The following is a 72,089-nucleotide window of genomic DNA, read 5'->3' on the forward strand; positions in this document are numbered from 1 at the left end:
CCTTGGGGATTAGGCCAGTGTTGGTTCAGGCGGGTCCCGTGGAGACAGACAGAGATTGTCATGCTGCCAGAAGTTGCTGGCTGAGAGGACAGGCAGAAAAGGGGGACTCGACCTTTGCATGGAAAAGACACCAGTGGAGGTTAGGGTCATAAAGGTTGCAGCAAAGACTTATGGGTGATGAATAGCACAGAGGCCAGATTAATGTGGTTATTATTTCCAGATGGAAATATGATAGGGGGATTCAGGCTCCTGACGGAGATACACTAGGTGACTCACTAAGGCTTAGGGGAAGGGTGTAGATCATAGATGGTTACTTATGTGGCATTTCAGTTTCAAGGAAAAACAGTAGTCACAAGATTTGCAGACTATATGAAATTCAAAGCCTAAAGATGCCACCAGTACTTCATACTACTTCTAATGTTATGGTGTCTGTTTAGAAAGCTAGATATGAAAACAAATGAATATTTCATGCCACTGGATGTCTGGCAGGTGCATGGGCTATTTAGTTTCAGAACAGGTCCTCTGTGACCCTACCAGAGAGGGACAGAACCCTTCAGCAGTATTTGCCCTGACAATGAGCCCTTGCCATCCAAAATGGTGTGTATGTGTGTGTGTGTGTGTGTGTGTGTGTGTATGTGTGTTAATGTGTGGTTGTTAAGGAATTACCTCATGCAGAGTTGCTCTTGTTTCTCCTGCATGATGACCTTGCCCTGACCTGGAAGAGTATCTTTTTCACCTGTCTACACTGGAATTCTACCTTCATCTTGATTCAAACCATATCTTTCAATGTCTCATAAATAATGCTCTTGTTGATTCACCACCTCTTGAATAGTTTTTGTTTATCCTTGTGTGGATATCATTTGTGTTTATGCTCCTCAGGCTGACCTGTATTCAGTGTTCTTGACCCACTAACTCCCTTGCCTGGCTTCACTAGGCAGAAAGATTTACCTGTGGCTGGATTATGAGCATTATGCATATATTTCCCTGTAACACTCAACTGATTAAGTGATGATTAAAAAAAAAAAATGTCTTCAGCCAGTTTAAGCCATTCTTCACAGAATCCACTTTGTATGATGGTTTCTCATTGTCATTTTACCATATGCTGCTTATTAATAGCCTGAACTCATTTCTCATTATAAACGTAGTGCCAACGTGTTAGTTATCCAGTATTCTCCAGTGGCACTACATATTTGCTAAATTTAGGTTGTGTCATGTTCACTGAATGGTCAATTGCAAGACAGATGAAACAAGACCTTTAAAAAACAGTTGTTGAGGTGTCTAAAAGAAACTGCCATGAAAGGTGAAAGATTGGACAGATGAGTGGCAAGGCTAGGAGGTGAATCTTATGGTTCAATGGCATACAGACACTAAGTAATTGAGGCATGAAGCAGAATGTCCTTCACCCCATACTGAACAAGAGCCACTGTAACCAGAGCACCAAGGAACACATTACCTCAAAGACTTTGTAGAGCCTGACTTGTGCACGCACGGACCGAAAAAAAGGGGAAAATGGGATCATAAGCATCTATGGATCTAGTGATGGAGATGTCCTGGGTATAGTTGGCCTTTTTGGATCTTCAAAGGGCACAGGTGAGAGCAGCATTGTGCTCTCTGGCTTCTCACGTTACCCTTTCAACTCCCAGAGGAGGAAGGACATCAAAGAGGAAGCTTAAAAAGCCTGTCACTGCTTTCCTCCACATACCTCTGCAAACTGCTGCTTTGCTCTCCTTTAGTGAGGCCCACAGCTATAAGGCAATGGTCTCTAACTGTTTTCTCTCAGACCAAACAATTGGAAACTTCTAAAGGCCTCTTAAATTTGTCTGGTGATGGATGTATTAGAAATCTCTATGGACCTAAGGGTCTATATACCAGTTCCATTCATTGCAAATGGAATCTGTTCAGCTGCATCAGTTTCTATGCTCAGTTTGAAACTGTCTAGCCAATTTTGTTTTTAAAAACCTGTCAGTCATAAGGCATTATTATTACAGCAACAAGATATTTATCAGAAATTCTAAAGAATGCTTGATTTCCCCCACATTTCTAATGTTCCTTTTGCTAGCACAGACTCTTGTGTTTTTGACATGGGATGAACTTTTAATGCTCACTGGCAAGCAACTGACACTGCTGGCTAGAACTGAACGTGAATATAAACATAGTAAATTTCCATAATATAAATCAAGCAGGATTTTACATTTTCTCAAAATGTGGCTTATGACCAGGTGCTCCAAATTGTGGCATGGCATTCATGCATGTACAAGCCAAAGAAATATCAGACCAGTGAACTCTACTCTCTTGTAATTTAAGAGATCTTTAGCTACTTGGAGGCGAATAAAACAGAATTGTCCAATCTTGTTAGCATGAAGAGTATCAGCCCAGGGCCTATAAAGTGCCATTTATAGATGATCGAGTGCTAAGTAAAGAATAAACCTACTGATGCCATACAAAGGAAAGACAAAAAAACTGCCATTGCATGTTAGCAAATTTTTTACCTGTTCAATGCAGCGTCATATTAATTTTGCTGATGGGATGATGATTTACAATATGAGATGCACATCAGTATAAAGCATGCTAAATGGTGAAAAGCTAACTGTATAAAAAATCCAGTAATATACTATATATTACATAACTGCTATGCTTATCCTTGCATTTGATCTACATCTTTTCTACATTTTGCGGTGCAGTATATAAGCATTAAGGCCTTTCTTGACGGCAACATCTTGTTTCCCTTAAAAGAACAGAAGCTCGAACCTGTCAGACCAACATCTATAAACATAGGATGCACCATATCTGAAGAGCTCATGATTCATCTTCATGTTGAAATTCCTGAGCCAAGTTCATGAAACCTGAAAAAGTGGCAGGGGGCTTCTGATGAGAACATCTGCACAAATGGGGCTCATGAGGCAGAATAACAAGGTCCAAGCACCATGAGTAGTTAAAAATAATAATCAAAATCTGTTTGCCATTATCTTATAGATCACAAATATATCACTTTAATAAGTCAAGACTCATTTAGACTGGTAAAGATCAATGTGCGTTTCATGACTTCCTGAAACTAATTGGAAACAATTAACTATAATTCAAAAATAGATAGATAGATAGATAGATAGATAGATAGATAGATAGATAGATAGATAGATAGATAGATAGATAGATAGATAGATAGATAGACAGGTAGATAGATAGATAGATAGATAGATAGATAGATAGATAGATAGATAGATAGATAGATAGATAGATAGATAGATAGATAGATAGATAGTACATTATTGTAAACCAGACCACACAAATGTATAACAAAAGGGTAAATAAATAAAAAAATAAATAAATAGGTCAAGCATATCCCTGCCTGTAATATTCTGCAGTGTCTAGATTCCTAAAGCACGTTTGTCTGATTAATTATATTTTTTGAAGAAACTAGATCCTGAAACAATACAAGTAAGCCTTTGATAGATTGCATATAGTACGCACATATTCATTAATATTCATTAAGGGATTGTTCTTTTGATATTTAATAGATTATGTTATGTCCAAAATAATGCATGATGCTCTTTTTTCCTGGGCCAATGGGGCAAACCACAGCCAACATTCTGAAATTCAGACTATTGGGAGATACTAACGAACAGAACTGAATATCCATGCACTGTTAGACGAAAGAAAACAATCTAAAATTTTAAAATTGGACGACAACATTAGATGCTGATGCTTCACATCAAATATTACGGTACATTGACTGTTAATCTACAGACACTACAGCATCTGAAATGAAATTTATAAGTTAAATAATTACCTTGTGCAGGTGTAATTAAAAGGAAATTTCATAAAAATGAAGTATAGTGAAGACGAAAAAGCAAAGTCAAATTACAATCTTAAATCAAAGTATAGGCAAATATCTCTAAAGTCTATTTTCCTATTGGTACAAACAAATTAAAAAACAGGTCAATATATCAAAACGTAAAGGGAAATGGTGTGGTTTTGCCCTGGCTATACTCTGGTTGCTGGGTTTGGGATTATCGGGAGAACCTGTGAAACCTAACTGCAGGAAGACCTGGAGACTCTTTATTGTGGTGCTCTTGATTTCACTGCTCAGATTTATTAGAACAAAGGCCCACAAAATTCACTGCCCTGAAAAATTTCAAAATGTTCCTGCTCTAAGCACATCTGATTCAACTCATAAATGCCTGGATAATTAGCTAAAGCGCTGGGTCAGGTGTTTTCGAGAAACAAAACCTGGAAACTGGCCAGGCACTCAAATTCCAAAACTGCAGTTGAAAAGCTGTAAGAGTAAAACCAAACTACTCGATTTTACAGTGTGGATAGCACACAGGCGTGGGCCTGATAACGAGTGTCTGATGTGCCATCAGCTGCAAAGCACCATATGTACTTGGTGAGGCTCCAGGCTCCATCTTTTTATGGTTCCATCTGGGAGAAAGTGATGAGGTGCTAAGTGTCTCATAAACTACTTACTAAATCAGGTAAGGGTCTTTCAAATCTCCACAAACTCCTCGGCTAACTGCAAGTAAAATACTTCTACTTTCCACTGATGTTGAAAGGATCGCTCCTTCCAATGCATAATTCAGAAGGCATCATTCATTTTGGGAAATCTTTATTTTTCACTACAGACCTAGAAGACTGATGAAAGAGTGGGATATTAGTTTGATGATTGCCCGCTTTAAGGAATCACAAAAACACATATATCTTCTGATTACCACTGACAGATGTCTCCTGAAACCTTTCTCTCAGTTTCCTTTTTAATATTTTCATTTGATTTCAGAGAACCCCTGGGTTACATATAAATTACACCAGTCAACACAGGAATAATGTATCTTTCTTAGCAATCTAATACAACAAAAAAGCTTTTGTGCCACCATCATGGCTTGTGTACTGATGGATAATTTGGAGAGGTACTGCAAAACGATTGCAAAAAAAATAGAAATAAGCTAGTTATATTTTTTTCTAAAAAAAAATTGTGGAAAGTTGGATCTGTACGCTCTCCACATATGAAAAGTGAAGGTCATTACAGGAAGTCACCGCCAATAAAGTTGTAGAGTTTAATATTTTTCAAAAGCAGTAATAATAGAAGGGCTCCTACTATGGCACCCAGACAGAATAATTGTGAATGAATGTTAATAGCCTGCTGAGAGCAAAAAGATCTGTGAGACATTGCTTTCCATCACGCTAGCCACAGAATCCAAACTGTAATCCATGATTTTCCAGCAGTACATATTATTCATGCATAGTTTTATTTTGTATGATTTGTCTTTGGTATGATTTTCCTACAGGTTTCCTTAAACTGGTGTACTGTTAGTGCTAGGACAGATGTGCTGTAAAGCTGAAAATGTAAGGTAGAGTAAAGCTATTAATGTTTATAAAACTTGAACAATTGGAAGAATGTCATGTAATGTAATGTAATATAATATAATATAATAGGACCATGTGACCAGGAGCAGCTAGTGTAAACGAGATAGCAGTGCTAAGTTCCCTTTGTTTTTCAAAGATTAAAAGCTATAAATATATGGTTTCAGTTTGGGCATTCGAATCAGATTATTAGGTAACAAAGTAGCTGTTAATGTGAATCATTTTGTGGTTTTGTGGATTCAAGCTCAACAGCACCAATGGTCATAAGTAAAATATACAGAAGGGTCTGAAGCGACGCTGTGGCCCACTTCACCCCAGACGTGAGAGTGACAGTGAGAGAACGAGGTGGATTATTTACTTAATGGTCCTTTTCCCCCTAAATGCCTTGATAAATATTAAATCAGATGTCACTGTATAGCCCACATTCATGTCAATGGTGTGCTATGCTGAGCAGGTATAAGATATCATTTTCCAGTTTTACATTATCTCTTGACTAGTTAAGCAAACAAGCAGCTTCCATTCGCAATGAGTGTGATTTTTATTTGTCCCTATCTGCAAGGCCTCTATGCTGGTACAAAAGGGCTGGGAACTTGATGTTTGACTGAATGCTTGGGGAGTCCATTCAGCCTAACGCAGACAATCATGGAAGTGTGATTCTGTTGAGGACTTGTCAACTTCAGAGAGAACATGAAAACCGTAAAAATGAGCCAGTCAATCAATCCAAGACCAATAAAATCAGAATGCACCCTCAAGTCAAGACTCTGACTTGACTTCATTATTGTTTTTCTCTAATTTCACTACACTAATAGCTTTCTAAACTAGGTGGATAGCTTATCCATTAGTTAAGGACATGATATAATCAGTAAGTTCGGGATCAATGCTAAACAATTTCCATTTAGTGGTTAAGATAATAGGCAGTTTGGAGGATAAAGCACAAAGGATGAATTGCCAGTTGTAGCTGTGGTTCATAGACTAGCTTGTGTTACAACATATTTCTCCTAAGGTTTAAGGAGAAAAACATGAGGCTGCACATGAAACCCAAGCCAACTGCCAGACCAAACAAAAATACCCACGTTCAGCGGTAATGGGCTATTTATTTTTCCTTTCTTTGTTTGTCAACTTGAAAGAAATGTCCGTACAAATAAAAAAGTATTGGGTTCATGGGTGAGCTATGTGCCAAACCTCAGTCTAACTGACAGAAAAGAAAATGCTTAAAGAAAATCAGCTTACCCTAATTCGCTAATCAGAGAAAAATGTAGATCACCAGACAAACCCAAAGACAATAAATTGTACTTTAATAAATGCTACCTTATAATTTACTTTGGCATTTTATATCCCTCTTTAAGTGAATTCAATTTTAAAAATGTGATTTATTTTTTTATTTTTCTCCACAAGATCTAGCCGAGTAATACTGTATTTCTTCTGCAGAATATGATACGGATTTAAGTTTATATTGAGGTTTGTAATATATAACATCCCTGAGTCTACACACAACCGGATTAGTTATCCACTTCCAATGAAAACTACTGAGCTTTGAGTACATACTTACACACTGACATTATATCTGACCATACTGTATACTCATCAAGGTGAAAACCAAGGCTCCACGTAAATGTTCCATTAATAATGGTTATAAGACACTCCTTATTTGTAAACATTCCTCCTATTTGAACAGCATCTGGCTTAATGTGCCCAAGAGCCAAGTTCATCTATTAACTGGTGAAGGGTTCACAGAAGTGAGTTTTACCTGGTCCAAGACTTTGATTTAGGATTTGATGAGGACTAGACTGGCTAGACTGAAATGTAGCCAGGCTCCTGTATCTCTTTCTCCTGTGGGTCACAAACAGGTGGTAGTCTGTCTCAGCCAGAAAGGGGCATGTTTACCTATACAGATGTACCTACCTCGATAAGGGTGTGGAGCTGAGAGAGAAAACAACGTCCCAGCAGCGTATGTATTTCCTGGCCTCAGCTAACGCATGCCCTCATCGTGAGTGCATTCCACCATGCAAGGCAGCCGTGAGAGCAAGGTTTGGCAGCTATGCCTCACACACACACACACACACAACCAGTGCAGCCTCCCCATGTGCACTCAGACACAACGCTGAAATTCAAACTCAACGACCCTCACAGCAAACACTTTAGAACTAGAACAGTTTACCTCAAAATGATACCATTTCCCAAGTTCACATAAGATTTAACCTGGAATGGATTAGTCATACTACTATGGAATGTAATGTAAAGCCTCTTGCACCAATTAGTGAGGAAGTTATAAACATTACTGCATAAAACGTTTGGCTTATCTTGCACTTTTAAATCAAATAAGTCCATGCGAGTTCAGAATTACGGTCAAAATAAGGAATATCAGATAATGTTAAGATTAAGAGCACTGACTCTCAGTCTGAAATCAAATTTGCTTGCATAAAAGAGCTTTATAACACTGTGTAAGATCTGCATATATCAAATAACAGAACTGAATCAATTATCCTACTGGAATATCAAATATCATAAGACATAATAACTGGAAATGGACAGACTGACTTGGATTTCCAATATTAACCTTATAGTTTTTGTTTCAAAATATATGGCTATAGAGACAATAGGAATCTGTAAGTGAACAGAAAGGAAAATGAATTAAAGGAGGAGTAATGTATCACGTTTTACCCATTTGGCATCTTACATTATTAAATTGTATTTTAGACATTTTAAATAAGACATTTATTTCATGTTAGCTAATAGAGCTGCTTTTTTCCTCTCCCATCCAATGCTGCTGTTTGTTGAGGCCCTCTTTACAGTTTATTAACCCTTTATTCTCCCAGGATGGGAATGGCAGGTCCAATTATATATTCTTTTATCATTTTGGCAACAAAATAATTAATAGTGGTTGAAATTAATTTAAAATGACTATAAGACGAACTGAATAAGAGGTTAAGCGAGCTTTAGGTGCTGTGATGTGTTGAAAACAGACCCTCTGTGTACTAAGAAAACCTTGTTGTATAACGGTATTGTAATTAGGCCAGGATAGCGGAAGCAGACTTCAAGTTGTAGGACAGGCCGGTCATTGACACTGTTCATTTCCAGATCACTGACCTGTCCACATCCAAAAGGACACATATCAAATGTCTTGTGTTCCATATCTTTAGGATTCCAGACATTGTTCCTTCTATTTGGTGAGAGAAGTGTGATCCAGTCTGGACAATATTAAAGCAAATAATGGGATTGAGAAAATCATTTGGCAGACCCGTACACTAAACCAGACAGAATGTACCACTGAGATTTAAGATTATCAGACCTAACTCTTGGAATCATTGTGATAATTAAGAACCAACCAATATTGACAATGACCAAATAGTAAATTATCAGGTGATGGGTAAAGAACATGAAAAACCTGAAAGAGATCCTAAACTAATTTGGTTCATTATTAATTCTACAGTGTACATTTTGGTTTTAGCCCAAAATTATTCTGTGGCCCTGACCATGATTCCCATTTTTGCTTTGTCCCAGCTCCCCAAACACACATGAACCAAGAACACTGAAAATGGACCCTGTGCTTGGGGCCCAAATACTCCAAACATTCTGGTAATTAAAGAATTGTAGGAGGCAAGGGCTAATTTGTAAAACACTGGTCTAAGTACTGTATAGAATGAATGGAACACTTGCTCTCATGTTACCATCTGCAGGGCAGATTAGGTAATCACAGGTGACCTTTGAAAGAACAGCCACAAGAATGTTACCACTTTTGACAGTTTCTGTATTTTATCAGCAAACTGGCTGCTGCAGTCCTCATTATATTCTCTACCTTTTAATTTCAATGCTAAGAGCAATAATATCAACTCTATACAACATGTTGATCTAGATCAGGCAAGCACGCCTGTTGGAGAGACAAGGTTTTCTTTGGACAGCAACAATGCACAACAGTCAGTCCAGGGGCTCTCACACATCTGGTGTTAGTCTTTGCGCACAAAGGCATATGTTTTCATTGAATTTAGCTGAAATCCTCCCACAACTCCAATCAATCAAATCCACTAAATGAGGAACTTTATCAGATCGGCACTGGGGCACTTAATTGGCTTTTGCTTTAAGCTGCCCACCCTGTGTCTTTGTGTCTCTAAGGGAGTGATGACTATATCAGTCTGGCCCTAGATATTGCTGTTTAGCCATTCCAAACATCTGACTCAGCATTTCAGGAAGCCTTAAACCAGAAGGCAGTGACAGCAAGTAGAGATGTCACTGTCTGCCCACAAAATATACCGCCAAAAGATGCCTTTTTAATCAGTTTGCTACGTCAAGGTCAGTCCATGCAACTTTTCAAACTTGAGAAAAATAGATATGAATATAAATATCTCTTGTGCTGTGTATACACTGTAACTAATATACAACAAGAATATTTGGAAGCATAGACATATGTCATTTCTATTTCTATTTTGCACATCTTAAACTAAGTGACTACACTGCACTAAATTAAAATGACAAAAAAAAGGGTGTCTTTTCCTAGATCTGGTCTCAGTTGTTACATGGTAGCAAATTTCCATGCTGGGGATAGGGGAAGAAAAACAACAAGCTTGGACTACACATCTGTTCTTCTGTACGGACTGTTTGTTTACTTGGGTCGAAGTGAAGGAGAGAAGGGGGGGGTCCTCATGGCTTATCCCAGGAAGCCAGAAAGGGAACTTGAAACTATATACACTGAAAAAATCCCTGTGCATCTAGCATCAAGGGACTGCCTTTATTTTGGACAGCATATTCAAAGCCATAGCTCATTGATAAACATGTGGAAGCAAAGAGTACCACAAATTGTGGTGGAGAATTCTGAGGTGGATAACTGCATGGCCACTTGTAAACTGTGGTTGGGAAAAAAACAAAAGCTGCTGACAAACTGTGAAGAATATAGAACTAGAGGGTGGATATTTGGTCTCGCCTCGGCTATTTGTTCTCTTCTTTCCCTAAACATATTGTGGAGTGTCTGAGTGAATGAGAAGCATTTGTTTTGTTTTTTGCTACCATCTGTATCCAATAAAGCAGTCTTCTCTGTCCTCCTTAGTTTGCTAAAGGAGCATGTGCTTGTTGTTTTTGCTGGTTATTAGTTTTATTGGCTGTTCATGAGCACACAATTTAAACTTCACAGCTCATTTGCAAACAAAAAGAAGGTATGCAGATTAATGTCAATTAGGATATTTTAAAGCACTTATAACTGTGAAAGCCAAGCCCCAAATGATTAAATACGAATAAGTTAACATATGTAACTTTTTTTTTTTCTAGGTAAGCTTTAAGCATTGTGACTTGTTACCATGTTGTGACACAATGTCCCAAAATGCCTTATTTGAGCAACATGGCCAGATAAATTAGCATTAAAGTGTACAGACATACAGATTTCTTCCAAAAAGTAAAAGTTCCTTCAATATTCCTTCAGCAAATGTATATTTAATTGACAATGTGATGATCTTAAGTTGGGTGATGGTTAAATGATGCATACAGTTTTGTTGGTGTGTAATGGCTTCCCAAACAGCTTAACTAGTCAACTAGTATTTAAAAATGAGTAGAAATCAAAAAGCACAATTAAATACACTAGTTTTTGCCCATTATCTACCTGTACACTATATGAACAAAAGTTCTCATTCCAGATTTAGTCATCCTTTGTTGCTATAATAACCTCCACTGTTCTGTGAAGGCTTTCCACTTGATTTTGGAGTGTGGCTGTGGGGATTTGCTCATTCAGACACTAAAGCATTGGTGAGGTTGGGCACTGATGTCAGGTGAGAAGGTCTGGGGCATGTCAACGATCCAATTCATCCCAAAGGTGTTTAGAGGGGTTGAGGTCAGGGCTCTGTGCAGGCCACTCAAGTTCTTCCACTCCAACCTTAAAAACCATGTCCACATGAAGCACACCCTGTGCACATTGTCAAGGCTGGGACATGTTTGGACTAGACCCCTTGTGAAGGGAAATTGGAATTACATAAACATCCTATACAATTTTGTGCTTCCAGCTTTGTGGCAACAGTGTTGAGAAAGGCCACCATATGGGTGTGATGGTCAGGTGTCCTCAAATGTTGGGCCATATAGTTTTTTATGCTGTTAAGCATTTTAGCTATTGTACGTTAAAAATATAGTGAGTAGCTGACAAAGGGCAAAATATTAACAATAAAACGCAAAATTCTATTGCAGTAACATATAAACTCAGCACGACAATTTGTAATGTGGCAAGTAGCATGTTGCGTAGAAACGTTGCTAAATTGAGAGTTTCCCCTTATTTTGGAACCACCTTACCTTATCCAAAGCTACTTTGCTATTGGTTGCTGACAAAGCTCTTTAGTATTTTATTAGTACTACAAGCACTTTACATCCAAAAAACTCTTGCACTGAACTCTCAGAAACGTTCTCCTACACTGAGGCAGTCCATACATCTCACTTTCATTGAGAATCAAAGCCACTCCATCACCCCAATGGCAGCTATTATTACACTTCACAATCAAATGGTATTGATATCTGTTGAGGATCTATTGGCCGAAGATGGCAGCTGCATTACTGATCTCTCTAGGCATGCTGGACCTGTGGAGTGCATTAGAGCCATTATTGGAAGACCTCTATAGAAGTGAGAGATCACAAGAACTTACCCAGGTGTTTCACCCCATGCATGGGGGTTATCTGGGGTTCACAGAACTACATTTGCATACAAAGCGAGCAGTATCATGTGTTGTTGTTGATCTCGGCTGCTCCCTATGTGCATGAGGGGTTGCCACAGCGGACCAACTGGTCCGCACAACAACTTGGCACAGGTTTTATGCCGGATGACCTTCCTGACGCAACCCTCCCATTTTATCCGGGCTTGGGACCGGCACTGCATCCAGTGGCTGGGGTGGAGGCACTGGCTGGGACTCGAACGCGGGCCTTCCGCATGGTAGGCGAGAAACCTACCACTGAGCCACCAGCGCCACTCGAGCAGTATCATGTGTGCATGGTCAAAAAATTTGAAGCTTCAGTCTTGCTAAAATACACACTACTGTCACTTCTAATAATAGACTGCTGTCTCTGAAGATAAGCAATCGTTTAAAAACAACAGTTGACCATCGCACCAAGCAAGATGAGGGAAAACTTGCAACTAACAAATTATAACAATGAAAACAAGAAGAAACATGTCTTGAGATTCGGTGACAGTTGGAATGTACTTTCAGTAACGCAAGCCTGTACGTAATGACTTCTACCTGAAGACCATCCTTGCAGAAACACTTGGATGTGCATCCTTTTGATTTATACTATTAGATTCATGTCCAACCGAGGAAGAACAATTGCTTTCCTTAATGTTCATGGATCAAATTTATGTTGAACATAAGTCTCCCAGATGATTTTCTTGGAGTTAAATTCAAGAGTGATTCATTAATCAGCTATCTTAACTAAGTTCATACAACAGGAAGCAGCAGTCCATCATCCTCCCACAATGTACAGTAGGTGAAACCGGCTCTACATCATTGCTGCATTTGCTACGTGAAAGGGATTACCGCAATCCCCTTTCACACTTTATCTAAATACTCAACGATAATGCAGTAATAAATAACATCAGAACCCTTTGGGCTTGCCTGAGGTGAGATATAAAAGAAAGCACATCAAAAAAACGGACAAGAAGCATGCTTTTTTTAATTGAAATCACATTCTGAGGTAATGCAAGTTTTAAAAGAAGTGAGAAAATGAAATTACAAAGAATTGTATTAAAAGTAATACATTGTATAAATGCGCTCATTTAAAAACGTAAATTTCATCCATCGTTCTCCTTTGTTCGATGCGGTTCTTTTCCGCTGCCTTTTCCGTTCTTTTTGGTGATGCCACTGAAGTATTTCTCCCTGAAGGAGTTATGGCCTTGGTACGGGTTGAAGCGTGGGTCTGCTAACTGTGCTAGCACATCTGCCTTCTGCAAGAAAACACAATTGTATGTCAATGTGACAGCATAATTATTATTTTTATTATTTGATATTTTATACTACTATTAGGCCATGATGTTTTGGCGTAAAGTTTGCCGTGCTGTCCAAGCAACAATATTTATTGAACACTTTTGGTGAATGCATCAAGATGTTCCACATACAAGACTTGTTATTTTTATTTTGGGTAAATCCCATAACTGAACACGCATTATTAAAAATGGACAAATACGAAAAAAATCACTCCAAAAGTTTCAACTAGGCATAAACTGGCTTGGGGTAAATTATCCACAATTTCATTCCAACATAAGATTATATTGTTGCAAATATTACTGCAGTCTAGGGTGCCCTATTTTTATTTTCAGCAATTATAGCCCCAAGGCTATAAGTCTGTTAACTCAGAAATTTTCTAAATTCATTATCTCATGAAAATGATACACCATCACTACACCAAGGACAGTTTATTAACAAAAGCAATTTACATTCTGCTGTTTGCTGTTGTTTGTGTAGCTCATAAGCTCACAGCGCAATGTGTAATGACAGAAAGTATGAAGCTCCTCAGTTTTTCCTGTATGAAGTTGAGGCCAGGTTGTTAGCAGGGCCTACTGAGGGAAGCCAGGAGGAAAACACATAACGAGGTGCCAGAGACATAAAGAACTGGAAGTGACTAATCCCTGCATCATCAGTGCCACCTTCAACTATTTCCATCCATTTTACACGTCGTTTCTGCCAGTCAGGATGAAGCCAGTCTAAGCCCAACACCAAAAATCCCAAATAACACACTGAGTTATAGCGGAGCAATAACGAGAAGAGACTGAGTGAGTGTGTGTGAGTGTGTGGAAACGACAGAAACCAAGCGTTCATCAAGCTGTGAGTGTTGTTTGACAAACTAACACAGTGAAGTTTCATGCCTTTTTTTTTTTCCAAATAACCTCACAGCACTCCGTATATCTGACACTAGTACAAGACAGGTCCAGTTTCCATTTCTCAGTTGCTTGTGCCTGTTAATTAAACAAGAACACTCCGACAATGTTTAACAATTTTCCCATAAATCGCCATCTGACACTACTGGAATAAAAAAAACGGGAAAAAAAACCAGCTGTGTTTATGATTTCTAGAAATGTCAATAATTTATCAGCAATTTTCTTGAAAAGCTGATGGATGCGGCCTACAGTTACATTTATTGTACGTATCCAGTAGGTCTTTCAGAAGTGCTTCGTATTTTCTATTGAAAACACATCCTCATGCTAGTTCACTAGGTTAGGGACTAACAACACAATCAGTCTGAAAAACGGCTGTTGAACAAAAACACGAAAAACAACTATTTTTTTATTTAATACTAGACAAAGTATTCATTTAGGTTTTTCACAATGAGGAGGTAGTGCTTTAGTCTTCTTTTGAAGACAGGCAGTGACTCAGCTGTTTGGACAGCCAGGGGACCTTCATTCCACAATCTGGGTGCCAGAACAGAGAGAAGCATTGATGCATGTCTTCTTTGTGCCCTAAGGGCTGTTGGGTCCAATCGAGCTATGCTATTTGCATGTGGTACAGAGCAGGGTGTGATTTTAAAGTGCTTTAAAGTAGGTGTTTGCTGGTCCTTTTTGGCTTTGTCGCCATGATGCCTCTTCTGCTTTGCCTGTTTGCTATTTTTGAAACATTTTGCCAAATTTCAAGTTGCAGCTTATGTGAATACTTCATTAGCCTAAAATCTTCCCCAGTTATCATTTTCATGTCATGTAGAGTGTCTGTCTTGATCTGTTTTAAGATTGTGGGTGTTCTCATAAAGGAAAAAGATATAAAGAACTATAAAACATTTGGATTTAATATGACTTGGAATGAGTAAGATTTGATTGATGCGGAATTTATGTTTATTTCTGTTTTATTTACAGAAAAAAGGTCAAGCATATGGAACTGTGTATCAAAGAAATGTAAAACGTAAATTCGTATAACGCTGTCCCAGTTGAAAAAGAAGAACATAAGCGTAACCTAATATGTTTCTCTCTCTCTCTTTCTGTTTCTCTCTCTCTTTTTTTCCCCTCACTCATTCTCTCTCTCTCGAGTTATAAACCCCACTTCTGATCTCCCAGTGTTCGGAGTTCCCAGTGTGACTGCATCTTCTTTCCGGAGCTGCCTGATCCATCCAGACGCTCTACGCCTGTTTGGAGTCTTGTCACATGGTGGTGGACTCTGCTGCTGGGGATAGATCTGTGTGGAGTAACCATGACCCAGGGGACTGCCGTAACCACTTGGAGACTATTAAGCCGTCTTTGAACTGCCGTTGCATCAGTCAAGGAATTAGTGCTAAGGCTATAATGAACTCAGAAATTACACTGACCTATTAGTTCCTCAGGAGCACTTCGTTGCAAATGAGGATGGGTTCCCTCCTAAATCTGGTTCCTCTCAAGGTTTTTCTTCTCATATCATCTCAGGGAGTTTTTCCTTGCCACCATCGCCTCAGGCTTGCTCATTAGGGATTAACAGTAACTGAACTTTTTTTCTATTTTTTTTTTTAGTTTCTACACTTTTTTAAAGCTGCTTTGAGACATTCTTCATTGTTAAAAGCACTATACAAATAAACTGAATTGAGAAAAGAACACTGATTTCTGCCTGACTAATCACATGATCTGTGTATTGAGTTATGTATAAAAGTATGTAAGACTACTTTGTAGGATAATACTAAAGACACGAATTGCTAATTAAAATGTTTATAAAAAGACAGTTTCACAGAGGTTTAAGTCAGTACTACTGTTTCAGCAGGAAGCCTCATAGAAAAGACTGAGAAACTCTGAGCGGGTAAATTACAAATGGCTGAACTTACATGAAAAATAACATATGCCATGCAAACTAAATATTTATTTCTAAGAAAGCTGGAGCAAAAATATACTCTTGGCTGAGAACTGCAGTCGTGATCACATGAAAGCGATCAGGCTCTCCTGAAAACGAGGAGGGGGCAAACAGCAGCGATGGTATGAGCTATGAAACGTGACACGTTATGTGTTTCTAGGTTTGATGTGTGAGCCGCTTGAGACACATGCCAGTCTTCACAGATAAAATACTGCTCCTTTGTGTGTGAATGATTCACACAGGCCTTTATGGGAACAATTTGGGGGTTTGAAGTGAAACGGTTGTCAAATGAAAAGATTAATTATTTTCTGTACAGTGTGTGTTTGAAACATTAAAGCGAGGTATAAAAAAAAGCGAGTCAACCGCAGCCAGATGGTGAGATTTGCACTATTCTTAACTAACACATCTGAAAACATATATTCTAATGAAACACACACACACACCTCTGGTTCCTTGGTCTTCTCCATAGTGATGAGTCTTCGGGAAGTGTGGCTGGACAGAGTCTGCTCACAGTTGCTGATGAGTGTGAGGCAGGGGTGTAACGGCACCATCTCTTCACAGTACCTATGACACACATGAAACATATCATCAGTCCTCACGCTGTGTTCAGACGACTGTTCGGTTTCTATGTGCGTGTGACAGGGAGCCGTGATTTCAGTGACAGCAGCAGAGTGACTCAATTCTGTACAAATTAGAAGCTACAAATCCAGACAGGTGATTTGAATGATTCCTGTGATTCCAGTTTCCTTCAATTTCCCACTCACAACTTCAACTTCTCCAGCGATTGGATCTGAATTACTGAACAGTGTACAGAAAGGGAACTTTATACAGTAGAAATCATGAGTATGAGTGTAGCTAGTACAGTCAAGCTTGCTTCGACTACATTGCAAAAGAAGCTAGAACATCTTGCTCGAAGTGCAAAGCCTAGCACATCAAATGTATATCAAATAACCAACTTTCATTGGGGAAAAAAACCCATTAGATTTACTTCATTCAAATGTGTCCATCGATCCCATGTGATTGAACTGAGCAACATTTAAACAGTTACTTTTCGTACATGCATGATTTGATCATGTATTTTTCAAAGCCCTGAATAAAATCTGAATCAAACCAACAACACTATTGTCTTCATGCAGGTTTTAATTGCCTAAATTCAATACTAGAGATATAGCTCTCATCAGTGCCAACACCCTACTGAGATTTCACTTAACGTAATTATGAACTGATCTCATTCTACATAGCTCAATCTAATAATTACAAACTTGTTTAAATTTAGTATAAGCAATGAGAAACGTAATACTTTTATGTAAACTATACCATATAATATTATTTCTTAAATCTGACTAAATACATTTTCCCTTTTTTCAGTGCACATATTAATGCATGTTTAACTTGTTAGGGTTCTAAGATTTATATAGGCTAAACAAAACAAAAATAAACCAGTGAACAGTGCAGGCTTTCAAGTGACCACAGCAGCAGTCATGACACAATGGCTTTGTTGTATGAAGAAAAAAAAAAAAAAATCACTCCTCGTTTTGTGTGTTTCATGAACATGTACAATTCATGACGTTTTCCCGTCCCTTTCATGTGGCTCCTACCCCAGAGGCCGTTTATACGAGCCACTGAAAGATATACATACAAGCTCCATTCAGAGGTTTACATGGTGCTGCTGCTGTCGCCAAGGAGAACTATTAAACATGGCTTCGTTCCGGGAAAGCGTGCTCTGGAGCCCCAGTTATAGAAATCACCTGACAGCTCCTCTCTTCAGAATATAGAGCTGTGAGTCACAGTGGATTGATGCCACCGCTGCTGTTGGATGCTTTAATAAGACTGATTAAGTCAGAACTCATGTGGATTACATTCACTTGGCTTTAAGACTTGTGGTGCCTGTGCTGTTTTAAGGGCCAGACATATTTCACCTGAGCCAATGTTTGTTAGGATTAAGCAGTGAAGACAAGACAACGGCGATGAGAGAAAAGCTTTCACACTATTTATTAGCTTGCATGTTTTTTTCCTCTTTGTGCTACGGTGTACAGTTTACAGGATCCTTTCTACAACTGCTACTGAACAGGCGCACCACTTATCTTGACTCAGTTGTTAGAAATGACGAGTGCAGGGTTCAGCTAAATTTAGTTAGATAATAACAGGTTCACAGGATTTTCCCTATAACCAGAGTATGTAATGATATCTACATCAGTAATATGCTGTAAATAATCATTCAAAATGATTAGCTAACACGCTGAGAGGAACGCAAATTGCCCTTTTAACCCAAAATATAAATATACTCAAAACATTTAAGCCTTGTTTGGTGTTTGGGGTTAAATTGACCCTTTTTATATTTGTACTAAAAGTGTTTTGCGTTTGTTGTAAATCATCCGCATTTGCAGATACATTTTTGAGAGCTTTATCTCATAGTCAGTGACTGTGATCATTTTTTGTTTCTCATGTTCTTATTGTTGTTCATCACCTGTATTTGATAAATCAGTTCAAAATAATAAACATTAATTAAAATAATTTTTTTTTTAGTTTTATGCCACAAAGGTCTTCATTATAGTATATATATATTATAATTATAAGACCTTTGTGGCATAAAATTAGAAAAAAATTATTTATTTTAAGGTCTAGTATTTGCCGACCTTAATCTCAAACGTTATCTATATTGTTTGGGATTGAGATAAAGACAACATGTCACACATTGTAAGTCACACTAACTCACATTTCTGCTTTGGTGACTTTCAAGACATGGCAGAAGAAATTACAGCTCTCAAGCTTGCATGTTAAGTAGAAGCTGATGTTAGTCTTTGTTTTATGGAAAATGCGTCACACAGACATGTATGTTCTGGTCAATACTGTCAGAGACTAACGCTGCAGTGGCTGGAACATTACAAAAGCTCTGACATCAAAAAAGTGGAAAAGGAGGCAAACTCAAGAAGTTTCAGTGTGTTTGTGTGTGTGCATGGCGAGGGCTGTGCTCAATCTGTACTGAGGTGTTCAACTTCTGTGGGAGTTGATGATGGCAAGGTCACTGGCCAAACCTTTGTGTTCCCTTAGGGAAAGTCCACTGATTCCCGAACTGACTGTGGGCTTCCCAGTAGCACCGCAGCACCACATTACTGTGGCAGTCGTCCATTCTTTAGACATTGCTGTTTATAAACAACAGTGTTGCTACATACACAGTTACTCTAGATACAGTCAAAGAGATTCTGGAGATCATCAGTGAGAGTAAGAACTACTTACAGACCTCCTGTTCCTCTTTGCTTATCTGTTCAGTTTCAGTACGAGAGCGTTAGTTTGGCACAGGAGAAAATAAACCAAGTGGTTAAGTGATTTCAGCAGATGTAAATTCAATCAAATATAAGCTGTCTCTTTGGTGTTCCCTCCATAGCCATAGACTAGAAGGCCTTAATGCTAGTGCATTAGTCAGTCTAACCAGGGTGTCACGATTTTGTGATCTCAGAAATCAACACAAAATCAAAACATAAACAAACTCAGCGATATTCTCAGAAGCTTGCAATTTTTCTAAATTACAGATTTCCAGTAGATTTAAGCCAAGATGCATAAAATGGCGTCTTCACAACTTGCATTTAGCTAAAGCCCTCTTTGATTCACGTGCGTCTAACAGGAGTACAGCTATCAGAGAAAGTAATTACATATGTGACTTCCCTGATAGTAATTTAAAAGCAGAAACATATATATATATATAAAAAAAAAAAAAAAACTCCATGAAATCCTGGAGGGATTGATATGAGGCAGCTTCCTGAATTGACAAATAACATGATTGATAGCCAAGCCTCAGCAATTCCAAACACATCATTAATAGCTATATGAATGGATGATAAACTTCACCAAATCTTACCGAGCTAAAAATTACTGAGCCCACTTTTAAAAGACATTTGTTCTAACGCTCTAAAACCAGACATAAAGATCCATCTGCATATATGACAGGAACTTGGCCTCCACTGAGGTCTGTGTGGTCACGGCTCTCACTTAAATCCCTTTATGTCTGTCATCGGAGCCTCACACTTTCAGGTCAATCGAAACAGGACACCCATATCATACCTAAATTAGAGCGCGACTCTGTTTAATCTACACATGCATTACTATGGATTAACCTCTGACTCACTCCCCCAAATGTCACCCAGGACGAGAAGGGCGTCATACTCCTGTTATTATAATTCTTCAGACAGGCAGCAAAACCGTATTTTTTAACTTCCATCATTTTTTGCATTACATGTATTACTGCCTGAATCTGTGAGCCTGACGAACCGAATTTCCCGACAAGGATAAAACATCTATTGATGGTGGTTTGCATATGTCAGATGAGGTAAGTGCTGACTGTAAAACAGATCACACGCCTCTTCCCCAGTTTTGCTCTTCAGCCCTGTAATCAGCGGCCCAGTGGACATGGCTGTGTGTAGTCAGCATCCGCAGGAGCGGAGTGGAATGTCCCTTATTCCCACCTGCTCCACAGACAGCAGGCCTCAGCAGGTCAAAGTGAGCAAACTCGTACTTATCGGGCAGGTTACAGCTCTCACAAAGCACCACGCTGCCCCCTAGCGAAACGGCTGCAATAAAACTGAAGGGTTGACTGTAGAGATAAATGACATCAGCCTGTCTTCACCAGTCCAACTTTGACCATTGCTAAATAGACTGTAGACATGTCAATATTTCACTATTACTGCAATGGAAGTAGAATAATAACTATTACTTACTCTGGTCTATAAACCGGAAGCCAGTAAACCAGGCGTCCACCCATGACCAAGTGATGAGCTGCAAAATTCAGGAGGTCAGCAAAGATGTCACTGAGATGGTATTCCATGGAAACTGGGACATGATTCTCGCCAGCACTGCACCGCACGACACCACACAACACGACACAACAAAAAGTACCACATTAATGCACAGAGCTTTACTTATACATCTTACATACATAAAGTATACAAAAAAGGATATAGTCTCAGTAATGCATATAAAGTACGAGAAACAAAATATAAACAATGGGATATTCTAACACTTTTTATTTTTTTTACTTTTTCCTCTGGTGTGTTTTATTGGTTTGTAGAAGAAAATAGACAAATTAAATGATGCCACATGGCACAATAGACCAGGCCGCACATTATTTTACATCGAACTGTAGTGTTGTTTCTGCCAAAAACCTTTCTGTTGTGGTTATTCTTGACATTTCATGTAACAGAAAAGTTATCCAATGAAGTTAAATGGAGAAAAACAGAGCAGATAAATGCCTTTTACATTGCCTACTTTGGCAAACATTTCACATTGCTAAAATTTTTTTTTTTTTTTTGCACAAAATTCCTTGGATGGAAAACTGGCTAATGTTACACGAAGTACTAAAAAGCAAGGCGAGTTTCACAAGAGGCTGATTACAACTATTAACATAATGTGTTTGCTACAGTAAATATCTAAATGCATGTTTCCCAAAATACTTGGTTCATGAAACCTAGGAAATGGGTCTTGACTTTTTTCGTGTTGTAGCCAGCAGTAGCTTTTACAGAGCCTGGTACAAGAGACTGTAAATTCTTTATATCTGACTCTTTTGTCTGAAGCACTTTAACAAGTAAGAACCATTTTAAAGGATAATCCATGACTGTATATATATGAGCTCAAACACCAACAGTATTTGGATGGTTCATAATATAACTGGTGAATTGGTGTTGACTTAATTGGAGTATCCAACAAATCAAGGGAAGCAGAATTCACTTACAAGCTCTCAGGAGGAGTCGTGATCTCTTTGTGAGAACCTGTCTTCCTTGTTGATTCACGAATTCCATAAGGAGCTACAAAATAGGCCAAAACAGAAAAGAGCTTTTAAGCGCTAAAAACATAAAATTTAATGAATAACAGATAGAGGAAAGAGTGTCAGGGTCATAACAATCGAATAAAGGAAACTTGCACTCAATAAGCACAGTATTAGGAACACCTGTACACCTACTCATTCATGCAGTGATCTAATCAGATGATCGTGTGGCAGCGGTGCAATGCATAAAATCATGCAGATACGGGCCAACAGCTGGTGGAAAAAAATGTGATCTCAGTGATTTTGACCGTGGCATGATTGCTGGTGCCAGATGAGCTGATTTCTACAACTGCTGATCTCCTGGGATTTTCACACACAGCAATCTCTAGAGTTTATTCAAAATGGTGCAATTATTTAAAGAAAACAGATCCGGAGACTGGCAGTTCTGTACACGGAGATGCCTCGTTGATAAGAGAGGACAGAAAAGAACGGATAGATAAAGGCTGGAAAAGGCTACAGTAACACACATAACCGCTCTGTACAATTATGCTGAGCAGAAACGCATCTCAGAATGCATGTCAAACCACATCGAACCCAGTTTTAGTACAGTGTTCCTAATAAAGTGCTCAGGGTTTGTATAAATAGAAAAAGTGATTATCTCTCTCTCTCATTTTGTTTCATATCAAATACATATCTGCTGATTTATGAGTTTGTGATAGATATTAAAAAATTACTGCTTTTTTCAATATTTCACCTGGATTCCATTTCTACACTTGAAAACTGCTGTGCAATGATACACACCATACTGTGCTCATCACAGGTCATCATTTATACTGATACTGATCCTCAGCACCCCACACTGCCCGTCTATCACAGTAGTCTGTGGTCTATAACAACTTCAAAAAAGGTTCATATAAAAAATCTAAATATGGACCGCAATACCCTCTGTGCACTGGCTTAACCTTTTCACAGAATACTTATCATTAGGAAAGCAGCTATTAGATATAGCAGCAAATCATATCCACGCACCTGCACCTCCTTCATGAAATTCTTGGCAGCTGATTTCTCGTAATAATAATCACCTCAGAAATATTTTTATTCCATTCCTATAAATCTACAAGGTACTATAAAATATTAGAGTAAACCCTTCAGAAAATTCTGACCCGTCTCGATGTTTCCTCATCTCACATTATCAGGTACTGTTATGTACCTTATCATTTTGTTGCTTATTGATGTGAACAGTACACTCCTTGCTCTGTGTTACATATAAATCTTGTTCTGTGTTATGTGTAGGAACAGCGTTGTTTAACTTCTACACCTCTACAGCTGTATACTGTAATGATTTCTATTCTCATTAGAGTCTGGTTCCTCTCAATGTCTCTTCCTGTTGTCATCTCATGGAAGCGTTCCTTTCAAAATCACCTCTGGCTTCTTCTGTAGGAATCTAAATCTACATCTGGATTTCTGTAAAGCTGCTCTGAGACAGTGCCTACTGTTAAAGGTGCTGAACAAATAAAACTGACAGAAAAAAGGAAAACTGAACAGAACTACAGACGAGTGAAAGTTCAAAGCTCAGAATTTTGCAGTACAGATGTGTAAGTGAGCTACTGGACACAAATCACAGCTATCGCCAACTGAAAAATCTGAAACATCTGGATACATTTGCATTATTGACAAAATTATATACAAATCTGTTCCTGGCAAATGTGAGAAATAGAACAATCACATAAAATGCATGCTACTGTGCATGTCAACAAATCTTTGATCTTGATTTTGGCATATGACAAAATATTTGGCCGTTTTCTTTTTAATGCAACAAATTTCCAGTAATAAACTGAAGCAGGTGTGAAAGGGTGTGAAATCCTTCAGGAGAAACATACGGTCTGTAATAATGGCGTCGAACAAGGCCCCTTTCCTCCATACAGGTTTCGATGCGTCGGACACCATGACATCCACATAAAAGCACTCGGTCCCGTACTGTCGCAGGTTCGCTCGGATATTCTCATCCGGACCTCTCCATTTCTGATTCTTCCTGCTGGCTTTCCCTGTAAACCAGATATATGTTGCATTATTACTGAATGTGTCTCAGAGAATAAATAAGACTTAATAAGCAAGTAGGTTCCAATTAACAGAACTTCTCATTTACCTACTCCATGTATAGTGTTATAATCGATGTCTGTCCCACACACATAAGCTCCAAAGTGTGAGCATGCAACAAGAAGACTACCTAGAAAAGATTTTAAAAAAAGTTTAGTAATTTGGTTTGTCTTCTTTTAATTATCCAGAATGTTCCTTGTTAATGCTTTTGACATTGCAGGATCTAAAGTTTGCATAGAGAGCTCTGTCCAGACATGCCCAGGTCTTCCACTGAAGCTGGAAGGGAATTAGCACATCTGGCCAGCAGATCTCACACCTCTCTTGGAGAACGACTGGCACAACAGCACGCGCCTGCTAAAAAGCACAGGCACTACAGCGCACCACAAACACACAGAAAGGAGAACGAACCTCTATAACAACAACTATTAAATGTGGTTATAGTTAGATTCCACACTAAAACAACGTAAGTTCCTGATACAAATATAAATGTTGGTTATTTTCTTCAATCAGTTTTAACTATAAATGCATCCTCTTACATTTAGGATTGTCATGATCTGATAGGTTGGATAGAAGCAGCAATTTTAAACTGAAATTAAATGATGCATTTATCCTAAAAACGATTATTAAAATGATCGCAAAAAAGGACAACTGGTGAGTAAAAAAGAATCCGTAGTTTTAAACTGATATGAAGGTTATTGGATATAATAGCACAGTGATTTGGCTGCAACTCGGTCTCTTTTACAACAAGTCCTTCTCCATATCATCATCATGTAGCAATTAATAGTACCCCAGATCCTGAAAACACTTGGTCACTTATCAATCTGAGGCTATCAACCCGACTGGAAATGCACTGAGTAGCATCATCAAATATGGAATCATTGCCTTATTAACCAAAATTGCATCATTTTGTGTTGAAGCCTGAGGTTAACATCACCATTAGGTAGAGTTGTGGCTTGCAGCCTGCCTTTCCAAGAAACTGACTTATCTGTTCAAATTTCACTCTGAATTTAATAGTATCTAAGCTGTGTTGCACTGCAATTTATTTAAAATTCAATTCATATAAAGATCCACAGAAGGTGGCATGGCGATGAAATAGCCTCACAGTTGCAGGGTCACTGGATCATGTCTGAGTTTAGGTTATTGCCTGTCAGGAGTTTCTGTGCATTTCTCTGGGTTCACAGAAAACACAGACTGGCCGTGTTCATAGAGCTGTGCATGTCTGCTTCAAAATTAAAGCTTGTGCATGAGATTGGAGAAGTCAAATGCATTAGACATCAAGATTATTGGATGGAAGGATGGAAGGATGGATGGACGGACGGACGGACGGACGGACGGACGGACGGACCCCTGGAAACTATATTAGGACTGTCATCTCAATCTGTTATTTTTTTTCCTAAAAAGTGATCATTCAATTTTGTGTGTCTTTTTGGAACAGCTTTATAATGACTAAAATGAGTCAAGACTTTTAAAAGTTCTGTCTCTGCTGAAAAATGATGCAGAACTTCACTTACAACTTACAGTGTATGTACCATGGCTCAGACCCCATTATCTCTCTGTCTATACTTCTGTGTCATGTTGCAAACACACTTGTACACACAATATGAAAATAAGCTTGGCCTACACATTACAGCATAAAAGCCGGATGTGTGAATGTGTTTTATCTCACCTGTTCCAACAAAAGGATCATACACCAAATCATGAGCTTTAACTTTGCCATGGTTTGCCATTATAAAAGAAAGGCCTGCGTCCATGCTGGTGTTCCCAATGAAGTGCCTCTTCTTCACGCTGTGAGAGCGGATTAGTTCCCTCTGCCCATCTGCAATCTGGGAGAAATGTGTACTCAAAACCTTGTGCAAGGCATCACTCAACCATTTAAATATATAAACTACTACTTTACTGCAGAAAGTATCCATTTAAGTATTTTAAATCCATTTAAGGTAAATGAGTTGGACTAATTAAGCTGAAACCCATCTCCTAAAAAGCCTAGATTACTCTTTACTATTTCGCTTGGTTTAGGGTTGGTTACATATTCAGAATTTAAATGTGCCTTAATGCCAATTTATAAATCAATTCATGATGATGACATTTACAGAAAATACAAAATAAAGTATTTAATGCCTAAATTGCTCACTTACAAATCTTCCAAAATACATGTAGAAAGGCTCGTCAGGAATGTTATTAGGATCCAGTCCATAGTCTTCTAATAAACAGAAAGTGTGATCAGGATCCTTCAGATTGACTTTACCTTGAAAAGGGAGAAAGTCCAAGGCCTGTGGGGGGACAGTTGGTTAATTTTCTGTCCGAGTAATAATAATTATTAAAAATAAATGTAGCCAGACAACAAAAGAGGCAGTAGCAATAATATTTTTAACTAAAATGTATTTTCACATTAACATTTGTACATTAACACCGTGACTTTCGGTTTATCTACAGCTTAAATACTATCAGTATTAAGACACTTGGAAACAGAATAATTATTGGAATCTCAATAACTCAAAATAAAATACTTTGCATACTTTGCAACAGTTTACTTACATCTATCTTCTCTATTCTGTCTTTGAACACTAAAGTCTTGTTGAAAGTGTAGACATTGATCTTGTATGTTGATTCTTGTTGTAGAAAAGGCATCTGTGTCCACAAAATGCATAAAGGTTAGCGGGAAGACATTTGTACAAAATAATAAAATGGTAAAGGTTTATTAATCAAACAACTGATACACACCATGCGCTCTTTGGGATATTCCAGTACTGACGACTTCAGCTCTGAGACAGTTCTTCCATAACCCCAAAGCTCAAATGCAGACCTAAAGGTTTATTTAGATATACAGCAAAACTTTAGCTAAAAGACTTTCATGGAAATAGTTACAGCACAGTGACACCAACTCATACATTTCCATTTCAATTCAATCATCACTGGTAATCACTTTCATGTAAAATACACTACAACTGATATGGAATAGTCCAAGGATACAGATAAACAGTTGAGGGAAATGAGCCTTTCTGGCAGTCCTTTTGATTTCCAATCACTACAAAACCAATCCCACTGAGCTATAGTAATGAACAAGTAATGTACAGTACATGATCTATTCCTTATGCCTATCCTTCGTCTGGAAAACAAACTAATCAGTTCGTCTGCTTAATGTCACTCACACCTACTTGGCACAAACTGTTCTTGCCATAACACTCTTCACGTCATCCTCTGATAGGCCATGCAGGCGCCAAAAGGGTGACTGTAAAGGGAGAAAAAAAACCACACATTGGTTTGTTAAGAGAAAAGCTGTAAAAAAAAAAGAAAAAAGAAAAGAAAACCTAAGCAAAGACAGAAGCAAATAAAAATGATTGTAGACAGATTTCACAGCAATGCGTTAAACTTAATGCCATAAACTTCCTAAAGATATTTTTTTTGGATTACTTTAAAATGTGGTATGAACTCACTGACTTCTTACTGCTCTAAAACACAAATATAAATGTTATGTTAAAAACCATTTGTAAGGTGTCATTATTGCTCTACCCTTTCATTGAAGGTTTCTGTTGGACCACACTGCCGACCCACAAGAGACAGCAATGATCTGATCTCCTAAAACAAACAAACAAACAAACAAATAAATAAACAAACAAACAACACTCACATACACTCATTTATTCAGACTGATTGCATCAGAAGCTCTGATGCAAAGTATTACTCAATCCAATGCTCGTTTGCTAACAGGATTTTAGAGTAAGCCATGCTTTAAATTCATAAAATCACACCTCTTCATCGAGCATAAAAAGTAAGTATGATGTTTAAACCTTTAACATGACATACCGCCAGTCTGAAGTCGACATTGTCGTGAGCTAAATGTAATAAATATTGCCGGCATGTTTTCCCACAGTGTAACGCCATGTCGTAGCGCACCTAACAAAACAGTCCGACAGGCAACTCTGATCCTCATAAACACAGTTCCTACCAGTCGTCACCACCCTGATAGTTACTTTAAATGGTGAAGAGAAACTAGGGATAGCGTTTGATAAGGGTTTGTATAAAATCAGATAATAAAAAAACAACAACAGCTTGTTATTAGTTGTGCTTGTGATCGAAATACTCGTGGATACTGCTGCAATATTTGCATATTGGTAAAAGATTTGCTAATGATGCAGCCGATGAGATGCAGCACACGAGGAATGTAAGTACATGACTGTTTACATATCACTGAAACTATCCAGATTACACAACCAGGTCATTTTACTTTATTTACAACAATGCAGCGATCTTTTATTTCTCTACATTTTACTGCGCCAAGTAAAATGCTCAAACTCGCAAAACACAAACTCAGCAAACCTTTTGGGATTCAGCTTAGACTTTTGCATAGAATCTGCTTTCTGAACAGAACAATAATATTTATTTCTTTCGTAGCACATTGTCTCAAGGAGTGTCTCATGCTCTTGCTGACCATAATTGGATAAAAAATGCACTAATGCATTCCACTATGCACCAATGCATCTATCTATCTACCTATCTATCTATCTATCTATCTATCTATCTATCTATCTATCTATCTATCTATCTATCTATCTATCTATCTGTCTGTCTGTCTGTCTGTCTGTGTCACACAATACACAATTATCTATCTATCTATCTATCTATCTATCTATCTATCTATCTATCTATCTATCTATCTATCTGCCTGTCTGTCTGTCTGTAACACAATACACATTCTCTCTCTCTCTCACTCTATCTATCTATCTATCTATCTATCTATCTATCTATCTATCTATCTATCTATCTATCTATCTATCTATCTATCTATAACACAATTTTTTATCTATCTATCTATCTATCTATCTATCTATCTATCTATCTATCTATCTATCTATCTATCTGTCTGTCTGTCTGTCTGTCTGTCTGTCTCTAACACAACACACATTTTCTATCTATCTATCTATCTATCTATCTATCTATCTATCTATCTATCTATCTGTCTGTCTGTCTGTCTGTCTGTCTGTCTGTCTGTCTGTCTGTAACACAATACACATCCCCCCTCTCTATCTATCTGTCTGTCTTTAACACAATACACATTTTCTCTCTCTCTCTCTCTCTCTCTCTCTCTCTCTCTCTCTCTCTCTCTCTCTCTCTATATATATATATATATAGATGTTTTACAGGTTTGTTTCCAGTATAGCAATATAAATAAGCCCCCCAAAAAAGAGCTGTATTTAATGATTTGCCATAATTATTTCCCTGTGCAATTTTAGTATATTATCTTATATTATTATATTATTATATGAAAGACATATTTGTTATGCTGCCACTCGAGTGATGAGCATTTATGTAAATTTGTTTATGTAATTTATGTAAAGTTGAGAATAATGTCCGGTGCCTTCAAATCACTTCGGGTGGAACACAATGGAAATGTACCTTCTCTTAATTAATTACAAAATACAGTGATTTTAAACTATAATTCAAGAAAATGAACAAATAATATTTAATCCAGGTGTGTTTTGCTTTTTATGTCTTTAATCAATTTATGACACTTTTTACTGTTGCTTAATATATCGTAATTACACAATACACAATTTCTATCTATCTATCTATCTATCTATCTATCTATCTATCTATCTATCTATCTATCTATCTATCTATCTATCTATCTATCTATCTATCTATCTATCTATCTATCTATCTATCCTGTTCAACAAACATGCTCAAGGAACATGTTCAGTTTCCCACTCTTAATTATGCCCTTGTGGTGGTGTTCATGTGCATTCAGCTTGTAAATTTGATCTTTCTGACATGATTTGAAGGCACCATAACTACAGCAGGTTCACCTTGTTTGTAATTCTCTTCAAATATTCATAGGATTGCTGTAGTTGGATCTCCCTGGTGTCCTGTTAACAACACATGAAGCTAAGCACTAGCACTCCTGGTGTGTGTCCATCCAACAGAGAGCTGGTATAAATCTATCATGGAGACAGACAGGCTATCAAAACCCCCAAAAGACAAAGCAACTTCAGTGAAAGGACTGACACAGACCTGGCAGAAATGGTCTGAAGATCACAAGGATTATCAGAAACACAATCCATTCACAAGTGATGAGGTGATGGCCTTTCGTCCCGAGTGGGGTCAGGAGGACTATGGCCGACCTCCGGAGGGATCTCACACTGACCGCAGAGGGAAGGAAGCTCACTCCCACATTGGCAGGGAGGTGACAGAGCTGTGCCAGATTATTAGAGAAATTGGGCACAGGCGAGAAGACGGGAGACGGGAAATTGAGTTTGGCACGCTGTTTGAACATTATGTCTCAATTTCGAACAAGCTGGTGGGAGTGCTGCTCCGGGCACGGAAACAAGGGCTTGTGCAATTTGAGGGAGAGATGCTATGGCAAGGGAAAGATGATCGAGTGCTTATCTCACTGCTTCCATAAGTAATTATTAAAATACAAATGAATGCTAAATATTAATTGTGTGGTTTTCTTTAATTGCATAGGGTGCATTTGGATAAGGCCAGTATCCTTGGCTTTTCTCTGACTGAGTTCACAGTTGCACCAAAGCTTAAATTCTGGCTTGCTTGAGTGGACTTGACTCAGTGACACATGCATTAAGGGAGCAGTGTGTAATCTTTAGAGCCTTTCGCAGTCTGCTCCGGAAATTGCAACTGCAATGAAAACATTTACACGATTACCCATACCTCCCAGCTGCCTCTAACCTCTGTGCTGAAACTGTTTATGCCTTGTCAGTTTCTGTTTAGGATAAAATGGACAGTATTGCTTTTGCTCGGTTTGGAGCATATTTTCATAGTATCCAAGATGTCTTAAGTAATCTACACATGAATATTTGCCAAGACTAAAAATGACAAAATTTCTCCGTAGAAGATACCAGTGTATGTTTTTATTTTTTAGACTACAATCTAAGTTTGCATGATTATCATATTATATGGTTTATTAATTTAGACATTTTGGAACAAACAGGCAAGCTTGAAGCATACACACCAGTAATAGACTTCATTATTTTCTATACCTGCATGGGTAGCATCAACATGCATATTAAAACACAGAAATGATATCTTTATATTTATGGATACTACTATTATTATTATATGCTTATTTGTAGCACCTGGGTGTTTTTTAGATCATAGAAACTGGAAATTTAAATCACGGCAGTTCATGATCATCTGTGTAAATATGTAGGCTTGAAGCTGGCTTTACTTCACACAAAGCGGAGAAGCTCACTGTGTTTCCACAATCAAGAGAATAATTTTACATCGATGCACAGGAAAAATAAATGAATAAATATATGAAACAGCTTGTCAGTCTGAGTCAACAGATTTTAGTTATTAATGAACAAAGCTAGAGACAAAATAAAATATAAAGACAAAATAAAAGATATAAATAAATATATCGATTTCTTTTTTAATTAAGGACAGAAAATTGTCATGGATGTATAAACAATTTTTTAAAAAATTGCAAAGTGTGGACTAAAAGTGTCAAAGGCACAGGAAAAGAGAACTGCTTTTCATTTCGACTTAAAGATAGTCAAGTTAAAATCTTTATCTTAATAATAGAGTAATACACATGTAACAAGCTTAGTCTAATGGTCTTTCTGGGGAGACCAGTAAGCAGTATTATTTCTTAGAGATAAGGTGAAATTATCTTCCATTCAGACTTCCATAGTCTTCCATTACACAGACCTTCAGGTGAGCATGCAGCAGCCTAGAGCTATGTCATTTTCAAGTGAATATATACCCATGAGTATGATGAAAATCAGAGGTTCGACAATACTAAAAAGACTGATAAATGAAGCCCATTTACTCTTTCCTTAAGCACAGAGTCGATGCATTTACACTCTTAACGTAAAGGCAGCAGGACATTTCCATTCTTCTATTAATCAACTGAGTTCAGTCTTTAAAGCAAGTGGTCAGCCAATAATATAGAAATAAAAACAGTGAGAGTGTACATGTTTTATTTGATTCTGTTTTTTATGTACACTATATTCCATTTAATGTGACCTCCGCTTACAGGGATACAAATTTTATTTTCTATTGTAATGCCTGAGAATGCTTTCTTCAACATATGAAACACTCGAATATCTCTGCTCCCTCCACGATTCTATTCCAGTAATTGAGTACTGGTAATATTGAGTGTTGGTAATATGACACTAGAAGTCGATTCCATTTCCTGGCTGACTCCTGATTCCTGGCAAAATGGAGTGAGAAGACTGGATTGTAGGCTTTAGAGTAACAAAAAATATATATTGTTCTGAATTAAGCATACAGTGTATTGGGTTAAATGCAATATTTTCATTGTGGGAAGTTCAAAATATCCCCATCCTCCTGAGTTCCATTGGAGAGGCAGCATTTACACAGCTAGCATTCATTCATCTTTAGCTTTATCCTTGTTAGGGTTACAAATTCCTGGAACACTGAGTAGGAGGTGGGAATAACCTTGGACAGAACATCGGTCCATTGCACCATGCACACACACATATATTGACAACTGGGGCAATTTAGTGTAGACAGCTCGTCTGCATGTGAGGTGGAAGTGCTAGCCACTGTTCAAGGTCCCTCTGAATACAGCACTATACAAATCTATCTCAATAATATTCTCTGTACAGTTTCATAAAAGGTTCCAAAGCATGACAGAAAATGTTACTCAGTTTTATGGTTTTACTTTTATTGAAAGGTTGCCATGATGTGAAAATGTAATACATGCCTGTGTCTGTTATTTGAATATGATAAAGTGATGAAAATTACAGTCTAGGCAGGAGTGAGATGGGAACATTACTATTAACATTATTTATTAGCATCACAGAAACGGTTTACTTTTTCCACACACTTCATATTTTAGACTTAGTGGAGTTCTACAAATGCAGCAGACGCTAAAAACCTTACTAAATAACTGTCTTATGTTTCTCTCTGTGTCTCTCAGGTTTTCAAATAAATCAAGAAGGTGGTCTGGTTAAATTAATACAATAATTCTATTTAATCAAAGCATTAGAATATATAGTGTACTGTGACAACCTTCTAAAGGGAGAAGCAGGATCAGCTGAAAGGCTCTTTCACAGATATGAACTATAACCATATTGTTTTGCCTGAGCAGAGACAAACAAAAGAGGCTTTCATTCTATGGCAAAACACCATATCAAGTAATTTTGCTTGTACTAAATTGGACAAAAGGTCACTGACTAATTCACTGAGCAGTTTCAGAATTTTTAACAAAAATATTTCCTTCCTCGAATCTAATTAAATACGGATTCAACAGACCACTTCTGTAAACATTAAGGCCGCCTACAGATGATCAACACTAATACTGCTTTGTGCAGATGGAGCCACTGTCTCCCTATGGAGAGAGCAGCGCCTCTTTGCCCACAGCAATCTACATAAAACTTTTATTTCTTTTTCTCATCTTCTCCAAAAGACAACTGAAGCCAGATTTTTGTTTGAGATTTTTATACATGCTGGATTTAGAATCAAGTAGCATCTATGAATGATCTATATTTTCAAAAACTAGATGACTATATAACAGTGAAAAATGCTTAGCATTTGAACAGTGCACCTAACTACAGTGAGTGAAATACAAAACGCAGCTTCTCTGTAAGTGCTCTAAGACTCTTTGAGACTCTGAATTTGGTCCCAGATGTAAAAGGGTTTTCAGTGTGAAAGCCAAAATCATTTGATCAGAATTCTTACAGTGATGAACGAGTAGAACCACAGCTTTAACAGTAGTTCAAATAAGTGGTTTGTATTCCTGCACTCATCTTAATACACATTATGAGCAGTGAGAGGAGAAGTGAATAACACTGATTATCTCCTCATCATGGCATCTGTTAGTGGGTGGGATATATTAGGCAGCAAGTGAACATTTTGTCCTCAAAGTTGATGTGTTAGAAGCAGGAAAAATGGACAAGCGTAAGGATTTGAGCGAGTTTGACAAGGGCCAAATTGTGATGGCTAGACGACTGAATCAGAGCATCTCCAAAACTGCAGCTCTTGTGGGGTGTTCCCAGTCTGCAGTGGTCAGTATCTATCAAAAGTGGTCCAAGGAAGGAACAGTGGAGAACCGGAGACAGGGTCATTGGGAGGCCAAGTCTCACTGATGCACGTGAAGAGTGAAGGCTGGCCCGTGTGATCCGATCCAACAGACGAGCTACTGTTGCTCAAATTGCTGAAGAAGTTAATGCTGGTTCTGATAGAATGGTGTCAGAATACAAAATGCATGAAGGGTATATTTTTAGCAGTAAAAGGGGGACCAACACAATATTAGGCAGGTGATCATAATGTTATGCCTGGTCGGTGTATGTTATCATTTCTATAGTAGTTCATTCACAGGGACTTGTACCCATATAATTATAAGGCTTATAACAAGCTTTAGCATTATCATAAAATTTTATGGAAATAGTCTTATTGTCATTAAATTCAAGATAAGAAAAAGATGTTGGTTAGCTACATCTGTCTATTTAATATATTAAAAAGTGGCTAATTATAGTCATATAAGAGGAATAAGTATATACAGTAGTACTGCTATTGAAATGAAACAGGAGGTTATGGCCACTTCATATCAGTCTGTATTAAACCATCCTAATTTTGAATTATTTTCGAGTAACAACACGCACGGCCATGTTTTATTCCTTACTTATGTGGTGCATGTCTATAATGTTACTTTTATTTAACTTGCCACAAGACATTAAAATAAATCAAATGAAACCTGTGTAGTGTGTGCAAGTGACACTGTTTTCTTACCACTAGCCTGAGTAACTTTACAGGCATCTCAGCTGAAATAATATACAAGCATACATTCACTTAGCAACTGATAGATCGATAGATAGATAGATAGATAGATAGATAGATAGATAGATAGATAGATAGATAGATAGATAGAAAATTGTTATAGATAGATAGATAGATAGATAGATAGATAGATAGATAGATAGATAGATAGATAGATAGATAGATAGATAGATAGATCGATAGATAGATAGATAACCACCACGAACAGCAGTAATACATCACGATATGAATACACTATTCCAACATTAAAGTCTCAGCCGAGTGAAAACCATTTGACACAATTCCCCTTCCACACCTCTAGTGTCTTAACGTACCCGTCAGTCAGAAAGACTGCGGCTGATCTCCAGAGGTTTCTCAAGCTGAGAGCGGGGGACAGAAGCTCACTCCGACATCAGCATCAGACAAAATGGGCACAGGTAAGATGACTGAAGATGAGGTGGATTTTAGCACACTGTTATGTCTAAATTTCAAACTAGTGGGAGTGCTGCTCTGGACACAACAACATGGGCTAGTTCAGCAATTAAGATAGAAAAGTATGATACATTTACTATCATGTTTTGAGAAGGATTTTTTTTTTATTGCATGCTGTGTGTTTGGATAAAGTATCTTTGGCTTTTCTCCGAGTTCACAGTTGCAGCAAAGTTTCAGTTCTGGCTTGTTTGAGTGGACTCCACTCAACACATGTATTAAAGGAGCAGTGTGTAATCTTTAGAGCAGTGTGTAATCTGCAGACTGTTCAGTAAATTGCAACTGCAATGAAAACATTCACATGACTTCCCATACCTTCCTCGAACCCAGAGGCAGTCGACAGGTATGGGAAGTCTGGAGAAGAAATTAGTGAGAGCACAGAATCACAGCATCAGTGTATTTATGATGTACTAAGGAATCTAAGCATGAATAATTGCATTATTAATTTCAAAATATTTATGAAACTAGGGATGGGAAAAAAAGTGATTCATTCATTCTTCTTTAGTAACTGCTTCATCCTGGTTACCGTAGATCATGTGCTCACTGGGTATGAGGTAAGAAAACACCCTAAACAGGTGCCAGTCAGTCCATCACAAGGTACCATAGGCTAGGTGTATGAATAATAAATAATGTTAAAAGCAAATTAAAAAATATATATATTAATACAAGAATTCTTCTTTTGGTAGTGTCTGCATAGATATGAAAATGCTAAATTATACATAGTTGATTTCTGATCTGCATAAATACACATACACTGATACACTCCAAAAAAAATAACATTCTGAGAGTCAATTCAATTCATAATAAACTTTATACATGTACAATAAATTAGCTTACATTCTCACATAACACAGGTATTCTCAGTTCAGAGTAGAGCAGCCTAGGTTTAACGATCAGGACTGAACAGGTTCAGTGTTTCATACAGCAGTTTCAGCAGTTCTTTCATATACACACACACGAGCACAGAAACATGTGCTTTATTCTCTGTTATGTGATTTCTTTTTATATCTATTAGTGGGAATTATGGGAAATTAATTGTAATTAGCTAAAAGTTTTACATTATTGGAATGCATCACACCTTAAAAATACCAAACAAAATCATCACATGCTAGTAAATCTATAGCATATAGATAGATAATATATAGCATGCTATTCAAATATGTTGTACATAGACATGTACTTTTTCTCAGTGTAAGAAGAGGTTTTATCTAGTTATTCAGGCAGACATGGAGATTACTTAAAAATGCATTTTCCAGGGACTATGATATAAATGCCAGATTATTCTCAATAATTCACTAGTTAAAATAAAAAAACTGTCCACTTTACAGTCAACAGAACTGTAATTTAAAAGGTTCATCTCCAAAGTTGCCCAGTTTGTCTGGCAGAAGCTAACATGCAAGAAGTAATGACTTAAATAATCATAATCTAGAGGCACTTCAGCTTCACCCCTTTTCCTTAATCACATTTAATGGCAGCATATATTATATATATTTCTTTCTTTTTCTCTTATATTTTATTTTCATATTTTTATATTTCTTCATTAGAGCAACTGTAACATGGCAAAGGAATTTCCCCCTGGGATTAATAAAGTTCTTTGAATCTTGAATGATATTTCCATCAGTCCATTGATTTTAGTCTTTTGATCAACTGGTCAGCCTGTAAAATAAAAACAAGAAGAAGACAGTGTACATGTTTTATTTGTTTCTGTCACTTATGTACACAATATTCCTTTTAATGTAATCACCTCCACTTCGTCTTGAACAGGAACTTTTATATTCTACTTTAATGCCTAAGCATGCTTTCTACAACATATGAAATACTCGAGTGTTTCTGCTACCTCCATGATTCTATTCCAGTAACTGGGCAGTGTGTGTTGGTAATAGGACACTAGAAATCACTGTAATAGGAAAATAGAAATCACTGCTGTTTCATGGCTGGATTTGAAAGAGTAGTCTTTACAAAAGGGGCATCAAACTCAATTTTAACAGGGCTACATTAGTATATTTGTGTGCCTTTAATTTAAAACTATACATTTTTTAAGGTAAGTCAAAATGGTATAGGAGATTTCTAGGAAAAAGACCTGCTAACAGAAACTATTCACATGTATACAATATTAGGTCATTAAATTTATTAAATTGGGTTTTTTTTAGGTTGGAGAAAAATAGTAGGTGTTCTATAGACTAATCAATTATACTCATTTCTTAAGTAATTACTGCTATGGGGATTTCAACTAGTCAGGAAAAGGCCATAAATCAGTTGATAAAGAAATGAAAGCAGATGGTAAAAACAACCTAAATGCACTATTTCAGACGAGATCACACAAATTCTGCAGTTAGCTGCATATTACACAAGACTAAACTGGGAAAGTCTGCACTGGAATGATTCACCATGGAAGCACACAGCCAGGCACACACCCAGTCACATCTGGGGCAATTTAGCATAACCAATACATCTACCCACATATTTATGGAGAGAAAAATGGTGATCCCAGAGCTCAGGATTGTCCATGTGCTTTGGAGCTGAGAGGTGGCAAGCTGTGTTTTAAAGTACCTACCTACTTTTATTTTTACATACAATATAAAAAGTTATAACACTGGGGAAATGCCAAGGTGTGAAACTTTGACACATACCTAGGTCAGTTATTTGATATTTTCAGTGATAAAAAGTGAATGACTGAAAGAGCAGTCTTTCCAAGTCTTAAAATGAGAGCATCACTACTATAGAACTTTTTGGACAGATCGGTGCAAAGGCTATAGAGGTGAAACTTGACAAATTCATTGCTTTACATGTACCACTTTGTGAAGTTTTTAACATAGAAGAAGAAATTGATCTGGTCAACAATTTATCGTGACAACCTAAAAGGAGGAGCAAAGTCAGCTGAAAGTCTCTTTCACAGATATGAACTATAACCACAGTGTTTTGCCTGAGCTGAGAAAACAAACAGAAGAGGTCTCATTCTTTGCCAAAACACTGGAAAAATATTCAGTGTATTTAACTTCCAAGTGTCAAATGAAATGAAATGTACAAACTACTGTGAACACCTACAGTGTGTATCCTTGGTCCCAGGCTTTACAATGGAATAATCATCTGTTCAAGGGTTAGGGTTCAAAGAATTCTTACTGTGATGAACCAGTAGGAGTCTAGGCGGTAGATGAAGCGAGAGAAGAAGCCTATTTGACTGGCCGGTGCCAACACGTGGAGGTGTAGATGTGTAACAGAATGGAACGGAGGCCAGTGAAACCCAAACCTAAAATACACATGATCAGGATATTAAAAAACACAATGGTACAATTCAAAATGGAATTCGACTGGCAATGATTGAAAACAGATTGTAAAATCAGTTCAAATTACCTGACATCATTTAAATCGGTGATATTGTTCTTCTGAAGAATTTCTTTTCCTATTTCTACCAATTTCTCCACTAAGAAAAACAGGTAACAGATGCACAAAGATGAACACACTGTAAAAACTGCACTGGATTTATTTTATAGAGTCTGGGTCTGTTTTTACTTTAAAATGCATTCACTGCTCCAGTAATGAACATTAGGATCCCTGAAGTCAGTGTAAACTGCGTAATTGAGGAATTACCAAGTGGAATGTGTTCTTTGCGAAGTGATTTGCAATTCCTTATGTGTCTTGTTGGCACAACAAGATAGTGATGAGGAGCCCCCGGGTGTATATCTCTGAAACATGTTATGTCTTCATCCTAGGAAAAAGAGAACATTTACTGTTATCAAATGAAAATTAATTTACTGTCAAATATCACACATACACTATATTGCCAAAAGTTTTGGGACACCCCTCCAAATCACTGAATTCAGGTGTTGTTTTTCAGTTCCAGTGAAAGGAACTCTTAATGCTTCCGCATACCAAGACATTTTTGACAATTTCATGATCCCAACTTTGTGGGAACAGTTCAGGGATGACCCCTTCCTGTTCCAACATGACTGTACACCAGTGCACAAAGTAAGGTCCATAAAGACATGGATGAGTGAGTTTGGTGTGGAGGTACTTGATTGTCCTGCACAGAGTCCTGACCTCATCCCTATAGAATATCTTTGGGATGAATTAGAGTGGAGACTGAGAGCCAGACCTTCTCGTCCAACATCAGTGCCTGACCTCACAAATGTGCTTCTAGAGGAATGGTCAAAAATTCCCATAAACACACTAAACCTAAACCTTGTGGAAAGCCTTCCTAGAAGAGTTGAAGCTGTTGTAGCTCCAAAGGGCGGGCCAACTCCATATTACATTCATGTGCATGTAAAGGCAGATGTCCCAGTTTTGGCCTGACTCGCAGTCTCCGCTCTAATTCATCCCAAAGGTTTTCTATCAGGTTGAGGTCAGGACTCTGTGCAGGCCAGCCAAGTTCCTCCAGATGATAGACAGATACTTCATTCATCCCAATGGGAAATTTACAACTTCCAGCAGTATCCACAAGCATAGGTAATATCACACCAAACTCGCTCATCCATGTCTTTATGGACCTTGCTTTGTGCAATGGTCCACAGTCATGTTGGAACAGGAAGGGGACATCCTCAAACTCCCACAAAGCAATGCTGAAGCATTAAAGGGGCCAAACCCAACCCCTGAATTCAATGATTTGGTGGGTTGTCCCAAAACTTTTGGCAATATAGTGTATGAGAACATGGATTTCAGTACAACAAAAAGATAATGTACATAAAATCCTCTGTAATATACACATGTTCCTGGTTAAAATCATCTGTGCTACCTTAACTTATTTAACACCAGTGAAAGTCTGCTTCAGAGACTTGCTCCTGATAATGACTGTGAAGCACCTTGAAAATGGATTCTCACACACAGCACTGCAACAACCAATTAATGGAATTGATTCAATTTGTTAATAAAAAATAGCTGGCAGGTAATTTCATTACTGATTAGGTGAGCTAAAAACACATTTAACGGAAATGAGGGAACATGTTTCAAAAGAGAAACTTAACTTAAACTCTAGGCTGTTGGACTAATGACGAAATGTGTTTTCATGTCAGTGTTACACCTCTGTTGTCCTACCTTAACTGTTACCTGATTATATTACACATTGGCCATATTTTTCCACCTTTACTGAACTTAAAAAAAAACATTATCCCATGCTACTCTGGCCAAATAGTTGATCATTTGTATGGCAACTCCAAGGGTTGTAAAAGAGCATGATCTTAAATGAATAAATGTTCATGTGAATTATGCAGTGTTAAACAGTAACATAGCATTTCTTAGTACACAGAATGTATATGTTTAATATCCACTATATTGCCAAAGGTTTTGGGACATCTGCCTTTACATGCACATGATGAATTTAATATGGAGTTGGCCCACCCTTTGCACCTATAACATCTTTAAATCTTCTGGGAAATCTTTCCACAAGGTTTAGGAGTGCGTTTAGGGGCCTTTTTGACCATTCCTCTAGAAGCGCATTTGTGAGGTCAGACATGTTGGACAAGAAGTCCTGGCTCTCAGTCTCCACTCTAATTCATACCAAAGGTGTTCTATTGGGTTGAAGTCAGGACTCTGTAGAGGCCAGACAAGTTCCTCCACACCAAACTCACTCATCCATGTCTTTATGGACCTTGCTTTGTGCACTGGTGTAGTCATGTTGGAACAGGAAGCGGTCATCCCCAAACTGTTCCCACAAAGTTGGAAGCATGAAATTTTCCAAAATGTCTTGATATGCTGAAGCATTGAGAGTTCCTAAGGGGCCAAGTCCAACTCCTGAATTCAGTGGTTTGGAGGGCTGTCCCAAAACTTTTGGTAATATAGTGTATCTTGTGTACCAAGTGATTAAGTCTCCATCCTGCTTTCAGCTCACACTTAAGTCAGTCTCAAAAAGAGTCAACTCACTCAGGCAGTGAACAATTCTGTTCACTCAGTGCTTAATTACTTAGTTTTTTTACTTGATGGATGTTGCTGAATTCTCAAATAATAATGACTTCACAACCAGACAGTAAATGTTTCTGACTGTGATTCAGTTAAATGAAATGCTGAAATCATACACAGTGTATATAGTTTTCAGTAGCACTGTGGGGTTAAAATTTTCCTCCCATTTTATCTGTCTATTTTTTATTCATTATTTAACATAATATACATCAACCAGGCATAACATTGTGACCATCAGCCTAATATTGTATTGGTCCACCTTTTGCTGCCAAAAACAGCCCTGTCCCGTCATGCACTGTGTATTCTGACACCTTTCTGTCAGAACCAGCATTAACTTCTTCAGCAATTTGAGCAACAGTAGCTCGTCTGTTGGATCGTACATTAGCTGTCCCTCTGATGTACTCGTTCCTAATCCTGTCCAACCGTGTCACTCCCAAAGAGAACCTTAACCTCTTCAGCTCTGCTACCTCCAGTTATGACTCCTGTCTCTTCCTCAGCGACACTGTCTCTAAACCATACAGCATGGCCGGTCTCACCATTGTCTTGTACACCTTCCCCTTGATTCTTGTTGATATTTTTCTATCACACAGAACTCCCAATACCTTTCTCCACCCATTCCAACCTGCCTGCACTCGCTTCTTTACCTCTTTCCCACACTCTCCATTACCCTGGACTGTTGACCCCAAAAACTTAAACTCCTGTACCTTCTTCACCATGTAATCTTACTGTTCCACTTCCCTCCCTTTCATTTCCCTTTCCACATACTGTCTTACTATGACTGACTTTCTTTCCACTTGTCTCCAACGCAAACCTCCACCTCTCCAGGTTTTCCTCCACCTGCTCCCTGCTCTCACTCCAGATCACAATATCATCTGCAAACATCATTGTCCAAGGAGACTCCTGTCTGACCTCCTCTGACAACTGGTCCATCACCATAGCAAACAGGAAGGGGCTCAGAGCTGATCCCTGATGCAGTCCCACCTCCACTTAAAACTCCTCTGTCTGACCTACAGCACACCTCACCACTGTCCTGCTCCTCTCATACATGTCCTGTACCACTCTGACATACTTCTCTGCTACTCCAGACTTCCTCAAACAGTACCACAGCTCTTCTCTCGGCACCCTGTCATACGCTTTCTCCAAGTCTACAAACACACAGTGCAACTCTCTCTTCCCATCCCTATGCTTCTCCATCAACATTCTCAGAACAAAAATTACATCTGTTCTCTGATCCAGTCGTCTAGCCATCACAATCTGGCCCTTGTCAAACTCGCTCAAATCCTTACGCTTGCCCATTTTTCCTGTTTCTAACATCAACTTTGAGGACAAAATGTTTACATGCTGCCTAATATATCCCACCCACTAACAGGTGCCATGATGAGGAGATAATCAGCGTTACTCCCTTCACCTGTCAGTGGTCATAATGTTATGGCTGATCGGTGTATTCTGCAGCAGTAGTGCCTGAAGGGCGTATCTACAGTATTATTATACACCTGTACATTCACTAAAAAACCTTTACTATACAAGTACATTAATCACGTATTGAATAATTGAGTGTCTTAACGCATTATTCAGTCAACACACTGACAAATAAACAGGAAATTAATCGATAATGATATAATTCTCCAAATTAAACACATTTCCAGTGTCAGCGTGAGTTAGCTAGCTTATGTCATGCTAAGTCATTATGGCTAGTTTCACCTGTAAATAATCAACTGTAGTAACATTAACGTTAGTCTGTTAACACTCACGCTGTACAGAAACTCGGTGTCCATCTCCCTGTTCACAATCTTACAGAAAATACACTTTTGATCATAACTGTCTAGTTCTTTCTGAACAGACTCGCCGTCTGCAGTCGGTGTGTTTTCGCTGCCTGCCATTCTTAAAGCCGTGTCCGTGTGAGCGCGCGCGCACGCACGCACACAGCCCTCGCATATGACGTCATTTCATCATGGCGGTCTTTCAAAAGTCCTTGTCAGGCAGCTAACTGTTTTGAATCTGAGTTTATGAAGATTATAATATTTAGTTAAGAAGTATTTACTAATAAGGTGTCCTTAACCCTTTATGACGCATAAGCTATCAAGAATTATGTACTACTGTGACAGAAACACTACTACCACCTCTATTATTACTAGTATTACGATTTCTACATAAACTGCTATTATTACTTCTAGTTATACGATATAGTGATGTATTACCATTATTATTATTACAGTTATCACTATCACTGGGGGTAATTAAGCACTGTGTATTCTAACTGGCCAATTTATTAGACGCACCCTGTTATATTGTATTTCCACCTTCTATGTGTACGCTGCCAAAGATATTCCATCAGCTGGTGTTTTGTTGATGATGGTGGGGAGCACCACCTAACACATTGAGTACTATCTTCTATATGTTCATCTGGATTGCTATCTGATTACAGTTAAGTGTTTCATATGGTTTGCATAATTTTCGTCCACATCAAACTATTCAGTGAGCTCTCATGCCTTTCCCTGGGGACATTATGGAAGAGAGAACGCTCATCAGTTTGGATCAATTCAGATTTATTTGTATAGAAGGAGGCAAAGCCATCACAATATAAATATTTCATTATATAGATAAAGATGATCAATCAGTATTACTTTGTAATAATTCACTGTGACCCTTCACTCAAAGGGGACAAGAGAACCTAAGCCATGTCAGCAGAACAGAGCCACTGATTTTCCCCCTTAATTTATCACCTGTGTTTTCATATATTTGATATGCCTGGCTTTTTTAAGGTCTATAATTTGGATTCTTGCCTTTTAAATATCTGAAGCATGAGCTGTGGTGTTTCTATTGAAAATATTCTATAGCACATTTTGTTATTCCAAAATAATTTCTGATGTTTTGGCTGGAAGGGAATGATTTTATCCTTGGCTCACCTTCAGAACACTTCGAAGATTTCTATGATGTCAAGCTGATATCACGTCTTTTAGCTTTATTTGATGAAGCCTTATAGTGTCAATCTCATTAGAATGCAGTGTGAGTGCACTGTCTGAGGAATTCATTTTGTGCAAACACTTGTGTTTGCAAAATCACAGAGCATAGATTAGAAAGGTGGAAACACTGCAACAAGCTCATTCATACAATTGAAAATGCTATACAAGTTGTTGTTGTTGTTGTTGTTGATGTGCTAGCAAATAAAGTTTCTAACATGAAAAAATTAGACACTGCTGCCTTGATAATATGGAATGATCAGATAATGTATTACAGAACATACACAATCAGATAGTTCAGACTTAAAGACAAGAGGGAAACCATTTTGACCTTAGTGATCATGCCTCTACTTAATAGATAAGCTTTATCAATAATGTCATAATAAACAATATCAGAGTTAATTAGGATTTGAAATAAAGGAAAATTAAAAAAAAAGAAAGAAAACAAAAAAAAAAACCCAAACTTTAAAAAAGATCATGTTGTTTGAGATGTAAAAACTTTACAATTTAGTACCTGGGCTAACTAAAAGGGATTGCATTAATAATGTAGCTAATCTCAGCTATATATATATATATATATATATATATATATATATATATATATATATATATATATAGAGAGAGAGAGAGAGAGAGAGAGAGATACATATATAGATTTTTATTCATTTCATTCAGAGATGTCACTGCTTTCCTAGTTCATATGCAAGAGACTTAACAAAAGGTGTAATATAAAGAACTTAGGGACATCATCAAGGAACAGAATAGCTATATATTTGTTTTGTCTTGATAGTTTTTTTGGTTTGTAGATGTTTGAATCTTACTTTGTAAAAATAACTGCATACAGTTCCTCATACTTCCTCCAAATTTATTTAATATTCATTCTAAACAGTATTGAAGATTAGAATTAGTGTGTGCCAGTACATAGTATGTTGAAATAATTATCCTAAAGTTACCTGGATGGTCTACTATTTATTTTTTGACTAATATTGCCCACAACTCCTTGCACAAGGGAGAAGTTCTGTAATAGTTTGCTTTGCCGAATTCAACAAGCAGACATGGTGGAAATGTGGAAAAATAAATGGTAAATTAAATTATATAATATAAAATCTATACAGAATAATGAATATAGAAAAGCTGTAATGCAATGAGGAGTTTGTTTGGTAACGGTGTGTGTAACAAGGCAACAGCCTTCTTTTCCTTGTCCCAGTACTTGCATACTCTTTTGCCACATACTGAAAAGCATGTATATTTTTGTCACAAAAAACTGTTCCTAATTTTAGTAGGAGAATTGGGTTGCAGCATCAGTGTTAAAACTGATCTATATACACAGTGCATTATGGATAATAGGCACAGTCTCTTAGACATCCATGATTAAGTATAAGCACTTATAAAAGTATCAACATCCTGTTAGGGCACAATCTAGGCTAAGGATCCACTGTGACCAGGACCAAGATAATGCATTTAGAGAGGAAGAATGAATGGATATAACCTGCAGTATATTCATTTAAGTGACAACTTGTTTTGCAGTAATTTTCCAATCTGCTATATTTAATCTAGGTATTGTGTGTATGTCTCAGTATACATGAACCACACTGGGTTACTGTACTTTAATCATGCTGATACAATTCTCTGCTGATAGTGACAGTCACATTTCATAGTCACAGTCCATGTAATCCTAGTATGAAGTCAACCGGAACAATATTTTTGTTGCCTGCTGGGATTTTTAAAAACATGATTGCCCTTCTTTATTTTATTACTACCTAGAGATATCCCTTTATGGGATTTGATGTTCCACTGACTGAGAGCAATTATGCAGATAAAAGATGTGCCTTCATACACTGCCCAAGCACACACTGCCCTAATGTTCACACACACACACACACACACACACACACACACACCAAAGACAAACTGTTGTAGACTTCACAAACAACGAATGACTCATGGTCTTACAGCACTCCTTGTCTAGCATTGTGAATAGTGTCATTATATTTTTATAATTCTAAGTTTATACGTATATAGCCAACACTGTGACAGCGGGGCTCAGACTAGAGGCAGAGAAAGTGGACTCTCCAGTTCAGATTAAACTAGAGGCCAAGGCGACATCCTTGATGACCCAACTAACGACAGGAGTCCATCAGACCATTGATACCTCGTTGTAGACTCCATACCATTTTCATATACATTTCCCCTGTTAATATAATTTGTGCGCTAGCATCTGCCTCCAACCAATCTGTGACAAACCTCTGACATAAACAACTAAACACTTCTCAATGAACAAATGTAAGGAAAAATGGGTAGTTTCTCCATACCTTTATATATACATTTTCCATCACAACTTACTACAAGATTACCTGAGCAAAGCTCCCATGTTATATATATTACTCATGCACTTAAAAGCAGAAAAAAGAGCACTTGATGGGTTAACGTTAAGCAGTGAAGAAAGGCAAAGAGGATAAGTGGATGCCAAATTCATCTTCTAAACTGGATAGCAGGTCAGCCTTCCAATTAATCCTGTGCACTCCAGTATGTTAGTACATCACATTTAGCACAATGTAATGTATGCAAATTATGCCATTAAAATGCATGTTCATGTTTAGTTTCTAAATTAAGTGCTCATTTGCACTACTGGCAGCCTGAACAATCCAGAGATTCATTACAACAAATTACAAAAATAATCATGACTTGAAACATCAAGTTGACTCCCCTCATTTGCTGTCTCCTATTTATTAAAAATAAAAAAAAATATTCAAAATCAAATAATTTTAAATCAAATATAATAAAATAATTTAAAAGCCAGTCAGTAATTTGCATGCACAATATAGAAGGTCATAAGCTTGCCAAAGCTATTATGCTAATTGTTGTGTTGCTGTTCCCATACAATAAATCATAACCCAAATCCTGCTGGTGTGCAATTACAGCCTGCAATGGAGGCATAATTACGAAACTGCAAAGTCAAAGAATTACCCGTGGCATAAACTGTAGATATACTATACATGTACTGTACTGATATTATTGAGAGAAAAATGGATGGGATGCAGGCTTGTAAATCTACAGAATAATATGAAAATCTTCTTCCACCTTTCTTTCTAAATCATTCATGACAAAAATATCAAGAGAGTCCTGGTGAAATTACAATGTTTCTGTCCTGAGGTGGTTGTGCAATTATTCATGAGATGCAGACTTTGTAAATAGATCCTGCTGATTAAAACAGGAGAAGCAGAAAGGGGCAAAAGCACCTAGGGAACTCTGCAGAGGACAACATGGCATAGAAATGGCATAGAATCACTTTCTTTAATCATCTCCTGAGTTCCTCTGAAATTCGAGACATCCTGCTGAGATCAGCTCTGCTCTCGCTGGTCGCTGTCGCACATCATTAGATGAATATGAAATCATTGGTTGCATTGCACTATAAGAATGTGTTCTGTCTAATATCCTACCATGCTAACTCCAAATGTTGCTCCACTGCCCTCCAGGCTTTCTGTTTACGCCGTTATGAACACTTAATAAGGTGTTAGTGTTACTGATTAGAGATGACATCTTTCCAACAAACCACTGTCAATTAAATTTTCTCAACGCGTTGCTACGCTTAAATTAACGTGTACTGAGGCCAAAGGTGACCAGGAATCTTATACTGATACTCTGATACACTAATGTCTTACACTCTATTATTCTTTACTGAATTAATGCCTTTTATAAGGTGTTCCACCTTGAAGATACGCCTGCACTTTAAACAAAATGTCAGCAGCTAAAAATACAGAAATATAGCATAATGAACAAGGGAAATGCTGCTGTAGCAATTAGATGAAGAAATAATGCCCTGATCTGAAAATGTCATTTTTATCAAAATGCATTTACAGTCAAACTAGATGATATGTTAAAGGTCTATTTAATAGCTATGCATGATGCAAGCAAACAAAATGGATTACAGACCACAAGGAAGATAAATATGACACACGAGGTTGGCAGTTTAAAAAATGACTGCATGTAACTAAAAGCTCGACAGAACACAGCACTGCGGAAACCTGCTTAATAACACAATACCAGGCATGCTGGGAAATCTAATCACAAAACAGCAGCAAGACCTAACAGAACTTAGTACCCAGTAACAGTACCCAGGGGCTACTTCTTTTTTTTTTTTTTTGCTTTGTTTTTCGACTGTATTCTATGGGGTTTTCTTCCAGAAGCTAAGCATAGAAAAACACTAGGGTTTATTTGTAGAGTTTGCACTAATGAATCCCAACAACAGGAGGCAGTGCTATCATACTGAAATGCATTTGGCTTCTGAATGGTGCTGTGCACAGATGAGCTGCAGCTCCATCCTCACAGCACAACAGCTTTTCATTTTTCTTCAAGCTATGATACACATAATTTGTGGTGTCAGATGGTTATATAGTTCAAAGGATAATGCAGTAAAAACTACGTGGAATTGCTCTGTGCTGTCATAAATCAAAATGGTCAGGTGCAAGGTTAATTTTCTAACACTGGTGAGATGTGGCTGGAGTTAGTTGCGGCTTACAGGGAGGGTGATAGTGTGCAGCAGCTCATAGATGGCCTGAGCTCTGTCTACTGAATCTTTCACACTCTCACCACATGCTCTCCTTCATATACAATGGATATAGAAAGTGTACACATCTTGCAAAAAGGGCAGTTTTTTTAAAACAAGAAAGATCATGTATATATATATATATATATATATATATATATATATATATATGGAAAGCTCTGGAAAAAAAAAGAGACCACTGCCCAATCTAGAGAGCCCAAAGCTCTGCAAATACTGCATGATCTTGGGTCATTATTTTGATGTGTTGTCATTTCCTTTAAATATACACTCTAAATAACAATAGTTATGTTTTGAATTTAGGAGAAATATTGTCAGCAGTTCACAAAAAAATGAAACAAAACTGTTCATCTCACCAATACATGCATCTGGAAGAAAAAAACATAAGAAACTGATTATTTTGAATTGGTCTCTTATTTGTTTCCAGAGCTGTATGTATATAAGAAAAATACTAAATTTACAATAGCCTAGTTGCATAGTGTGTATACCCCCAAAATAATATGTTGTTAAAGCCACTTTTGATTTTATTACGACACTCTTTTTGGATCTTAGCCATTTTTTCCCTCACTTGCAAAAACATTCTAGATCCATCAAATTGTAGGAACATCTCATGTGCACAGCTCACACCAGGTCACCCTATAGATTTTTAGTTGGATTCAGGGCTGAGCTCTGGCTAGATCATTCAAAAACATTGATCTTCTTTTGGTTAAGCCATTCTTTTGTTGATTTGGATGTATGCTTTGGGTCAGCTTTTGTCATGCTGAAAGGTGAAATTCCATTTCATCTTCAGCTTACTAGCAGATACCTGAAGGTTTAGCATTAAATCAACTGGTATTTGTAGCTATTCATGATTCCCTCCACCTTGAGGAAAGCCCCAGATCCCCAGAGAAAAGCAGCTGAAAATCCTGATGTTCACTGTGACTGTTCTGAATGTTCTTTTTAACCCAAACATACCTTTTCGGGTAATTACACTTTTTGGAATTGGTCTCATCAAACATGAAACCATAACACATTTTGTCACATGGTCTCTTTTTTTTGGCAGGGGCATTTGTCTATCCACCCTACCCTATAGACCAAGACCTGTAAAGATGGAGATTGTTGTCACATGCAGAGAGTAATCAGTGCTTCTTCGATATTCCTGCAGCTCTTTTAATGTTGGCATGGGTCACTTGGCAGTCTCCCCGGGTTTTGTTGTGTCCTTTTATAAATTTTGGAAGGACATCCTGCTCTTGATGATGTCACTGTGGTGCTCCATTTTCTCTATTTGTTAATGATGGCTTTTATGCTGTTGCATAGTACATCAAATGCTTTGGAAATTCTTTCAAACCCTGCTCATGATCGATACCTTTCAACAAGTGAGATGATGGCCACGCATGCTTTGTAAGCTCTTTGTGGACCATGGCTTTAGTGGTTGGATGAAACCAAGAGGATGTGAAGAAAATCCTACAGAAACAGCTGGACTTTATTTAGGGTTAATCAGAATCATTTCAGTGATAACAGCTTATGATAATTACTTTTAAACATCAGATTGAATGTAATTGGTTCATTCTGAACACAGCCACATCACTGATCATGAAAGGTTTTGCACACTTATAGGATATTGTCATTTTTAATTTTTTTTCTATTTTCCCCTCAAATGTGTCTAGCTGTTTTTTACTTATGTTTTATACACTGTAATTTCATACCGATGGTGGAAAAAGTTCTCACATGATTTATCTTTGTTTCTTTTTTTTGCATCACAAATCCTGCCATTTTAACAGGGGTGTGTAATATTTTTTATATCCATTGTACATTTACATTTATGGCACTTTTATGGCAAGTGCTTTTATGCAGTGTGATTGCCAGAAGTACTTGCCTATGCTAGTAGACAGACTTGAATACAGATACCAATAAGCTACGGTACTGCAAGAAAAGGAGTCTGTTCTAATAAGAACATAAATAAGATTATATGCAATACAGTATTTTAAAAAATGTTTTCTGCTCTCTTCTAAAATCAGTTGTTCTGTGTACCCTTTGTCCTTTTTCTTCTTTCAACATATGAAGGCCAGAGCCAGTTCCACATGTGACCCACATGGGTCATTCTCTCTCCTTATACCACATCCAACACACACTCACAAACAAACTCACAAACCATGTTTACATGAAAGGAAATCAAGATTTTATTAGAACCACTCATCCAGCCATCCAAGAGTCACTTCATAGTGATTGCAGAAGAATTGCTTCACCACCGAACCGGTGTGGTCTATTCAAAACACAACAATTACATGACTCCTAAGTGGTGCAATAGAAAAGTGTTCTCCCTGTTGTTGGGAAAAGCATGAGAATCCTGATGATGCCTATCCTCTATGCAGCCCATTAGGTCCAGCCTCACATTCAAGAAGACCATCAGACACAGGCTTTCCTATAAGCAACACTCTGGACCATCCTCTGGGTACCTTCGGACCTGGCCTCACCTCCTATCTGGCAACTGAGGTGGGCTCCAGTCTGGTTGCAACGGTTATTCCTAAGAATATGTATTTAGCTGTAATTTCTACTATAGTGGCCAGCTCCATTAGCACCCAGATTATGGTTCCAATGCTAATGATGTCTGAGTTACTATTGTTAGCTTCACCCCATTGATCTTGTTTTCAGCCTGTTTTTATTGTGCTTTTGCTTCTAGCTCTAGCTCAATGTCTATGATAAAATGATAAAATGCTAGTTCTGTCTTATTATCATAAAGCAACCCTATTTCCTACAGTATCTATTTTGCATTCCCTGTTTATGTGCAAAGCTTGTCTTATCTCTGATTGTACTCAAGCTTCCAGTGTAGCTTCTTCCACCCAGGCACCTGGTGATGCCTTTATATCTGTTCATACTTTTAATTTAACCTCTCTACATTCTCTAGCTTATAATTAAGCTCTTAGCTCTTAGCTCTGGTGCCATATTTGTTTTACCTTCAGTCTCTAATCTTTTCCAGGGCCAAGACAATCACCTGGTTTTGATCTGCTGCTTGTGTCAGCTCCTGACCTTGAGGCTGGAATGATTCGTGTTACAGAGTTGTTAGGATCAACTTCCTCCATTAGTAGTTTCCTCCATTAGTCCCAACCCCTGAATTAGATTTAGGTACTGTTTCTCCACAAACCTTCAGTCATCAGTTCATTTTTTTTCACTGAGCTTTTGACATACCCTGTAATGTGTTCTATCCAAAGATCTCCCCAGAGCCATGATGAACCTCTGAGCTTTCCATTGTGTGATGCTCAGCCCCTGATCCTTCCCTTGTGTCATGAGTAATTCAGGAACCTCATCCAGTGGCATGTCCTGATCATTTTTTGTGTGCTATTCCAGACCACTCCAGTAGGTGAGTCAGAAGCCTGATTGTCTTGCCTTCCACTCTCCCAGTATAATAGCATCTGTTCTTTCCAATTGTGCATTTTGCATGGTCTGTTTCAGCCTTTCAGTCTGTTTCCTTGGCCATTTCTCAGTATCTCATTCCTCTCTCCCTGGCACTGTCTCTCATTTTGTTTAAGGTTCTATCCTAAACCCTGACTTAAGCCTTGTTACCCCTAGTAGGTAGGAGCAGGTAGGGGGTTCTCTGTATGTGTTTGACCTCCACTGCATTTTATCATTTGTACACCTGTTCTTGACCCACTTTGCTTCCCACTTTCTTATTTGGGCATTGCATCTTGGTCTTTTGCAAACTTACACTTCTGTTTTTGCTATCTACAATGTTTATTTTCTGGCAGCATTTTGCAGGGTTTTAAGTTTCTTACTGCAAGTGTTTACTGCAAAAGCTTCTTTTCTGCCTTCATGGCTAACTGAGAAAGTTTTAGAAAGGTTGGTCCAAACTGTTTCCGCTCTGTTGGAACAGTAAGTGGTATACTACAGAGCAGGATTTTAGGTCCACAAACTTAGAACTGAGTATGAGTTAATAGTTTTAGGCAATTCATAATCACAAAGATGGCTTTCAGATTAACTGGGTACATTACCATGGCACTATATATTGTGAATCTGCAATCTGAAAAAGATTGTGTTGGCGTTAACCACATCCTATTGCAAACAAAATCCTAGAATACATGCATCCTTAGAATGTCCCATTTTCTTGAAGATCCCATGTAGTTTGAGGTTTTGCATTGTGAGAGCATCTCTGCAATCTGTAAGAGGTTTTAGAGATAGGCAAAGCCTGTTAATGTTATACTGATGCATATCTGCATAAGAGATTCATATTATCTTTAAGCTCATTGAGTCTCATGTTAGAAATTCTTTTTGTCTGCTGTGCACATTGATTTTTGTTTCTTTGTACATTGTAGTGGAGGCCAAATGGAAAAATAAAACTCTATACACTGTATGTATCTGCAAAGACTATCTTGCTGTCTTGTCCTGAAGCAAATACTAATTGTATTGTTGTGTGCTCTGTTTACGTGCCTGCAGAGTCAATAAAAGTATGTGTTTATTAAATAGCAAGTAACTGAACTAAACTGAATATTGCATATAAATTGTTGTATAAAAGATTTATTATTCAATCCTAAAGCTGTCTTTAAAAGGAGTCCCCGAAGTAATTACTTCACCAGACTACTAATGGTTTACTTTTTAAATTACTGTTACCTCAAGACTCACTTTGTGTTAACAGAAAAGATTTTTTCCCCCTGTGTTTTTCCAAAAGCCCCGGAAGCACAATAGTACACTTGAATGATATTATACCTTTGAAGTTGCATGCATTTATTTATTTATTTACACATATTTACAGCGGTTCAATATAACTGACTGTTTATCAGTTTTTAAAGAACTTTTACAGGGTCCATTATCCAACACTTTGAGCCAGCTGTTGATGCACTTGTTTTTATGTGTATGCTAGCAGTAGTTGATTTAAGAAGGCCTGGATCAAATGAACAACTTGCCAGCCTATTTAATCACATCAGTTAACCCAAATTGAATGTTTAGTAAAGCGTTATGAGTTATACATATCCAGAGTATGCTCTAGGCCACCATCTAAGTTTCATTTAAAGTTCGTCATGTACATCTAATCATCATTAAGGCATTAAGTATGTATAACGTCTCAGATGTCTGTTATCAGATGATTTTACTAAATCACTTTAAGTGGTAAGGCTAAGTGTTTCCACTGATGTTTCCATCTCCTCGGTATTCTGGAGAACCAAGTCTGAAGGTTAATTTATGCCTGGGAAACGGTTCTGTACAGTATAGCCAGCACAAAAATCAACGCTCTTTTAACTTTAGTATACTATACAGTTATATTAAATGCAAACTGAAGAGAATAACTGATTTGTAATAAGTGATCTGCAATAGGCTCACCTAACTGAATTATATGACAAGTATGATGCATAACTTGTATAGAAAAGCACAGCTTCACGCTTCCACTGGAAGTTATTAAGGTCTAGCAACAATAAAAAGGCTCACTGCCGAACTGTAGAGCACATACAGAGATCTAAAATATCATTCACACTTACAACATGTGAAAGCGCAGGGTGTCGAGTGTTATGAGTGTTAGTCTTTGATTTTACTCAGGCAGACCTGAAGTAGGACACCTAATTACGGTCTGCTTCATGTGTTTTAACAATTGGCAGAATAAAAGTGTTATTATGAATGTACAATACATCACGACCTTAGCAATATTAAGTCCAAATGTTTTCTTTAGAAATAAAAATTATGTGGATATAGCGGCCCATTTCCACCATTGCCTTCTTTCCTTCTTCATAAAAACCCTGTTAATGGCTCTAGCAGTGGAGGCTGTGCAGGATGGCTGTGTAAATACCCTAATTCCTACAATAACAAGAAACTTGAGATGAGGAAATCCAATCCATGGGAAAGTGATCGAAAGGTTATTGCATTAAAATGGAGAACAGGTCTCCGACAGTTGAAGGATTGATACTCTCTGGGGTCTCGAGAAGTTTGTGATAGAGTTTTTGACTGTGCCCCATGTGATAACAAACCATGCTCAAAACATTGGCAGTCAATCTAGTTGCAGAACAGACCTCTCTTGTGGAAAGTTCATGGACCCATTTGATTGCGGGAAGTATGGAAAAGCTTTCATTTGGTTTTGTGTTGGAGTTGTTTCTGAGTCGCCAGGCTGAGGAGAACTTTGTACTGCTATTGTGGGCAGGGCATTCCAGGCCCTTCCTTTGTTTTTGCTAGGCCAATTAGACAGCATGATAACATCTGGTGTGAGAAGACAATGTGGCACCGCTCACATACCCTTAGTGTGTGTCTCAAGCACAGAGTGCCAGAATAGGCGAGCTGGGGAAATTCGAGCAGGGAGAGCATATGGCTTCAGCCACTCTGATATAGCTGAATAACCCGCTCATGCTCTCATTTCTTTTTTTTTTCTCTCCTTTGGTATTATCTGTCTCACACACGTACACACAGATATGCAGAGAAAGTTATATAGCCTGGTTAAACAGGATTATGGGGAGATCTGAGAACAGCAGAGAGAAATGATTGAGATAAGTCCTGATTTGATTGAAATGCCATTTAGCCATGTGGATGCTGTTAGGTATGAAGGTTATTAGTGCAACCATATGCGATTGCACAGAATCTCACTTTGTTAAAACAAAACAAAACAAAACAAACCTTCATACTTAATACACAGTGTGAACTAGATTATAAAAATACTATAGTAGAAAAAAAGAAGAATTTGATATGCAGAATTTGATATTTGATATCAAATTTACCCATCAGTATATGCGGTTTGAACCCAGGACTATAGAATGATCTCTCTATCATTTCTAGAGAATGGCTCTGTTGGAGCACAGAAGCATGAAATGTGTTCAGCTAGGTGAATAACTACATCAGGTCAGTAATTTGCAAATCAATCACAAAATGGATGAAAAACAAATGTAAAAGCTTGACCAGACTAACAGTCGCCATGCTCCTCTGGTCACCCGTGGCTGAGTGAACAAATTGCTCTTTTAATGAAGAGCACTCATTCCAGACTGTTAAAGTGCAGACGTAAAACCTGCCCAATGAAAATACTGTGGATTAATATGTACAGATGGAGTTCTGAAGCATGGGGCACTGGATAATTCTGAATTATTTTAAGATGCAATTTTCAAGCCATTTAACTTCAAGCTATTGAACTTTACATTACTATATGTTCTCAAGAGAGTGCTCTGCTGTAATACATCATGGTGAAGTTAATCATAACATTATTATTTTTTTTTTCCGATAAGCTGATCCACAGTATTTTTTGAAAATACTTCAACACTCATTTCCCCACAGAAGTGGGAGTAAAGACGTCAGGCAAATTTTTAATGTAATCCAATCTACATAAACATACAGATGGTTTCAGTGCAAATGACTACATAAAGTGCAAATAGTGTGATAAATAGACAATGATATCATGTTATAGAGTACTCTTAATTATTCTGACATTTTGAAATGTGAAATGCATCAAACCTATTGTTTTGGAAAAGAGCAAAATGATAGGCAATTAACCATCAACCACTGAGTTACAGGTTACGCCAGAGTCAGCACTAATATCTCATCCTCTGCAAGCAGACGAACATTAAGAGTTCATTTAGAGCAGTCAGACCTTTGTGAACTACAGGCAGAACAGTGAGCCTCCACTGGGTGGCTGAAGGTCACATCCTCTCCCTGCTGTTCCAGTTACTTTAGAGTTGTATCGTTCCCTTACCTCGGCAAATGCTAAAAGATAAGTGTGCTCCTGGCTCGTGCAGGCTGTCTGACCATATGGCCACATTCATCATGTATCAGCTCTCATTAAAGTAGCCGTCATTAGGCGCTGGGGCTCTGTTGGATGCAGTTGCCCACACCTGACAGCTTCTTTCTTCTCACCTGGAATCTGCATCATAACCAGCCTGTCACACGGTAATGCAGAGGCAGTGATTCTGCTGCACAAACAGCCTCACACGTTCACGCAGCTGCCTGATCAGCAAACACAATAATCAGATTTAGTGCACAACAAACCCTTCTGTACACCTGTTACCAAAAAAAAAAAATCCCCTAAAACATTATCCAAGTGTGTCCTTAAAGGACCGATGCAGAACATAGGAATTTATCTTCAGAATAAAGATGTCTTAACTCTGTTATGGCTGAGGGTTGAAATGCACTAGTGGTCTAAATATGCCACTAATCTCCGGAGCAGATCATATGTCGACACGCTACTTGTTTAGTCTTGTCGGGGTTTCTAGACCATGCTGTTTATCTCTGCATGACTCTCATGTGACCTATCCTACCCACGCATCTGCAAGTGTGTACAGTACTTGGCAGAAGCAGTGACTTGCCATGCGGTAAAAGGTGGCAGAATCAGAGGGTTGCCTCAGCTTGCCAGCAGATTGCAGATTTCATTTGCATTGTTTCCTTGTTAGCATCCATCCATCTTGGATGACTATTGGCTTTGTATAGTCCTGTAAAGGGATTTCCCTTCTCATATACCACTGTGTATGACAGATTTACGGAATGCACTGTTTTCCTGACCTTTGGTTCTCTTTTTTTCATGATCTTAAATGGGCGTAGGTTGCCACACTATAAATTACATAGAGAATAATTCACTGGTCCTTAAGAATAAACTATGCTCTAAATTTCTGCCATCAGAAATTCATGTACTCTCATATCAGTATATCTCTGTGTCCTAAAAAGTAGAAGTAGAACACAGTTTAAAAACTTGGCTGTTTTTCTTCTTCAGATAAAGTTTGGCAAAATGTGCTAAAGTGGAGGAGCTTGACTTGGCACTGATTATAGGAGATGCCTCACCTTTCCAACAGAGTTATTTCAGAGGTCTTGGTGGCTCAATGTTGAAGGCTCTGGGTTACTGATCAAAAGACTGAGGGTCCAAGTCCCAGCACTGCCAAGCTGCCACTGCAAGGCTCTGAACCCTCTCTGCTCCCGGGGTGCTGTATCATAGCTGATCCTACGTCTTGACCTGAGCTTCTTACCAAGCTGGAATATGTGAGGAAAATAATTTCACTGTGCTGTAATGTCTATGTGACAAAAAAGGCTTCTTCTCTATGTCAATTATGACATCCCCAAGAAAAGAAGATCACCCTAACCTGAACTCATGAAGCTCTAATGACTAAACCTTGAACTTCATAAGTTTTCATATATTCTCATTGTTATGAATTTACAATCATGACACTGTGTTGAAAAACCTAGAAAAAGCAACTGCTTGTTTAATTTTCTCAAGGTAGTAGAGATTATAGAAACAGTTATCATGTTCATCTGAAGAAAATGAAGATTTAAAATGGAGCATATATGTCTTGTTAAGAAAGACTTATACATTGAGAATCTTTTTTATTCTAACCACAGTAATTTTTGTTTTCTGGTCAAGGTAGCAGTGGATCCAAAGTCGAGTCCAGGAGGAACTGCCAAATGCCAAGGCAGAAGGAAAGAATACACTGGACATAATGCCTTGGACATAATGGCAGTCCATCACAGGTCATTACACACACATACTCACACACATATTTTCACCTAGGGGCAACGTATGAGTTGCCAAACCACTGGCTTGCTTTTGGAAGGTGGGAGACAATAACCTTGTATAAAGATCAAACACTAGGTCCTGGAGCTGTGTGGAAACAATACTACAAGCTCATTCAAAATGACACAAGTCTATACATGTTTCATTTATTATGTGTATTTAAAATGAGACATGCTGCTATACACATACAATGCTGGAGGTTGTTTTGCTGATCTTATAGAGATTGACTGTCATTAGGCTTAAAAATGGTCTCTGGTGAAAATGTCTCTTTAGACTAACTGCATTAGACTAACTGGGCCACTGAAGTCTGCTCTACTTCCTCAGGGATAAATCTTGGCATTTACATTGTTTTTATTTGCCTTAAAATCACAACTATTTCGTATTTCAGTACCAAATTAAGAATTTGCTCAAAACAATTAGGAAGTATTTGATGCAACAATAATGAAATTCTTTAAACAAGTTTGGATATAGCATACCTGATAAACTCATGTGTGCAATGGCTGGGACTAGGGTCTGTCATTCAGCCAAGTAAAAGTTGTTTCACTTTCAACACACCAGAACAATGGATGCTTTTTCATTTGCTGTGCTCTGGCATCATCCTGAGCCTCAGCATTACATGTGCCTTTGCCTCTGAGCTACATAGAACATGATGTTATTGTACAACATGAGCTAATTGTCCCTGGGACTTGGTCTTGGCAGTTGCTGTGATTCTATGATCCAGCAAGAGGCCCTTAATGAAGACTTACGAGGGAAGAGATAGCTCATAGTGATGTGAGGGAGTGAGTGTTGGGGATAAAATCTGCAGCTAAAGCTAGACTATGTTTAGGGCTTTTGGCTAATAATGTACTTTAAGTTCTGCTGTTAATATACAGCATTACAGCTGCTGCATACTGTCTTTTATGAACATAGCTACATTTTAATCATAGTACATATCTGTCATCTCTGTGATACCCTGGTAAAGACCAGTGCGATATTATAATAATAAATTTGAGGCATTTGCATTTTTATGTTTAAACTTTCTCTTCCTTCTGGCAAATTACTGCCCAATTTTTATTGTCTCTGGGACATTAACAAGAGTGATCTTTAAGTCAAATGACAATTGGCATTTAATGAGTTTGGATGTATGTGTAAACCGACCATGTGTAGCTTTATGTGATAATAACTAACTACAGACAGTAATAGCAGTTTAACCAAAATAAACAATAAAACTTTGGATGCTAAAATGGCAACTTGAGAAAAAGACCAGAGAGATTACTGAGGAGTTCACATAATGACTTTGAGAAATAAATGACAATCATTGTAGTTCTGAAATACCATCCAAAATTGGAATAGGTTTTTCAAACAAATCCAAGAAATAATAAAGTTCACTTAACTTTTCTGAGTCATGTAATAAATGCACTATTTGTAGATAGCAGGACTGGGGTTAATTTGATTTAAATTCATTCAATTATAGATGATCTAATTCAGGGAATGGGCTGAAAGTCTGCTGGCAATGAAACCCAAATAACATTTTAAGGAGAATTTTCTTGCAATACAATTTGATGCACAATATGTCATTAGAAATGCTATGGCCACCCAAAACCCATCTCTAACCTTAACCTAAGTACATTCCTGTGCCTTTTAAAGCCTTTGTGATTTTTTCCTCATATGACATTGTGAGACTATTGAAGTGAATTGAAATAACCTTTTTAATTTACAGAATCCATGCAGTTAACTCTAAAAGGTCTAGTAGTTATAAATAATGTGTGTGGTGATATACTGTTATAGTACTAGGCGTTTGCTAATTAATTTGGACATTGAAACAATTTTATGTTTCTTATGCCTGCAATAGACCATAATGTTTCTCTGGCATGTCCCCTGGAGAATGAAAATAAACTAGGAAATTTGTCATGTAATTTGAAATTACTGCTGGGATTTACACCCTTGCATGTAACATTAAAGCAGAGATCATGTGTTAAAACCTTCAAAAAGTAACTGCCTTGGTAAGTTGTACATTATTTGAGACATGTTGGAACAACATGAGAGACAACCTTTAATTTCTTTGATTAATAACCGTTAATTAGTGCTTGAAATGTGTTTATAAAGAGAAAACGCTGTGACCAGTGCAGTAAAAGCTGAAAGCACACACTGAAAAATTGAACAAGAATGTTTCTGGAATGATTCTGGTTTAGCTGTTATTGCCCAGTCCACAGTTCACAGCGTGACTGGCATATAAGAGAGTGTCAGACAGAGTGAGTGAGAGAGAGAGAGAGAGAGAGAGAGAGAGAGAGAGACAGAGAGAGAGAGAATTAGCAGGTGGAATATTAATAGAAACCCCTGGTATCAAACCCAAGGTGCTTTCCAAGGATGAACTCTGGATTCACAATAAAGCAGTTACTGAAATTGAGAGTAAACATTAATGGAGGTTGCATTTACACTTTTCAACATACCTCAGGTGCATGGATTTTTCTTCATTTTCTCCTAATTTGGTAATATGGCAATTCCCACCAACTAACTAACTCACCCCTATCACCTGACAACTACTGGGAAGACTATAGCACGTGATTTCTCTGAGACACATGGTGCCAGCAAACACATCTTTTCACGCTGTTACATTACAGTGCAGCTGAACACTTTCAGAGGAAAGCATTAACAGCCACCTTCCACATTCATGAGCTCACAGATGGCCACAAATGGCTAGTGTCTGTCTACTTGACAGTGAGAGAATAAAAACAACCCTCCCACCCAGGCAGCATGGCCAATTTTGGTCTCTTGGACTCTCGGATGGTTGTGGCATCGTTGTGATCTCCTGATGAGAGAGTGAACTCTTTTCTGCTGTGCTGCTATCTATTTAAATCTATTCAAATCCATTTCAACTGTCCCTGGTGTATAAACATATTCAAGCAGACTCAAACAATATGCATGAATACCAAACAAACAATTCCAAACTCAGGGTTTTATAATAACTAGTTAATAAGGCAGATACAAGTCAGATAAACATGAAGCTAGAGTGAAGAAGCTGCTTTCCAACACTTTCCATCCAAACCATCTCTCGCTGTATGTCACCTGAACAACAATGTAGCAGTTACCAGTATAGGGGAAGAATAGGAAAGGAAGTTAAAGCACTTGAAGTGATACAGGCATCTGGTTTGTAGAACATGGAACAAACAGACAACAAAAAAACACACCCATGAAGGAGCAGAGTGTAACATGTGCAGAGAGTCCTGAGGCCAAGACTGTGATTAGGGGAAATTAGTTTTGTTTCTAAGGACCATCTGGAAAGCACACCCTGTCTTTCTAATTTGTCTTTGTTTCTTTCTCTCTTGCACACAATACCCTAAAATGCACATACTATATGCACACACATGTTCAGACACATGCAAACACACAAAATTGCTAAGGGCTGTAGCATTTGGCCTGGCAATAGAAGCAGGAAGTCTCTCTGTTAGGCAGGAAAATGTGGCAGCAGTTGTGTATTATTCTCCTTTTGATAATTGTAACATCTGCAGCCTTAGTGACTTTAGCACAGCTTCTTCTTCCCTGGAAGCAGCCCACACTTGCTTTCAAAGTTCCATTAAATTCAGTCTGAACAGACCAATCTGTTCATTTCCTCATTTTTTTTTTCTTTCCCAGGAAATAAGTGTTAGTCCAAAAAGCAATGGGAAAACAAAGAAAATGGAGGATTAGATGAGAGTCCACTGAATTAACCCACGATTGATGGCTCTTCTTGTAAAGAATGTGTTGGATCTGAAAATGGTGAAGTGCTCAAACCCTCAGTGACATTAATTAGTGTTTCTCATGAATCCAGTTTTCATTTTGATGTTAATAATGTCATTAAACTTTCGAGCTCATCTAGTGTGAGAAGGATGTGGGCCAAATAAAAAGCTTAAATGAGGACACTCCAGGGTTTCAGAAGAGTGGAGAGTGGTGCAGATCCGGCCAAAAGAGCCAGGATAATGTAGTCCTCTTGGCAAACATTCTGGGAAATCCAACTGCCTTCAATTTCTCAAACAATTTAATGCCTACCTTTAACCCTTAATTGCAGTAACACACCAGTTCAAGTGGCTATTTCTTAATTGAGAAATGTTCAAAATAAATTTCAAATATATGTTTACCAAAAAGAGTTGCTCTCTTTCTCACTCTAGGAACAACTAATGTTTAAATGCCATTTAAAAATGATAATAATTACTTATAAATGTTGTTTATTAAAGACAATTCCATCCCTGGTTGTTTGAAAAATGTACAAATACTTTTGTGTGGCAGCATTCAAAAATTCATTGTGGCTAATTTCTAGAAAACCAAAATTGAACAAAATTAGAGTTCTTCTAATACTTTGATATCCAAGAATACAATAATTTTTTTAATGGAGATGCTTTTATTTATACTTTCATAGCTTTGCCTACCATCTGCTTGGAATGATCATGTTGAGTAAGAAGTCAGCTTAACAAACACAGCATTAAATGCAGTCTATCTGCCTAAAGAGGTCTAATCATTTCAGTCTGCAAACAGATAATGGGTTTCAAAATGTGCAATGCTCCTCGATATCACATCACCAAATTAGAGAAAATTATTTAGAAAGCCTGTACAGATGGTGTTTTTGAAATGTTTAAATGACCTAATAAAGAGACATAAATAATACTAAGCAGAAGAAGAGGAGGAGGAGGAGGAAAAAGAAGTAGATTCAATTTAGCAAACAGAACTGTCAGAATTCATCAATTATTAGTTTCCCACCAAAGTTTACGTGAACAATGATCGAGCAAAAAGGAAAAAAGTGACAAGTCGAGTGAAAAGACGATGGTCAGGCTTGTATTTAGTGACTTGAACCTCCGGTGATGAGACAGAAAGACTGATGTGGATGATGCTAATAATCAAAGTAATCATTTATTCGCCATGGTAAACTCTTTGAAATTTGTCAATAATGTTTTTTTATATGTAGAGATGATTAGATTAAATGATTAAATGTAGAGGCTGGTTGTGGCTCTTTCTGTGGAATTCACCTTTTGGGGTTACCAGACTTCACTACTAGTTGAGAGACAGTGGATATTAAAAGTCTACACAACTCTGTTAAAGGTTTTAAAAGGTAAGATATTTGTATAAGCCAAGATAAACTATATCAGATCATTTTTCATATTTTATTTGGTATAGCAACAAGCGTAAAACAAATAGTAATATTTAAAAAAGATAGATTTTTACAATAAAAAGGTTTGCACACTATTTCATAATGGTGCATGTGACTGTACTCAAAATGAACCATTCAGATTCAAACTCATTGATCATATATCAGTGAAGTGTTTCTGATTAAAACCTAAATAGAGATCACCTATTTCTGGTTTCTTTCTTTACTTATTATTTCTTTACTTGGTTTCATCTAACTGCTGAAATCATGAGTCTACAGAGCTTACAAAGCATGATGGGATCTCGTTGTAAAACGGCATCAGGAGAGGGGTACTAAAGAATTTCCAAAACATAGAATGTAGTGTGTAACACCGTGAAGGCCGCCATCAACAAGTGCAGAAAATAGGGCACCATGGTACCAAGAACAGGATGTCCCTCTAGAATTGATGAAAGACAAGACAAGAACTTATCAAGGAGGCTGCCAAGAGACCTACAGCAAAATGAAATTGGCAGCAGAAAAATCTGACAAGTACTGCTCACTTCCTGAGCTATATCTCTTAGCTATGATTGGGCTACGGGGTAGGGTGGATAGGCAGAAACACTTTCTCATGAAACTTAACATCAGAGCTCACTGAAATTTTGCTAAAACACATACAATCCCCAGAAAACAAAGTGGTTAAAAAGTGTTATAAAAGATATATATACATATATATATATATATATATATATATATATATATATATATATATATATATATATATATATATATATATATATATATGTATATATTTTAGAATATGGTGCCACCAAAAAACACCACACCCACAATTTAGCATGATGGTGGCAGCAGGGTGGTGCTTTCCTCCAGCAGCTGGGTCTGGAGGATGGCACCAAAAAACTAATCTCTTTGGAATAAAAACAACAGAAAACAAACCTACAGGGCTCAGTTAGATAGCTAAAGATGAAAAAGAATGTTCACATCCCAGCATGCCAACGACCCAAATCACAAATCCAAGTCAACAAAGAAATGGCTTCAGAAGAAAAAGATCAACATTGAGGAAGAGGCCAGTCAGAGCCCTGATCGAAATCCTCCTGAAGACCTGTGGAAAGACTTGAAGAGGGCTGTGCACAGAAGATCCTCTCACAGTTTAATAGATCTGCAGCATTTGTGCAAGGAAGAGTGGAATACAAGTGCCAAATTAAGTTGGTAGTAAATGTTCAGATTTCAAAATGTGACCATGTTAAGAGTTTTCTTAGGCTGCCACACAGGCAAGGAAAAAAACAATACAAAAAACACAATGACTTTGAGGACAGGATGTGCTCAGCTGGGTTTATGTTCTGTTTATCTTGGGTTGGAGATATCTTGCCGACATTTTTTTTGCCAAAACTTTCTGACTGCACTGCTTTGGTGAGAAGAAGAATACTGATGCATGAAGAGGTTTGAGAATTTTGGTATATATAGAATAAAATCTAACACTTGCAAATCTCCTGCTAGTCCTGCATCAGCTCTGACAGACCCACTAGACACTGCACAGAAAGGACTTTATTGGAAGGATAATAATTTATCTTTTCCTTTTGCAGCATTTCAAAAGTAGGAGACTGGTGTAATGGGTAAATGTCTGAGCTCAGCACATGCTAGTCTAAACATTTTTTTGGACAACTCCTTTATCTGTCAGGCCTGCTGCTTTAGATGACAAAGCTCTACTCATTGGGGAAGATGTCTATTGATGTTAGACAAGGACTGTATGAAACAGATAGCGAATGTTCTGTGATTGTCAGCTCTCAGAAATTTCTCTTCTCGCTAGATGCTGCTCAGGGTGTCGTCTCATTCAGAGTAATTACAGACCAGTGAACATTTCAGGATCAGTAAGACTGTGGATATAATTGGAAAGTATGTTCTTTTTGAGTATCTGTGTGCTTCTGTCTGCACTGAATGCCATCTTCCATGCTGGGACTGTCTTTGATAGCCTGATTGCAATTAAGTTTAAAAAAAGAAAGAAAAAAGAAAAGAGCTGCATGAAAACAGCAGAATAGATCCCCTCTAGTCAGTCTTACTCAGTGGGATTTGAAAGACTACAACTTCAACACCTGCATGTTCTCTAATCCGAATCCCTAAGTCTAGAGAAACTCTGATGAAGGAAGAGAAAAAGCAAAAAGTGAGTTAATTCTTAAAACTCTCCAGTAAGTAAATGCAGTAGTTAATTAACCTGAATCCTGGTGATAACGCGCCTCCCGGTAATCTTTCAGTCATCGTTATCACATCATCATCTAAATATGATTTATTACAAATTTTTGGTGTTATTTGTTTAGTTTAGCAATTTAAAAACCAACACAATATTGCTTTAAATAGATTTGATTTAAGGCATGGATCCACCAGCATATTTCAGAATCAGCCGCTGTGCAACAGAATTAAGTAAACATTAAATATTTTATGAAAATGATATAATTTTTCTTCTCTTTACTTTTTAAACTCTTTGCTATTTAATCTTTGAAACCAGTGTGTGTATTTGGTAAACCATATAGCTTTAGATTAATAGACCTCTAGTCTGCTAGTGGAAAGAAAAATGAAGTTTTTGAAGTCTCCCTATAAAGCAACATTCAAGCAGAAAGCTATGACACCTGAGGTTTGGCTTTACATAATTTCTATCGATGATATTTCTATAAGATTATTAGAGTAAAAACAACACAAAATACCGTAATGCTGCAATTGTTTATATACAATACATAATAATGTAAAAAAAAAGAAGAAGACAATTACAGAAGAGAAATTATTTAGAAATCTGATCTGTGAATTGATTCATGAAGTACACTATGACTAATGACTAGGGCAGCTGGCTCATTAAACAATGCTTTAGGTAATGTATTCCGTTTGCTATAAGGCTTTTTTGGAAAGACTCATATTTAATGAATAATTTGAAGCAGTTTCAGTGTGTTTGTGCACACACACCCTTTAGTAATGTTATGAATTATGGGTAGATGAGTTAATACAACAGCAGAAAACTTGTTGGGAAAATAGTCTAAAATCACACTTTTCTGAGAATTAGTATGAGTGAAGATGTATGAAAAGTTAAAAACAGATAAGGGTTAGGGTGTGGGTTAGTCAGTGTAACTTTGTAAAACATAATACATATGACGTTTGTCATTTAGTTTGCAAGAGATGCAAGTCTTATCTTTTATAGTATTTGTGTTTTAATGACCAAGTGGATAGATAGATAGATAGATAGATAGATAGATAGATAGATAGATAGATAGATAGATAGATAGATAGATAGATAGATAGATAGATAGATAGATAGATAGATAGATAGATAGATAGATAGATAGATACTTTATTCATCCCAAAGGGAAATTCACAGTTTCCAGCAGTATCCACAAACACAGGTAATAGATAAAATAGGAAGGGATATAACAAAAATACTAAAATACACAAATAAGGGTACAAAAATATAACAAGAAATATAAAATATTACCAAATATAGCAGAATATAACAATATAACAAAATATAGCAGAAAAATACTAAAATACCCAAATTAGGGTACAAAAATATAACAAAAAATATATCAAATAACGAAATACAAAATATAACAACAAATATATCAAATAACAGAATATAAAATATTACAAAATATAGCAGAATATAACAATATAAAATATAGCCGAAAAACACTAAATACAGAGATTTAGGAATAAATATGGAGAATGAGATGAAGAACAAGTTAAGTAATGTGCAAAACAAGTGTTTAAGGTTACAGACCTAGTCGATGTGCAAAAACTGTTATGTGCAAAAACTGGATATCATATTGCTCTGGTACACAAGATTCACCAATGTTTATCACAAACTACTTAATGTCTAGGATTTGCACTGCCTGTCATGGACAATAAGGCCTGCTCCATTTTCTCAGCATGTCAAGCCTTTTGGCTAAATGTCCTTTTCAGCTTATAAGAACAGAAACCAACACCACAGTAATTCCATTTGAACCTGCAACCTATTACTAAATACAAAAACAGTATGCTTTCAGTCCGGTAAGTTAAATGGCAAGATTTAGCTTTAACTGTCTCCAGAACTACTCCTGACAATGCTATTCCTTACATTCATCTAATAGGTAATTGCCAATGGCTCATTTCAGCTCTCTTTGAACCAACTCACTAATAACGAAGCATTAAGGATTGCATTACTACTCGTCCTTCTGGCTGCAAATAGAGCCAGTGAGAGCTTTCCACTGCTGCATTGAGGGATGGATTCACACTACCATTATCCAGAAGAAACACCACAATGCAGTTATAAATTCTGCCATGATATGAAAGCTGTAATGACAGCCCTAAGAAAAACAGATCCACTCCCACTCTTTCTCAAATACAAAGTGAAAATATTTTATTACAAATACAGAAAAAAATCTATATGTAAAAACCCTCCAGAGGGTTCCTCGAGGCGAAGTCAATATATAGAAATAAAAATAAAACATTAGAGTGGTGTGTTTATCTTGTAGCTCAAATAGTCTTCAATATGCAGTTTGTTCTGCTTTTCTCATGCACACTTTGCCTATCATATCTGCTTTGCTTAGTCTTGCAAGAGTGTGTGTGTGTGTGTGTGTGTGCGCGATTTTTTTGTTCACATATTTATTTCATTTGTCTTATTTAATTGGTTTTGTTCAGTATAAAGGGTGAAGTCTGAAAAGTTGGGGGCAGCATGTAAAAAGGGAGAGCCTAGCTGTGGAACTGCGCTACGTGAAAATGAACACGCAATTACCAGAGCTGTGTGTGACCTGCTACCTGTCATGAAACACTTACTGCTGATTAGTGTGATATTATCAGAGAGACTATAGTCTTTTCAAGCCTGACTAAAAAAAAAAAGCTATAATTTAAAAAAGGATTATACATATAATTAGATTTAATATATATTAAAGATAATATATCATAATTATATATTTATTAAAATGAGCATATAAATGAACTCAGTCAGTTCAGTTGTCCCTTAAGTCATTAATTGACTTCATTACAGTTCTAAAATGAATTTTATTTCTGCCAGATTTACTCCCAGGCGTGACATCACATCTATAAAGAAAGGTGGATTTGATCTCAGTGGGCTACTGGCAAATCTTAGCCTGTGTAATAGCAATACCGTTGTCATTTAACACAGAAATCAACACACAGTATAGATGTACCACGCTGTCTCATTAGCTCAGTTGACCCTATCTAGCAAGTTATATGGATAGATCACCTTAGGTGGTACAGAAGCAGTATAGAAAATGGATGGATGGATAGATGGATGGATGGATGGATGGATGGATGGAATAGATCATTTTGTTTTGGGATATTTACATCTCCACAACCTTGCTGAAGAACAACTGTAGATCTGGGTTTAATATTGTCATGATCACATCACTGGGATGAAAGCAGATATTGACTACATTAACACATGCAGTTTCATATTGAAAGGAGCTAGATTTACTATAAGGCATAACTGACTACTTGAATGTTAATACCAATATCAATGTCAAATGTCAATATCATTAAAAAGAAGTTTGTTGTTGTACTGCAGCAGCACTGCAAAATTATGCTCACAGTCTGGTAATTTAATTGGCCAGATTTAGCTTTAACTGTTTCCAAAAGCTACTCCTGACAATGCTATTCCTTACATTCATCTAATAGGTAATTGCCAGTGGCTCATTTCAGCTCTTTTTGAACCAATTCACCAAAAACAAAGCATTAAGAATTGCATTACTGCTCGTCCTTCTGGCTGCAAATAGAGCCAGTGAGAGCTTTCCACTGCTGCATTGAGGAATGCATTCCCAATACCATTATCCAGAGAAAACACCACGATGCAGTTATAAATTCTGCCATGATATAACAGCTGTAATGACAGTCCTAAGAAAAACAGATCCACTCCTACTCTTTCTCAAATACAAAGTGAAAATATTTGATTAGCAGTACAAAAAAAATCTATATGCGAAAACCCTCTAGACCTTGCTGAAGCAAATTCTGTAGGTCTGAATTGAAAACTGGGATGGTCACATTTACTATCTATGTTTGCAAATGTCAGTATTAATAAAAAAAATCTAATGTACCAAGCTTTTGCACTGAATGTGTTTTCGACATATACACACACTCTTGCAGTTCAGTACAGGGGTACAGTACTGTCTATCATGGTGAACATGCAGTAGTCCAAACATTCAATCATTCATTTGCTGTTTCATCCTGGTCAGAGTCAAGGTGCAAGCAGGCGCAAAAGCACAAGGTGCCACAGATGCACACACTCAAACATGCATTCACACCAAGGGACAATTTGAAGTCACCAATCCATCTACATGCATGTTATATCTCTGGATGATCACTATTGGCAGGGAGAGTAGCAAAAGTAGTGATTGATCTGTGTTTCAGATACTGTACTGGACAAGTCTTTGTTCTAATAAACAACTATTACAAACAGCAATTACAGAGATACTATACAGTGGACTAAGTAAAACCAACCAAGAGGGGCTGTAGAGATTCAAATCAGGTATTAAGATGTTTTGTTTTTTCTATTGTCTTGGATCTTTCTCAGATTTATTGGTATTTGTACATGAACTTGTATCAGTTTTGAACAATAGTCTTGCTAAATATGGTCTTGGTCTCATGCAAGTGTGAAAAAATAATCTTTTTTTGGCTTGTGCAAAGTTTGCCAAGAAGTAATTCCTTCTTCTAGAGAACGCAGCGTAAACACTGGCCCTAGCGCACAAATAAAGCCAACTAGCTGAAGTGAAGGTTTGAAAGTTGATGGTTTTCTGTGTTGATCTTGACTCTGTTTTGCTTTCATTTGGGATTTCACTTGGCCTCAACCCCTGACTCTGTGTTGACCCAATCTCAATGAATCCTGGACTTGGACTTGTCTTGGTCTTGAACCACAATAAAAATGATGGGGAACAAAGCATAAGGCAGATCCTTGAAGGCGCCAAAGTAAATAAATGAACAAGAAAACAACAAAACCTACATAACTGTATAGCTAAAAATCTAAATCAGCATTCATCTGTCTCTGTAGCAGTGGTCCAACAGGCCAGTGTAAATGTATGCATGCTCTTACCTGTTATTGTCCCTATTTGATTTATTCATATATTATTTATATACAAGGCAGGCAGGCTTACAGAGAGCAAAGTGATATTTCTTAATATTATATTAAATATTATTTTTTAAAGTTGTTTTTCCTCTGTACCTTTTCCATATGTTCCTTTTAAATATATTTACATTTACAGCATTTGGTAGATGCCCTTATCCAGAATGATGTACAAAAGTGCTTTGAAGTCTTTATCAGTGAATCCATCAATACTGGTTTGCTAGATCACAGACTAAGGATACCATGAGTCTAGACCTCTGTGGGGAGAGCCGGCAGAATATGGCGTTCATGTAGCATGCACTATGATCACAGTCACAATTTCACAATTTCCTGGGATAGCAATAAATGTTGTTTTTTTTCTTTCTGATTTTTAAGGTGAGATGCAGCAGCAGTGTATAACCAAAACATCTGTGCTGCAAAACCAAATGAAGTAAAGGTTAATAAGTCCAATTACAGGGGCCCTAAGGAGGCATACATCTTAAAGGCAATGTTGACGCCCATTAAGAGGGTTTTTTTCATGAACATTAGCAGGTCCTCCAACATTCCCAGATCACCTGCAACTCAAAAAAGGGCAAATGGGAACAAAATACAAAGTAACAAACAGTGGCCTTTCTGGCATTTAATAACCACATTTAACTCAGTTTAGCCCCATTACACACAAACAGGGGAAATCACTGCAGCACACAAAGGAACACGCCTTGCAAATTTAGGTAATAAGAGTGTCTTTGCTGTTGTCTTCATCTAGTACCCAATAAGATTATCTACATCCACATTCTTTTTCTGTAGCCTATTAGATTAACATTTTTTCTGTAGTCTTTTAATTAAAGCAATATATTATATGAAATTTTCATTTCAAGTCTATCTATCTATCTATCTATCTATCTATCTATCTATCTATCTATCTATCTATCTATCTATCTATCTATCTATCTATCTATCTATCTATCTATCTATCTACGGGATGTGGAATTTAGGGGTGTGCGGTGAGGTAGTATCCAAGCAGCTACAGCAAATAACAAAAATTGCCCCCCTTGGACAAAACTGACATCAGTTTTTCCATCTCCTTTGGATTATTGTCATTGTGTGATATCACTATCACTGACATTTTACTTCCAGCCATATTTGAGATTTACACATTGTGTTGACTCTGATCCTGCCCAGATTTTCTCACGTCAATCCAACACATTTAGGGCCAGTTAGGGGATCTATGAAGCATGTGGATATGTTGTAATACTTTGATAAAGTGTTTATCTGTGGAAAATATCATATTATTTACCTCAGAAAAAAACAAAAACAAAACAAAGATGAGTGAACTGTCTTTTAAATGTAAAAGAAAAGGGGATGAATACTACATATAACTTGTGTTATATGTGCAGAAATCTGAGTGAATTAAATCTAAGTGAATGTTATTAAAATAATAGCATATAACTAGAATAACTATCTTCTTATCAAGTGGCTTTTTCTTCTGAAATTTGTTTTAGCACATTTTCAGAAAGCCTTGATGCCCGATGACGCCTGGCTCCCCGTGACCCGAGGATAAGCAGTACAGACAATGAAACATTTTCAGAAAGAAAACAAATGAAAGAAAGAAAGAAAAGAAATGTAACCCATTATAAATTATAAATGCATGCTGCATAACACTATTTAATAGATCAGTAAAACGATTCAATAAAGTAATGTCAGAAGCCCCCTGTAAAATTACTTTTATTCAGTGTAAATAAATGTATGGTCCCATCACCAGTCACATGAATATGTTAATATGGATTTATTATGTATGAAAAGCAGTTTACTCAGTAGAAACAGCAGCACCTGTAGCTCTGCCTAATAACACTATTTCTGCTGAAGCTGCATTATAGAGAGCATCTGCCGATTCTCGATATCTCCTA

The 72,089-nt window shown here is 37.4% G+C and overlaps 3 protein-coding genes across 3 annotated transcripts; 1 reads left to right on the forward strand and 2 right to left on the reverse strand.

The window, feature by feature from the left end:
* Positions 1-12,959: 12,959 nt before the first annotated feature.
* trmt11 (tRNA methyltransferase 11 homolog) lies at positions 12,960-27,874 on the reverse strand. The gene is made up of 13 exons (XM_058386586.1): positions 27,760-27,874; positions 27,466-27,531; positions 27,111-27,184; positions 26,677-26,758; positions 26,491-26,583; positions 26,091-26,225; positions 25,622-25,778; positions 24,005-24,085; positions 23,739-23,903; positions 21,826-21,898; positions 20,816-20,950; positions 16,547-16,667; positions 12,960-13,252 (listed from the first exon to the last, which is right to left on the reverse strand). The coding sequence occupies exons 1-13, from the start codon at positions 27,835-27,837 to the stop codon at positions 13,100-13,102; spliced, it is 1,413 nt and encodes a 470-aa protein (XP_058242569.1). The 5' UTR covers positions 27,838-27,874; the 3' UTR covers positions 12,960-13,099.
* Positions 27,875-27,889: 15 nt separating this feature from the next.
* On the forward strand, positions 27,890-31,139 carry si:dkey-29b11.3 (actin-binding Rho-activating protein-like). Its single transcript, XM_058386709.1, has 2 exons — positions 27,890-28,117; positions 29,791-31,139. Exon 2 carries the CDS (start codon positions 29,897-29,899, stop codon positions 30,353-30,355), a length of 459 nt encoding a protein of 152 aa, XP_058242692.1. The 5' UTR covers positions 27,890-28,117; positions 29,791-29,896; the 3' UTR covers positions 30,356-31,139.
* Positions 31,140-35,973: 4,834 nt separating this feature from the next.
* Positions 35,974-42,985, reverse strand: hint3 (histidine triad nucleotide binding protein 3). Its single transcript, XM_058395153.1, has 5 exons — positions 42,822-42,985; positions 38,770-38,887; positions 38,533-38,602; positions 38,302-38,428; positions 35,974-36,837 (listed from the first exon to the last, which is right to left on the reverse strand). Exons 1-5 carry the CDS (start codon positions 42,948-42,950, stop codon positions 36,799-36,801), a joined length of 483 nt encoding a protein of 160 aa, XP_058251136.1. The 5' UTR covers positions 42,951-42,985; the 3' UTR covers positions 35,974-36,798.
* Between the last annotated feature and the right edge of the window lie 29,104 nt (positions 42,986-72,089).

This window comes from Hemibagrus wyckioides, linkage group LG01 (assembly GCF_019097595.1).
Source record: "Hemibagrus wyckioides isolate EC202008001 linkage group LG01, SWU_Hwy_1.0, whole genome shotgun sequence".
Classification (NCBI taxonomy): Eukaryota; Metazoa; Chordata; class Actinopteri; order Siluriformes; family Bagridae; genus Hemibagrus; species Hemibagrus wyckioides.

Bases quoted from the DNA above. Each gene is read 5' to 3' on its own strand.
- trmt11 (XM_058386586.1), bottom strand. From the start codon at position 27,837: ATGGCGTTACACTGTGGGAAAACATGCCGGCAATATTTATTACATTTA. The intron at 26,226-26,490 runs GTAAGTAAACTG...GTCCCCCCACAG, and splicing joins ACAGAATAGAGAAGATAGAT to GCCTTGGACTTTCTCCCTTT. The intron at 20,951-21,825 runs GTAAGTGAATTC...CGTGCGGTGCAG, and splicing joins ACGACTCCTCCTGAGAGCTT to TGCTGGCGAGAATCATGTCC.
- si:dkey-29b11.3 (XM_058386709.1), top strand. From the start codon at position 29,897: ATGGAGACAGACAGGCTATCAAAACCCCCAAAAGACAAAGCAACTTCA.
- hint3 (XM_058395153.1), bottom strand. From the start codon at position 42,950: ATGGCAGGCAGCGAAAACACACCGACTGCAGACGGCGAGTCTGTTCAG. The intron at 38,888-42,821 runs GTGAGTGTTAAC...TCTTTTTCCTAG, and splicing joins ACACCGAGTTTCTGTACAGC to GATGAAGACATAACATGTTT. The intron at 36,838-38,301 runs GTAAGAATTCTT...TTTATTTTACAG, and splicing joins ACTCCTACTGGTTCATCACA to GCTGACCAGTTGATCAAAAG.